At 43.4% G+C, this 72,089-nt stretch overlaps 4 protein-coding genes across 7 annotated transcripts; 2 read left to right on the top strand and 2 right to left on the bottom strand.

The window, feature by feature from the left end:
- The first annotated feature begins 12,872 nt into the window (after positions 1–12,872).
- On the top strand, positions 12,873–16,691 carry pex10 (peroxisomal biogenesis factor 10). 2 transcript variants are annotated; one of them, XM_039007786.1, is made up of 6 exons: positions 12,873–13,213; positions 13,759–13,839; positions 13,979–14,391; positions 14,613–14,785; positions 15,336–15,474; positions 15,977–16,691. In XM_039007786.1, the coding sequence occupies exons 1-6, from the start codon at positions 13,102–13,104 to the stop codon at positions 16,040–16,042; spliced, it is 984 nt and encodes a 327-aa protein (XP_038863714.1). In that variant the 5' UTR covers positions 12,873–13,101; the 3' UTR covers positions 16,043–16,691. The 2 variants fall into 2 exon arrangements, with proteins under 2 accessions (XP_038863714.1, XP_038863713.1); XM_039007785.1 differs by lacking the exon at positions 15,977–16,691 and having other exon boundaries at positions 14,613–15,451.
- A 683-nt stretch (positions 16,692–17,374) lies between these two features.
- On the bottom strand, positions 17,375–26,734 carry LOC120059021. The gene is made up of 5 exons (XM_039007784.1): positions 26,208–26,734; positions 21,858–22,023; positions 21,664–21,745; positions 19,536–19,893; positions 17,375–19,269 (listed from the first exon to the last, which is right to left on the bottom strand). Exons 1-5 carry the CDS (start codon positions 26,550–26,552, stop codon positions 17,893–17,895), a joined length of 2,328 nt encoding a protein of 775 aa, XP_038863712.1. The 5' UTR covers positions 26,553–26,734; the 3' UTR covers positions 17,375–17,892.
- A 6,599-nt stretch (positions 26,735–33,333) lies between these two features.
- On the top strand, positions 33,334–53,190 carry LOC120059020 (transmembrane 9 superfamily member 4-like). Its single transcript, XM_039007783.1, has 18 exons — positions 33,334–33,350; positions 33,629–33,706; positions 35,524–35,637; positions 35,759–35,858; positions 36,049–36,205; positions 36,372–36,507; positions 40,542–40,665; positions 40,972–41,090; positions 41,424–41,606; positions 41,837–41,969; positions 42,152–42,233; positions 42,538–42,613; positions 42,726–42,809; positions 43,031–43,206; positions 47,276–47,339; positions 48,438–48,557; positions 48,762–48,851; positions 48,959–53,190. Exons 2-18 carry the CDS (start codon positions 33,671–33,673, stop codon positions 49,106–49,108), a joined length of 1,944 nt encoding a protein of 647 aa, XP_038863711.1. The 5' UTR covers positions 33,334–33,350; positions 33,629–33,670; the 3' UTR covers positions 49,109–53,190.
- A 10,010-nt stretch (positions 53,191–63,200) lies between these two features.
- On the bottom strand, positions 63,201–66,099 carry LOC120059019 (zinc finger protein PLAGL2-like). 3 transcript variants are annotated; one of them, XM_039007781.1, is made up of 3 exons: positions 66,039–66,099; positions 65,241–65,701; positions 63,201–65,144 (listed from the first exon to the last, which is right to left on the bottom strand). In XM_039007781.1, exons 2-3 carry the CDS (start codon positions 65,528–65,530, stop codon positions 63,698–63,700), a joined length of 1,737 nt encoding a protein of 578 aa, XP_038863709.1. In that variant the 5' UTR covers positions 65,531–65,701; positions 66,039–66,099; the 3' UTR covers positions 63,201–63,697. The 3 variants fall into 3 exon arrangements, with proteins under 3 accessions (XP_038863709.1, XP_038863710.1, XP_038863708.1); XM_039007782.1 differs by having other exon boundaries at positions 65,241–65,698; XM_039007780.1 differs by lacking the exon at positions 66,039–66,099 and adding an exon at positions 65,818–65,909.
- Positions 66,100–72,089: the final 5,990 nt, after the last annotated feature.

The following is a 72,089-nucleotide window of genomic DNA, read 5'->3' as shown; positions in this document are numbered from 1 at the left end:
CTTGCCAGGAGTATGACAAAACTTTCTATGGGAGGTCTCTCTCTCTCTCAATACACACACATTCTCATAGTCTCGCTGTCTCACACACAGACCAACGATTTGACCAGAGATTACCTTTTCTATGCAACAGTACATCTGTTTTTGCAGACATTAACGTTTCAGTCTGTGGCCTCCATTCATTTAACTGAAATATGAGGATGTGGAGTAGGAGCTAGTATACAAAAGGCAAGTTGGATGCTTTGTAACCGATGTGAAATGGCTAGCTAGTTAGCGGTGGTGCGCGCTAATAGCGTTTCAATCGGTGACGTCACTCGCTCTGAGACCTTGAAGTAGTTGTTCCCCTTGCTCTGCAAGGGCCGCGGCTTTTGTGGAGCGATGGGTAACGATGCTTCGAGGGTGGCTGTTGTCTATGTGTGCAGAGGGTCTCTGGTTCGAGGCAAGGAGAGGGACGGAAGCTATACTGTTACGTTACATGACATTACATGACGCTGCATGACGTTACATTGGCTGTCTCCTTGGCTCTCTCTGGCACAATCTATGTTGGTTACAACTAATCTGATACACGACAACAGGATACTTCCTTTTGTGGTCTGTGTTGTGTCTTGTTGTGACTATGTGGTTCCACTGAAAGACAGAGAGAGGTAAACCAAGGGAAGCTGTCTTACAGGTATAACCATCTGATATTTGTGTGTGTGTGTGTGTGTGTGTGTGTGTGTGTGTGTGTGTGTGTGTGTGTGTGTGTGTGTGTGTGTGTGTGTGTGTGTGTGTATTCTCCGATACACGGCTGTTACACGCTGGTGGTCAAAGGCTGCTAACACAATGGCCCTTTCTTTCACTTTTCCCAACTAGTAAAACTGTTTCTCTTACAGATAGTGAACACTACAGGCAGATAGTGAACACTACAGGCTGATAGTGAACACTACAGGCTGATAGTGAACACTACAGGCTGATAGTGAACACTACAGGCTGATAGTGAACACTACAGGCTGATAGTGAACACTACAGGCTGATAGTGAACACTACAGGCTGATAGTGAACACTACAGGCTGATAGTGAACACTGCAGGCTGATATAGTGAACACTACAGGCTGATATAGTGAACACTACAGGCTGATATAGTGAACACTACAGGCTGATATAGTGAACACTACAGGCTGATATAGTGAACACTACAGGCTGATACAGAGAGAAAATCCACAATAGGAGTTTCTTCAGAGTCCAAGTTAAGACTCAGGCTCACATGGTCTATTTAGACCATTTAGACCTCGTCTCCAAATTGTGTACATGATGTTTCGTTATCTGATATTATTGTTAGATATTGTTATATGTTAGCATTATCATTCACATCACAAAATTTAGAATGAACAACCAAAAGTTACAGTCACACAGGGCGCTAAATGTTCCTCCAGAGACAAGGAGTTGTTAGTGTAACAGTTTAGCTTCAGTCCCTCTCCTCGCCCCGACCTGGGCTCGAACCAGGGACCCTCTGCACACATAGACAACAGCCACCCTCGAAGCATCGTTACCCATCGCGCCACAAAAGCAGAGCAAGGGGAACAACTACTTCAAGGTCTCAGAGCGAGTGACGTCACCGATTTAAACGCTATTAGCGCGCACCACCGCTAACTAGCTAGCCATTTCACATTGGTTACATTAGGTTGGTGTTATACATTATACCAGTAAATCAATCATTTTTTTGCATTGTGTTGTAACCGCGCCAAAAGCCTTTCTTTCAAATGTTCCTAATGCCGAATATATTAAATCCAGAATCCTTAGTTGCTAAATACATTTTGGGACTTATAAATTAACAATATACTGTACATCCATAAATATAACTTATAAATGACTCATGAGCTTTGTTCAACTGTCGTCCCCCATCAGAACCCAAAATATAAGCTTGTTTTAAATGTAAACAAACACTGTATATCCTCAAAATATGGTTAAGATTATACATATGACATCATGGCTGGTCAGTTCTTGCATCCATAGCTCTGTCTATGAATTTGAGAGCGTTTACATTTCTCCAGCCCCAAACAGGGGCGGGGATGTATTTTTGTTATTGTTTCAATTAAGGATTCTAGCTTTAACTGTGACCAAAGAGGCATTGGCTGCCACCAACCAGTTGGGTAACACCCATTAGTTGGGAATCACTGTCTTTAAACTGAAAAGGGACAAATCCTAAATTCCACTCAAGTAAAATGTTCACTTAGTCTCCCACTGACATCAATGCATGGCTAAGTGAACATTTGACTTAAGTGGAAGGTAGGATTCGCACCTTAATGACGACCAATTGCACAGAACCCAGCGTCTTCTCACGGCGAACATGAAGCAGTCCGGGAGTAGTACCACATCAGTACCATGTTTCCTGGCACACAGAACACCCACCTTTGGAGATGACAGCGCTGGAACTGGTGTTTCCTCACTAAATACACAGGTTTACTCAGATGTTTTGGGTTTTCTAGCACATCCCCTTGTAGCCTGCGTCGTCACCAGGCTAACTCTGACTAACTCTGTACAGCACAGAAGAGCAACACAAGTTGGCACTGGTTACTGTATAAACAACGAGGGTCTGTTCACAGGAGAAACCAGACCCCTGAACATGGATTGGAGTATTCCTGTTCAGTTGTACCCCCCCACCTCTATGGATTGGAGTATTCCTGTTCAGTTGTACCCCCCCACCTCTATGGATTGGAGTATTCCTGTTCAGTTGTACCCCCCCACCTCTATGGATTGGAGTATTCCTGTTCAGTTGTACCCCCCCACCTCTATACAGAGGTTAAAATAGTTGTTTTTCCTTCTCATCTCCCAGGTGTTGAGTGTTGAATTTCAGTGCCAGACAGAAAATCCCCTCTAAAAACCTCAGAAGGGGTGAAAACCTACACTGCATTGAACAAAGGCAGCAACAAAAAAAATGACACAAAGAATTTCTAACCTGCTCTTCCAATCAAATAGGGCTGTTGTTAAAGGCTGTTACTGTTATGATACTGTACAGTCCCGGTAGTTGACTTTCACTGGGCTTGTTTGGATGGTGCCTGGCTTTACAGGCCACTACAGAGAGTCTAAGCACACAACACACACCTGAGTACATGGAAGATTATCTCACCAATAAGAAGACAATCCCTGCTGGATAGTAAAAGGCCCAGTGCAGTCAAAAAACATAATACCTGTGTTTTATATATATTTCCACACTATGAGGTTTGGAACAATTCTGTGAAATTGTGAAAATGATGATAATGATCGTTTAATGTAAGAGCTGTTTGAAAAGACCGCCTGAAATTTCAGCCTGTTTAGGTGGGAGGAGTTTTGGCCTGTCTGGCGACATCCCCAGGCGGTATAAGTTAATAGACCAATAACAAAGAGCGTTTCAAAGCTCTCTGCTAAAAACAGATCGTTTTCAGGTGACATATCTCTCCCATTAGGCTCATCCAATTACACCCACCACTCAGACCACTCCCAGACAGTCCTAGCTAAATTATTGCTTGAGAAATTGCTCTTTGCTAAGAAGTTACACTATTTTTGTTTATTTTTGGCCATTTTAATTTAAAACAGATCACAGTAAGGTGCTTAATTGTTACCCAGAAATGATTTGATATTGAGATTTTTTTTTTACCGGCTGCATTGGACACCTTCGGGGCCGGCAACAACATGGATTTCCCTGCTGATACTACAATAGTACCTTACTGAGAGGAAAACAGCGACGCTAGGACACAGGTCTAGCCTCGATGTTGGTGTGCTTTAGTGTGTAACGTTTGGTGAAATACCCCAATTGGACAGCTTCAAAAAGTCTTACCCACACACACACACCTCCGTAAAACAACTACCACACACACACACATCTCGTAAAACAACTATCACACACCTCGTAAAACAACTACCACACACCTCGTAAAACTACCACACACACACACCTCGTAAAACAACTACCACACACACACACCTCGTAAAACAACTACCTCACACACCTCGTAAAACAACTACCACACACACACACCTCCGTAAAACAACTACCACACACACACACATCTCGTAAAACAACTACCACACACCTCGTAAAACAACTACCACACACCTCGTAAAACTACCACACACACACACCTCGTAAAACAACTACCACACACACACGCCTCGTAAAACAACTACCTCACACACCTCGTAAAACAACTACCACACACACACACCTCCGTAAAACAACTACCTCACACACCTCGTAAAACAACTACCACACACACACACCTCCGTAAAACAACTACCACACACCTCGTAAAACAACTACCACACAGTCACACACACCTCCGTAAAACAACTACCTCACACACCTCGTAAAACAACTACCACACAGTCACACACCTCGTAAAACAACTACCACACACACACACCTCCGTAAAACAACTACCTCACACACCTCGTAAAACAACTACCACACACACACACCTCCGTAAAACAACTACCTCACACACCTCGTAAAACAACTACCACACAGTCACACACCTCGTAAAACAACTACCACACAGTCACACACCTCGTAAAACAACTACCACACACACATACACCTCGTAAAACAACTACCACACAGTCACACACCTCGTAAAACAACTACCACACACACCTCGTAAAACAACTACCACACAGTCACACACCTCGTAAAACAACTACCACACACACACACCTCGTAAAACAACTACCTCACACACCTCGTAAAACAACTACCACACAGTCACACACCTCGTGAAACAACTACCACACAGTCACACACCTCGTAAAACAACTACCACACACACACACACACCTCGTAAAACAACTACCACACAGTCACACACCTCGTGAAACAACTACCACACAGTCACACACCTCGTAAAACAACTACCACACACACACACACACCTCGTAAAACAACTACCACACACACACACACACCTCCGTAAAACAACTACCTCACACACCTCGTAAAACAACTACCACACACACACACCTCCGTAAAACAACTACCACACACCTCGTAAAACAACTACCACACAGTCACACACACCTCCGTAAAACAACTACCTCACACACCTCGTAAAACAACTACCACACAGTCACACACCTCGTGAAACAACTACCACACAGTCACACACCTCGTAAAACAACTACCACACACACACACACACCTCGTAAAACAACTACCACGCAGTCACACACACCTCGTAAAACAACTACCACGTAGTCACACACCTCGTAAAACAACTACCACACACACACACCTCGTAAAACAACTACCACACACACACACCTCGTAAAACAACTACCACACACACACACCTCGTAAAACAACTACCACACACACACACCTCGTAAAACAACTACCACACACACACACCTCGTAAAACAACTACCACACACACACACCTCGTAAAACAACTACCACACACACACACCTCGTAAAACAACTACCACACACACACACCTCCGTAAAACAACTACCACACACACCTCGTAAAACAACTACCACACACACACACCTCGTAAAACAACTAACACTTACACCTCGTAAAACAACTAACACACACCTCGTAAAACAACTACCACACACACACACCTCCGTAAAACAACTACCACACACACACACCTCGTAAAACAACAACCACACACACATCGTAAAACAACAACCACACACACATCGTAAAACAACAACCACACACACATCGTAAAACAACTACCACACACACACACCTCGTAAAACGACAACCACACACACCTCGTAAAACAACAACCACACACACCTCGTAAAACAACTACCACACAGTCACACACACCTCGTAAAACAACTACCACACAGTCACACACCTCGTAAAACAACTACCACACACACACACCTCGTAAAACAACTACCACACAGACACACCTCGTAAAACAACTACCACACACACACACCTCCGTAAAACAACTACCACACACACACACCTCCGTAAAACAACTACCACACAGTCACACACCTCGTAAAACAACTACCACACAGTCACACACCTCGTAAAACAACTACCACACACACACCTCGTAAAACTACCACACACCTCGTAAAACAACTACCACACACCTCGTAAAACAACTACCACACACCTCGTAAAACAACTACCACACACACACACCTCCGTAAAACAACTACCACACACACACACCTCGTAAAACAACTACCACACACCTCGTAAAACAACTACCACACACCTCGTAAAACAACTACCACACACCTCGTAAAACAACTACCACACACCTCGTAAAACAACTACCATACACACACCTCCGTAAAACAACTACCACACACACACCTCCGTAAAACAACTACCACACACCTCGTAAAACAACTACCACACACCTCGTAAAACAACTACCACACACACACCTCCGTAAAATAACTACCAGACACCTCGTAAAACAACTACCACACACCTCGTAAAACAACTACCACACACCTCCGTAAAACAACTACCACACACACACCTCCGTAAAACAACTACCACACACACACCTCCGTAAAACAACTACCACACACCTCGTAAAACAACTACCACACATCTCGTAAAACAACTACCACACATCTCGTAAAACAACTACCACACACCTCGTAAAACAACTACCACACACACAGTAATAGCGTACACTCCTCACTCCAACAGCAGGGAATTAGTGATGTCATTTCAAAAAGCTTTGTCCACAATGGGTTTTCACACTGGGATGCCTCAACTCAGACAAGACATTTGAGGGCAAAGAACCGGGTTTGGTAGGGGAGTACCGGTGAACACTCTTGTAGAATGAGAGATTAGTTCCGATTCATTTGCATCTTTTTCTGTTTGTATCGTCATGAGCTGTGACCAAGATTTAGATCAAGATGGAAATTTAACAAGGCTACTGGTAAGAATACTTCCCTAGCTGAAGTTGTTCAATAGCACGTGCTCTTTTGAGGCGACTACATTGCAGACAATATTCGACTACTTCATAATTTGAGAAGAAAAAATATATTTCAGGGTAGGAGTAGGTTATGCTCTGATATCATGAGTAGAAAAATCAGGAGAGTAGCCTATTTATCACAATGGATTGATACATATGTTATGCTAAGTGAAGCAGAAGAACAACACACACACACACACACACACACAAACTGTTAACACAGTGGTGTGTCTGAGAAGGAACTTTCCTGCGGCCTTGTTTCCAAGTCAGATGTAGTTTTCCTCTACATTTGGAGCAACAGACATGCAACGACGGCCCTACCGTGCAGGGCGCCGTAGCTGGAAAGGTCAAACTCTAAAAAGAATAGTATAATATCAAAATATCATACATTGTTAGAGGAAAATATAGAAATTACAGGCTAGAAAAGGTCAGTCCAGAAATATATTTCTTACATATGAAGGTATAGCATTTTTTTTTGTTTATTATTGGTTAATATTCCGTTGGCATCATCAAAGGGACATCAAGTGTCTTTAACGAGTGTGTAAATGGTATATTATGTTGTAGCTTTCTGTGATTTTCATTCTACATAGAAATATGTTTTACAATTATGCCATTATAACTACTACTTGCTCTTTTGTTCCTGTAGTTCACAGTACTTCTACGGTAATTATGAATGTTCCCACAGGCTTATCCTAGCCTTAACCATGCTCACACCACACACACACACACAGATACACAGATACACACACAGACACACACAGACACACACGCAATGACACACACAGAGACACACGCAATGACACACACACACAAGACACAGACACGAGATATACACACACACGCAGACACACACAATGACACACACACAATGACACACACAGAGACACACACAGAGATACACACAGATACACACACAGAGAGATACACACAGAGATACACACAGATACACACACACAATGACACACACACAGATACACACACAGAGACACACACAATGACACACACACAGATACACACACAGAGACACACACAATGACACACACACAGAGATACACACAGATACACACAGAGACACACACAATGACACACACACAGAGATACACACAGATACACACACAACGACACACACAATGACACACACACAGAGATACACACACAGACACACACAATGACACACACACAGAGATACACACAGATACACACACAGAGACACACGCAATGACACACACACAAGACACGAGATACACACACACACACACACACACACTCTGTGATGTAAATTCATTAAGCCTTCCTAAGGGGGCCAAGTTCTGCTGGAACTGCCTAAGGAGAGACTGTCTGTCTGGGCATGGCCATATCCCCTTATGACACTTTGAGACGTTGCTCCTGTAAAAGACATCACAACCAGCCTGGCTGATTCGGAAAGCCACGCGTCTGTTTAACACTTGAAACACAAGTAGGTCAGTAATGCATGTCTGCCACAGCCGCTGAGAGAAAGAGACTACTCAACACCTAATGGACGTGTGCCAGACATGCCACCAGAGGTCTTTTCACAGTCCCCAACTCCAGAACAAATTCAAGAAAGCGTACATTATTATATAGTGCCATTATTGCATGGAACTCTATTACATCTAATATTGCTCAAATAAACAGCAAACCTGGTTTAAAAAAAACAGATAAAGCAACACCTCTTGGCAAAATGCCTCTCCCCTATTTGACCTAGATCGTTTGTGTGTATGTATTGATATGTAGGCTATTTGACCTAGATCGTTTGTGTGTATGTATTGATATGTAGGCTATTTGACCTAGATCGTTTGTGTGTATGTATTGATATGTAGACTATTTGACCTAGATCGTTTGTGTGTATGTATTGATATGTAGACTATTTGACCTAGATCGTTTGTGTGTATGTATTGATATGTAGACTATTTGACCTAGATCGTTTGTGTGTATGTATTGATATGTAGGCTATTTGACCTAGATCGTTTGTGTGTATGTATTGATATGTAGACTATTTGACCTAGATCGTTTGTGTGTATGTATTGATATGTAGGCTATTTGACCTAGATCGTTTGTGTGTATGTATTGATATGTAGACTATTTGACCTAGATCGTTTGTGTGTATGTATTGATATGTAGGCTATTTGACCTAGATCGTTTGTGTGTATGTATTGATATGTAAGCTATATGACCAGGATAGTTTGTGGATATGTATTGATATGTAGGCTATTTGACCTAGATAGTTTGTGTGTATGTATTGATATGTAAGCTATTTGACCTAGATCGTTTGTGTGTATGTATTGATATGTAAGCTATATGACCAGGATAGTTTGTGGATATGTATTGATATGTAGGCTATTTGACCTAGATCGTTTGTGTATGTATTGATATGTAGGCTATTTGACCTAGATCGTTTGTGTGTATGTATTGATATGTAGGCTATTTGACCTAGATCGTTTGTGTGTATGTATTGATATGTAGGCTATTTGACCTAGATCGTTTGTGTGTATGTATTGATATGTAGGCTATTTGACCTAGATCGTTTGTGTATGTATTGATATGTAGGCTATTTGACCTAGATCGTTTGTGTGTATGTATTGATATGTAGGCTATTTGACCTAGATCGTTTGTGTATGTATTGATATGTAGGCTATTTGACCTAGATAGTTTGTGTTTACAGTATGTATTGATATGTAGGCTATTTGACCTAGATAGTTTGTGTATGTATTGATATGTAGGCTATTTGACCTAGATCGTTTGTGTGTATGTATTGATATGTAAGCTATATGACCAGGATAGTTTGTGGATATGTATTGATATGTAGGCTATTTGACCTAGATAGTTTGTGTATGTATTGATATGTAGGCTATATGACCTAGATCGTTTGTGTGTATGTATTGATATGTAAGCTACGTGTGCCTTTAAAACAAAAGTTGATGTAGTCCTGTCCTTGAGCTGTTATCTATTAATGTTCTGTATTATGTTTCATGTTTCATGTGGATCCCAGGAAGAGTAGCTGCTGTTTTTACAACAGCTAAATTGGGGATCCTAATAAAATACCAATACCAAGTGTCTGTTAAGCAATTCATGACTGTATGCATCCTAACCAGATGTCACCTGAGGTCATTAAGGAAACTATTGTAACAAGCTGCTGTTCTCTCTCTTCGGCAGGTGCTGCTGGCTCCAGCGCTTCCTTCCTCATTGTGTTGTTTGGGGTCTCCTGAGGATCCTGTGCTTTGCAAATAAAGATCAATGACTCACGCAGCAGTCAACAGCAAACCTCCAAGGGGATCAATCACTACAACTCTACTCACTGATATTCTACTATTCTATGTACTTACAAAGAGCTTCAGTTGGATACAAGCTGGAATTCTGTGTGGTTTTGATGGGCATGGAGCCATGGGCTAAGAGGCCACACTGAAGTGGGACAGGTTTTAGACTAGTCCTTTATCTGTTTGCGTGTGGTAATGTTAGTGTTCAGTAGCCAAGTCAAACTTCCAATGAATTAAGTGCAGTGAATGCCAAGCTGATAAAACCAACAGAGGAATTCTGACATGACTTACCTTTGCAGGCTACTCAGGCACCTGAGAATCGCCCGGTGGAACTTCAGTGGTTTAGTCCCATCCTGTGCTCTCAACAAGCAGTGTGCTCTCCCTGCACCATCTAGCCTCCATCTGTAAGAAATCACAAGTATCTCACAACTTTACGGGCAGGGGAAAACGCCAGCAGCTCCTCCTTGTAAACACACAGTCCACTTCCTTGTCTGCAGCTGCTTGTAAGTAAACTATTCCCCCCTACTCATACTGTCCAAGTGTTGGTCTAGCTCTCCTTGTTGAGAGAGGCTATCTGCCCACTGCACTGCAGGACAGAGAAGGTGTTCAGCACCTAGCAAAACACCTTCAGCTTGGTTCAGGAAACTGAATTAAAAGGGGACAAAGAAACTGGTTCAGGAATTTACAAACAGGCAGGAAGAATAAGCACTATCAATCCAGCTAGGAAAAATGCCCCAGCTGTGGAAGCTTAGGGAGGGACATTTCTGTCAACAAACAAAAAAGGAGAAATAAAGGATGTGTACAAATCATGAATGAATTCAATGGGGGAAAAATGTCTAACAATGGTGACATTTTCAGATACCAATAAATTAGCTTGGGATTTAAGCTAATCAAATGTTCTGTTCATATTTTGATACAATATAATACAAAATATTCAACATACGGAAATAAAACAGCTCTATCTCTATGCATTGTATATTTCACACCACAGCTCTACAGTGAAGCGTGGTGGCAGCAAATCATTCTCAACCCAATGAGATAAAGCATTATACATTACAGCCAATTTGAGTTGCAGACCCATCAATATAAATTCTACTATATATTATATATTTTTTTAAATCTTAAATTGTGTGGATCAGCTTAATATTGCGGAAAGAATGTTGCTTCCATCAATGTAATTGTCTGCATCATTTCCAATCCCCCGTATAATTTTTGGGTAAATATATATATCCATACACGCATGCATACATATACACATATATACATACACAGACCTATATAGACATACATACTTTTTTAAAGAATATACCTTTATTATTATTCCCCGCAAACCCTACCACCAATCCCCCAATTGGAGTAAACTGATAAACACTTCTGCTTTTACCTTCAATTTATACATCTTATACACATTTTACAGACACAGTCTACTTTATAATAGTTCTCTCTTGTTTGTTCTTAGTCCTTCCTCTATTTCTGATGTCCATCCAGTTTGATTTCTATTTGTAACTGTGCTATTTCACAAAAGTTCCCGAACCTATATACATTTACAGACCCCGTATGTTTTACATGGTTTATCTTGTTATTAGTCCCACCCTTCAGCTCCATTCAACCCCTCCCATCTATCTCTCAACATCATCCATTTCGGATTTCTATTTGCCATATATTTTTCAACTGTGCTGTGATGCTTCACAAAATAATTGAACCTTTCTATTCTCATAGCTTCTACAGATTGTAAATTAAAAATAAACATTTTTGCTAAAATAATTATTATATTATTGATTGATTGACTATGGCTTTTCAAATCACCCAGTACTGCTATCTGTAGTTCTAGGCAAATGTTTCAATTCTTCAGCCATTCCTGGACCTGTGACCAAAAACGAGCTACATATCGACAATACCAAAATAAATAATCGAATGACTCTGCCTCCTCACAGCAGAATCTGCAGAGCTGGGAAGGTTGTATCTCCCATATATATAACATTCTATTAGTTGCAAGAATTTTGTATAGTAATTTAAATTGAAAAATTCGAAGTTTTGAATCCGGCGTTGTTTTGCATATCAATTCATAAACCATGTGCCATGGAATCGGTACATCGAAAATCTCTTCCCAACTATTTTGCAATTTATATGGCACACCTGTCAGTTTTTTGGTCTTAAATGAAATTGGTATATGTTTTTCTTTAACCATTTTTGTTATTTAATACAGGGCGACATACAAGTTCCTTACGTTTTTCCCCTTCTACTTGCCTCTTCCATTGTTGTGGTAATGCTGCAATTAATTGGTTGTACTTTTGGGTAGAGCAGACATTTCCATATGTCTGTGTTAGCTGCATGTGTGACATAACTCCACCAGTCCTATTTATGATATCATTCACTAAAATTAGACCTTTTTTAAACATTTCTTCGAAAATTCTAATAGATTTAGTGACCCACACACCATACCAATATTGTTCTAAAAGATATGATTACATTTCACAAGTTCACCTGCAGTATGAAAGTCCAGAAATACTGGTAACTGTTACACCAGTGCAGAAACTACCATATATTAATGGTTACAACAATGTTTTGTGCAGTGCGCAAGGCTACGCTAATGATGCATTACACAGGAAAGTAGACGCGAACTCCTACCACCGCACGGCGCTGTGGCCGCAGAAGTGTATTTTGCTGTCATTGTTTCGTTCAAGTCAACTGTGTTTCCGTGTATTTAGCTAGTAGCTAACAGAGCTGTCAAGGCAGGCAATATGAACGTTTAAATAACTATGCCAAACTGTGACAAGTTCGGAAAAGTGTCTTAGCCAGACAGTTTGTGTAGAAATGGACTGACGAGTTATTTTTCAACGAACTGTCGTGCATTCAAATTCAAGCAACTTCCCGTGCCCTTGCTACGCTAGTTAGCTAGCATCCAGCAATGCCTCTCGTCGGTGCAAACCAACCACAATTGATTCGTTCAAGTCAGAAGGACGAATATTATCAACACTGTCTCAGGAACAACGCGAATGAAGCTTTCCAGACTCTTGCAGGCAAGTAGCCTACATGACAATTTAGAGCATAGCTATGAATGCATTACCACGTTTCATAGAATGTTAACATTAGTATCGTCAATAGGCGCTAAGGGTAGTTATCTTCTTTACCGGGGACGTTTGTTAAAGAGCCCAGACGCTCGGTCTGGAAGTTGCGAAAGTTTGCAGTACTGTTTTGGAAACCATAAGGAACGTGTCTTTTCATATCAGCGAGAAAAATACAAAGTATACACCTTTATAGAGGTAGGGTTAGTGCAGCCACACACCTTCTATGGAACTTTAAAAATAAGTTTATTTCTTGCAGACATGAAAGATATGTTTAGAAACAGTTTAATAAACGATGGATATTGAAGTTTCTAAACATTAAATCACAGCGTCGGGAATTGTAGTTAACACGGAGCCAAACGTGGGCGAATGTAACTGCTTAAAATCCTACATACAGAGAAGGGTTTTCAAGAGCCATGAATGCATAAGCTATATCCTGCTTCATAATAGCTATTTTTCTTACAGTAGCTAGCTAGCTGCTTTTTTATTTATTCCTACAGGGTCCAAGCGATGGCTGCACTGGAGAAAAGAGATCCAACTCCTGTCAGACCTTGCATACTATGGTTTAACCACATTCTCAGGTAGGTAAACAAACCGCTGGAGCTCCATACCATGTCTCAAAATTGACAGGCAGGCTTTGCCATCAAATACAGACCAGGGGCATCCATTGTTAATGCCACCTAACCACACATCCTTGCTGTCCCTCCCTGTGTCATCCAGGGTACCAGACATTGGGCGAGGAGTATGTCAGTATCATCCAGGTGGACCCTACCCTGCGCAGGGTACCGTCACGCGTCAGACGAGGAGCCCTGGTGCTCCTCCACAGCCTGTTTCCTTACCTGCTGGACAAGCTGCTGGTGTGCCTGGAGAATGAGCTGGAGGCGGGGGAGGACAGCCAGGGAGGGGGAATCCAGAGAGCAACAGTGGCCAGTCCTTGGAGCCCCGGAGCCTGGATGAGAGGCTGGGTCCGGAGGGCGTTGGGGCTGCTGACGGAACCCCAGAGGAGGGCGTGTGTGCCGGCCGTGTTGGCCCTCCAGCAGGGACTCTCCATTCTCCACCGGGTGCATGTGGCCCTGTTTTACATCAGCGGGGCCTTCTACCACCTGGGGAAGAGGACGGCCGGAGTAAGCTATGTGAGTATTTGTGTGAGAACCTATTCAGTAGTGTACCGTAGCAAAACTTTTTGCAATGGATAACAAAAACAAACCATGTCTTTTTGGACAGGTTCAGGTTATCCCTCCCTGTTTCAGTCCATTTTCTTACTAGCTGAACTTTGTTTTCCGTTCCAAACGTTTTGTTACGGTGTTTTACGAGTGTATGCTTCTCACCATTCTTTATTTCCCTGGGTGGTTAGCTACGGGTACGTGGTGTGACGGGGGACGACGGGGACATCCGGAGCAGCTACAGGCTCCTGGGCATGATCTCCCTGATGCAGTTGGCCCTCACGCTAGCCTTGCAACTCAACAACCTCCGTCAGAGACAGAGAGCCCGGCAGGAGTGGAGACAACACAGGAACCTGCCCTCCAGGTACAATGCAGTAGGACACTGTTTTAATAATATAATTAACACTGACTGCCTTGGTCACACTGAGAACCTGCTACCATATCTATCCATATACCTTTCCTGGTCCTGGGGTTCCATCAAGCCTCGCATTGGGGTTGGGTTGGGTGGGTGTGTTGATGGGTGGGCCCCCCGGGAAGCACTGCCTTTGAACAATATAAAAATGCTCATGAATTTGAATGTACCTGATCCTCTGACCTATCTAAATGTATGAAGTAATCTGAAATTGTAAATCTATGAAGTATGTAATAACTTGAAATATGAAAACTGTGGAAAAACCTGTCAACAACAAAAAAAACACTATCGCGACAGGAAGTGTTTGAGGACTACATCTCGTCAGATTACATCAGATGGATACAATTTGATTGCGAAGCTACAGTTCAAAATCTTCACCTGAAGTTGGACATTTCCTTGAGACGCACACGTGCCCCCATGCATTCTTCTCAATGTGAATATTGAGGTAAGCATATGAATTTCACATGTATGTATACGTTTTAAAATGTACCCGTGTGTCTAGGTCCCAATCTGTAGACGAGACTGACTGTCCCCGCGCCTCTCGCTGTATCCTGTGTCTAGAGGAGAGGAGACACTCGACCTCCACCCCGTGTGGTCATCTGTTCTGCTGGGAGTGCATCACAGAGTGGTGCAACACCAAGGTGAGAGGGTGACTACTGTTCTATGTCCTATTTAATTATGTGAGTGAAACGCTACGCTCTTTATTAAGGGGTACTATAACAGTGGCACAGTCCGGAAACGACTCTAACCTGTAGGTCTGACAGGACTGGAGAGGTATAATGTTCCACCTAGCCGGCCTATCGGAGGGTCAGTGTTCCGCCTGGCCGGCCTAGCGGAGGGTCAGTGTTCCGCCTGGCCGGCCTAGCGGAGGGTCAGTGTTCCGCCTGGCCGGCCTAGCGGAGGGTCAGTGTTCCGCCTGGCCGGCCTAGCGGAGGGTCAGTGTTCCGCCTGGCCGGCCTAGCGGAGGGTCAGTGTTCCGCCTGGCCGGCCTATCGGAGGGTCAGTGTTCCGCCTGGCCGGCCTATCGGAGGGTCAGTGTTCCGCCTGGCCGGCCTATCGGAGGGTCAGTGTTCCGCCTGGCCGGCCTGTCGGTGAAAAGAAGCTAGATGCAGTGCATTACTATTTGTTCCTTCCTCTCCACAGACGGAGTGCCCTTTGTGTCGTGAGAAGTTCCAGCCTCCTCAACTAGTCTACCTGAGGAACTACTAGCCGAAGAGCCAGAACCTCTGACTTGGCTGTTATTATATGGCTCACTTCCTAAATGACTGGATCGCCACATTGGACTGTTGAATCGGTAAACACAACTGTTTCTCTTTATCAGAGTTTACCTATCCCTTGTTGAGGTCCTATCTGAATAGCATCTCACTTAGAGAATGGCTCGAGATCTTATTTTGGGGCGTTGATTCAGATATTGCCGTATCCAGTATGAAAGAAAATGTGTGCATGAAGCATTTTCCCCCCCTTTTTTTTGTAGAGAAAAAAAAAAAAAACTTTCAGAATAGAGAATATTATTGTAAAGATCTGTACAACACTGTCCTCAGCCCTTTCATTCTGTGTCAGGGCTACACACTGGGATAATTTGTAGATAATGGGTATATATTTTTTAATTTCTTTTGATAATGTACTGTTTCTATATTTTATGAGAATACATAATACAGTGCACTATATTGAGCAATCATACATGTTCAATGGTTTGCATATGAATCATGTTGGATTTATCAGTCTGTAACTGATCTAAATGTGTAAATTTAAAACAATGATTAATCAACTATGCTAACAGTGGAATTATTTATGTCTCTTGTTTTATTGATAAGGTGACTAGTATATTGTTTACATTAAATGCCACTAAAGTACATTATGGCTGTTGTCATGATCAGTAAATGCACATTAACAGGCACCGCATCTATTATATGCAAAGCAGGAGAAACTAGTAATATCATCAACCATGTGTAGTTAACTAGTGATTGTTAAGATTGATTGTTTTTTAAGATAAGTTTAATGCTAGCTAGCACCTTACCGTGGCTCCTTGCTGCACTCGCATAACAGGTAGTCAGCTTGCCACGTAGTCTCCTCGTGGAATACAATGTAATCGGCCATAATCTGTGTCCAAAAATGCCGATTACCGGTTATGAACTTGAAATCGGCCGTTCCGATTAATCGGTCGACCTCTAGACTGTTGACCTCACGCCAGGGCCAATCTACTTTTAACTGTTTAAGGTTTATGAAAGTCTAGATTTGAGGTGGGTTGGAAAAAATGAAAAAAAAATGTAGCAGTAATACTATTCAATTCAATAATAAAAGTAAAATAAACATGCTTTAAGCAAGGGGGTGTGGTATTGGTCAATATACCACGGCTAAGATGTGTGCTTATGCGCAACGCGGAGTGCCTGGATACAGCCCTTAGCCGTGGTATATCAACCATATAACACAAACCCCAGAGGTGCCTTATTGCTGTTAAACTGGTTACCGACAGAATTAGAACAGTAAAAAGTATTTCAGCCAGCCAATCAGCATTCAGGGCTCAAATCACCTGGTTTATAATGACGTTTATTACAATCTTGTCTGCAAACGATAGGAATTACAATCCAAGATAACCGCTTATCAACGACAAGTATAGGAGGCACTTCGCATTGTCTGTCGCTTTTCTTCTTAACTGATCATAATGTAGACAGCAACTTATCAGGTTCGCTAGAACACAAAATGTTGAACATAAGGAATCAGGCGGTAGGCTTATGGCCATGGCTCAACGCAACAGTGTCTGAAATCAATGCAATGTAGGCTGTTCAAAAGTAGTGTGCTGTATAGGGTACAATTTGGGACGCGTTGACAGTTTCCTTGTTGACCCTGCTTTAGAGTAGAATCTTGAACCTTATGGACATTTCTGTCAAATCATAACAGTATTTTTCTTCAACGTGTAAAAGAAAATATAGAAAATATAGGGGGGGGGGACAGACAAATCCTCTAACTAACAGTTAATTTAGCATCGGGTCAAGCCTCACCTACATTTTGAATTGGCCAACAACTCTAAAAGTTCAGAAAGAGCCGTCTATTGATGGGACTTATTCATTCAGGTTTGATTCATCAAGCTCTTTGCAAGCAGTTCCATCATGCATCTCTTCAATGGTTCTTGGTCTCCCTCTCCCCCTTCTTGTGGCCTTCCTTTTGGTCCCCCTGTCCTCCCCCCACTGTTCATTCAGGTTGGCTCCATCATGCTCTTTAGTCACACTTCCCGTATACATCTCTCTGGTGGTCCCTGGTCTCATTCTCGGCCTGCCTATTGGTCTGCCTGTAGTCTTCTTGTTGCTACTGCCCTCTTCTGCCCCTGGGTTGAAGTCTGAGTCACTGTTGCGCTCACTCTCCCCCAACTCCTCAGGGTCAAAGGTCAGGCGTTTCCTCTTACTCCCTACCCTTTTCACTCTTTCCTGCCCGGACCCTGCATTTGTCTTTCGACTCTCCTCGGTCACTAGCTGTTGTTCAGTCAGAGTGTCTGAGTTTGAGACTGGCTCCCGTTTCTTCTCCTTGGTCCCAGGGGCAGGGTCCGGATGGTAGCGCTGGACGTGGCTTTTCAGACTCACGGTGTGGTTGAAGTACCTGTCACAATGCTGGCACTTGTACGGCCTCTCGCCCGTGTGAAGGCGCATGTGAGACTTGAGGTGGCTCGCCTGGTTGAAGGAGTGCTGGCACTCTGGGCATGTGTAGGGCTTCTCCCCGCTGTGGACTAGCATGTGTCTTTCCAGGTAGCTACTCCTTGTAAACTCCATTTTGCAGATGTCGCAAATGTACCATGTGGGCCCTCTGTGGCTTTGAAGGTGGCCGTCCCGGGCTTTAATGTCGCTGAATCGTATGGGGCAGTCGGGGCATTCGTAGGGCTTTTCTACACTCGGGTGACACTCCTCGTGCCTCAGCTTCTCCGGCCTGCTCTGGAATGGCTTGAGGCAGTACTTGCACCCGTGCACGTAGCCTGGCTTGTGGATTATTCGGTGAATGTTGAGAGAGGTCTCGTTAACAAACCGCTTGCCACAGTCCTGGCAGACAAACGGTTTGGCATGCTCGCAGACGTGAGCCTTGGAGCCTTTGATAAACGTGCCACAATCCGGGCAGAGCGCTCGGGAATCCCATTCGGAATCTGAGGCTAGAAGAGCACTTAACTCAACCTCAGGTTGCCACTCCACATCGGAGCCCTCCTCCTCCTCAGTCTCCTCCTCCTTAGTCTCCTCCTTAGTCTCCTCCTCCTCCTTAGTCTCCTCCTCCTCCTTAGTCTCCTCCTCCTCCTGTTCCTCCTCCAAGGACTGACGTTGACATATCTTCTTCATGGCTTTGACGTCGTCATGCATACAGAAGGTTGTCTCAAACACCAGGGTCTGAACGTCCTCCAGACCCTTGTTGCAAATATCGCCATCGTAATTCTCCAACAGAAGATCACCGTCCTCCGCTGTCTACAAAGACAATGATGAGCAACTCCTCTACCAATATCTACACTTAACTACTGGCTAGACAGAATCCCAATGCAGAATGGGACATTAACCCCCCCCACCCCCCCCCCACCCTCCTGATTTCACTTAGTTAAAATGAGGTAGCCATATGGCAGATGACAATTGTAGTTATTGGTTAACTTGACAAACACATTAAAAATAGGCTTGTTTTTAAAGGCTTGTGTGTATTTGTATTCATGCATTGTATAGTGAAAAATGATATAGGCTACCTTCAGGATCTGAGAATTGAAGGTGCAAGTTGGGCCAGTGGAGGAGTCAGTCAGAGCGTCAGTGGATGTGCCAGTAGTGGTGCCAGTTGTTATGCCAATCGAAGCATCCGTTGTGCCAGTCGATGTTGCAGCTGCTGAAGAGGACAGGTATCTAGCTGGGAGGTTAAAGGGCTGGCTCTTCCATTGGCTCCGGTGGTCACAGTGGTTGCAGAACTGGTTGATGGTGAGCAGGGTATCTTGGATGAACTTGTCGATGCTGCAGGAGCTGCGACAGACCGGACAAGTCTTGAACAATGGAAGGAGGCAGTCTTCATAGACCACGTACTTCCTGGCCATGTACACCGCAACAGTGTGTAAACTGGAAGAAAATGATGCATTTATTTACAATCACAAGTTTTTGGATTTGCAAGCAGGCCAGACAGTGAGGTCAAAAGTCATTATGCATATTTGTATAACAATTTTCAGCTGAATAGTTGCTCGTATTACTTAGGCTATGGGCCCAACATTCATTAGCCAATTAATTTACAATAATTTCCCACTTTAACAAAAACAAATGTACAGTTGAAGTTGGAAGTTTACATACACCTTAGTCAAATACATTTAAACTCAGTTTCACATTCCTGACATTTAATCCTGGTAAAAATTCCATGTCTTAGGTCAGTTAGGATCACTACTTTATTTTAAGAATGTGAAATGTCAGAATAATTGATTTCTTTCATCACATTCCCAGTGGGTCAGAAGTTTACATACACTCAATTAGTATTTGGTAGCATTGCCTTTAAATTGTTTAACATCGGTCAAACGCTTCAGGTAGCCTTCCACAAGCTTCCGCAATAAATTGGGTGAATTTTGGCCAATTCCTCCTGACAGAGCTGGTGTAACTGAGTTGGGTTTGTAGGCCTCCTTGCTCGCACACGCTTTTTTAGTTATGCCCACAAATGTTCTATAGGATTGAGGTCAGGGCTTTGTGATGGCAACTCCAATACCTTGACTTTGTTGTCCTTAAGCCATTTTGCCACAACTTTGGAAGTATGCTTGGGGTCATTGTCCATTTGGAAGACCCATATGTGACCAAGCCTCAACTTCCTGACTCATGTCTTGAGATGCTGCTTCAATATATCCACATAAATTTCCCTACCTCATGATGCCATCTATTTTGTGAAGTGCACCAGTCCCTCCTGCAGCAAAGCACCCCCACAGCATGATGCTGCCACCCCCTGTGCTTCACGGTTAGGATGGTGTTCTTCGGCATGCAAGCATCCCCGTTTTTCCTCCAAACATAATGGTCATTATGGCCAAACAGTTCTATTTTTGTTTCATCAGACCAGAGGACATTTCTCAAAAAAGTACGATCTCATGTGCAGTTGCAAACCGTAGTCTGACTTTTTTATGGCGATTTTGGAGCAGTGGCTTCTTCCTTGCTGAGCGGCCTTTCAGGTTATGTCGATATAGGACTCGTTTTACTGTGGACATAGATACTTTTGTACCCGTTTCCTCCAGCATCTTCACAAGTTCCTTTGCTGTTGTTCTGGGATAGATTTGCACTTTTCACACCAAAGAACGTTCATCTCTAGGAGACAGAACGCGTCTCCTTCCTGAGCGGTATGACTACTGCGTGGTCCCATGGTGTTTATACTTGCATACTATTGTTTGTACAGATGAATGTGGTACCTTCAGGCATTTGGAAATTGCCCCCAAGGATGAAACAGACTTGTGGAGGTCTACAATCTTTTTTCTGAGGACTTGCCTGATTTCTTTTGACTTTCCCATGATGTCAAGCAAAGAGGCACTGAGTTTCAAGGTAGGCCTTGAAATACATCCACAGGTACACAGAAGCTTCTAAAGCCATGACATCATTTTCTGGAATTTTCCAAGCTGTTTAAAGGCACAGTCAACTTAGTGTATGTAAACCTCTGACACGCTGGAATTGTGAAACAGTGAATTTTAAGTGAAATAATCTGTCTTAACAATTGTTGGAAAAATTACTTGTGTCTTGCACAAAGTAGATGTCCTATCCGACTTGCCAAAACTGTAGTTTGTTAACAAGAAATTTGTGGAGTGGTTGAAAAACGAGTTTTAATGACTCCAACCTAAGTGTATGTAAACTTCTGACTTCAACTGTATATACCGGTTCACTTCCTTCCGTGGTATGTCCTCCGTAAAGGAAGTATTGACTCCGACATTCTTCCGGATTGGCCAGACTTGGACGGCTGTAAAATCAGACACAAAACAATACAGCAGCATGTAAACACCAATTCATTCCAGCTGTAATTGAAAAGGAGGAAGTCATTCTACAGAAAAGATACGAGCCATATCACTCACCTTTGTTTTTCTTTTCTTCTCTGTAGTAATAAGCCTGTGTTGACACGTTGTGTTTTAGCGGTACCACTGCGCATCTTGGAGGTGATGGTACTGTAATGTTGCATGTTGTTGTTTCATATTGACATCCCTCATATTTTGTCATCACGTCCAACGTCACGTTTTCCACCTAAACAAAACATCTTATCAACTATAACAACAGGGGGTTTAAAATATTTGGCAAAATATTTTCTTTACCCTTCGCTGGTATTGAGAATGGACACTCGCCCACACAACGCCATACACGTGGTCTGTGCTTGTGAGGCAGGTTGGATGTACTGCCAAATTCTGGAAAACGACGTTGGAGGCAGCTTATGCCAATTGTACCCTCCCTCAAAACTTGAGACATCTGTGGCATTGTGTTGTGACACAACTGCACATTTTAGAGTGGCTTTTTATTGTCCACAACACAAGGTGCACCTGTGTAATGATCATGCCGTTTAATCAGCTTCTTGATATGCCACACCTGTCAGGTGGATGGATTATCATTGCAAAGGAGATATGCTCACTAACAGGGATTTAAACTAATTTGTGCACACAATTTGAGAGAACATTTTTGGGATCTTTTATTTCAACTCATGAAACATGGGACCACGTTGGGTTTTATATTTTTGTTCAGTGTAGATTGTTGAGTTGTGACTCAGTGAAAAGTAGAGCGGCCCAGCCAGGCATATTGCAATATTTCAAAAAACAATTGCGGAAAATAAAGTTTGGAGCGAAATGAATTTTTTGCTGTAAAGAGAAGAGAATGAAATGTCTTTTAGTTGGGCTACTGTTGTTCGCTCAACTATCTTATTGGCACCAGCGGAGAGCGTCGGCCATATCCCCGGGTACTGCACATATACACTATCACCTTCACTCTATTTCGTGAACTGTATTGTTGGTTAAGGGCTTGTAAGTAAGCATTTTACTGTCTACACCTGTTGTATTCGGCGCATGTGACAAATAAAATTGTATTTCTCATTGTTGGGTCAGTGCCACTTAAAGTTTGGACATGAACTTCCTCGTCCAGTTGAGACGGACGTCATATTCTATTAGTGTCTCCCCTTCTCGTAGGACCTATTATATGGACAATGTTGTTTTTACTGGTCTGTTTGTCAGTATCAGCAGAGTCGGCATCCCTGTCATTTATCGTATGTCTCCAGTCATATAAAGTGTAGTAGGGTTGAATGATAGGAAAAATGTGGCCTGTGCAAAGAAAGAAGACGTCTATCTGATGTAGCCTAGGCCTACTCTATGCTATACGTGCTCAGACATGTATTGAACTGTCTTTTTTTGCCAACAGTGATTGAGTTATATGATTAGCCTAAATTATGACTATCCAATCTACTCATCACATTACAAATAGGTGGCTCCCTTACATAAGTATGCAAATGTGATGATGCATGGAATGCTTTATTATAAAAAGGTCAATTTTGATGGTGAAAAATTTGCTTCCCCAAACTTGAAACTCATGCCCTGCCTATGCTGTCAACATTAGACCTGTCTGAGCTCGTATATCTCACAGCATATGTCATAAGAAGGTATCTGCTGGTGCCAGACCCTATAGGCTCCCGAGTGGCGCAGCCGTCTAAGGCACTGCATCTCAGTGCTAGAGGAGTCACTACAAACCCTGGTTCGATTCCAGGCTGTATCACAACCGGCCGTGATTGGGAGTCCCATAGGGCGGCGCACAATTGGCCCAGCGTCGTTAGGGTTTAGCCGGGGTAGGCCGTTATTGTAAATAAGAATGTTCTTAATTGACTTGCCGAGTTAAATAAAGGTTAAATAAAAAATATTTAGAGTGCCAGCAGCATACCACCTTGCTGGCTTGCCTCTGAAGCTAAGCAGGGTTGGTCCCTGGATGGGAGACCAGATGTTGCTGGGAATGGTGTTGGAGGGCCAGTAGGAGGTCATCTTTCCTCTGGTCTGAAAATATATATATATATCCCAATGCCCCAGGGCAATGATTGGGGACATTGCCCTGTGTAGGGTACTGTCTTTTGGACGGGACGTTAAACGGGTGACCTGAGTCTCTGTGGTCACTAAAGAACCCATGGCACTTTTATAAGAGTAGGGGTGTTAACCCCGGTGTCCTGGCTAAATTCCTAATGTGGCCCTCATACCATCAAGGCCAACTAATCATCCCCATCTTCCAATTGGCCCATTCATCCCCCCTCTCCCCTATAACTATACCCCAGGTCATTGCACTAAATGAGTATGTGTAAAACAGTCCTAAAAACCAGAAATGAGTTACCTCTGGTTCGTTCGGCCATTCCTATGGGGTTTTGGGATAAACGCTGAAAATAAGGTCTGAGATTAACACAGATCTTAAAATGTTTTGTTCTATGAGATAATCTGTCACTTAACATTACCATTATGAAGCCTTTGAATTTTAAAGCATTTATGTATTTTTTTTAAAAAGCACAAAGTTACATTAGCTGATTAAATCTCTCATAGAACAAAACTTATAAGGTATCCTAAGCCTGTGTTTACCACAGACCTTATTTTGGCGTTTATCAACAACAACAAAAATTCCCCATAGCTTTTTAGCCAACAACCCGTTGCCGATTCAGTGCCTACAAAAGGACCCGTCATTGCTATTGCTCTCTATTCTGACGTGGTGGTGGCTACTGTTAACATGATTCTTCAGAATGCACATCTGTAACAGACTGTATTTGTAATGTTTGGGGGGGGGGGGGGGGTGTAAAGGTCATTAACTCTAACTCTTAACTCTATTCAAGACCTTCTGTCTCAATATACAATCTCAAGCCACCCCGTTCATTAAAATGGATCGCACCTACAGACAGTGAGCCAAGTGGCCGTAGCTTGTTAAATAAATAACGCAGACAGGCATTGAGGCATTCAGTAACTGTGTGATTGAACGTTAGAATGGGCAAAACGAGTAACCTAAGCAGCTTTGAGCATGGTATGATCGTCGGTGCCAGGCATGCCAGATCCAGTATCTCAGAAACGTCCACCCTCCTGGGCTTTTCACGCACGACAGCGTCTAGGGTTTACCGAGAATGGTGCGACAAACAAAAAGCATACAGTCAGCGGCAGTCCTGTTGGCATAAACAGCTCGTTGATGAGAAAGGTCGAAGGAGAATGGCAAGAACTGTGCAAGCTAACAAGCGGGCCACAAACAGACAAATAACAGCGAAGTACAACAGTGGTGTGCAGAACAGCATCTCGGAACGCACAACTCATCGACCCTTGTCATGGAGGGGCTATTGCAGAAGACGACCACAGGGTTCCACTCCTATCAACTAAAGGCAAGAAGAAGCGGCTCCACTAGGGAACCGATCACCAACACTGGACAATTGAGGAGTGTAAAAACATTGCCTGGATCATGACAACGAGTTCAGTTTACTTGAGTGGCCTGGTCAGTCCCCAGACCTCAACCCAATAGAGCATCTTTGGGATGAGATGGAACGAGCTGGTCGCAGCATGAGTGTAACACGATTCTATCTGACGCAACTGCGTGATGCCGTCACTTCAGCATGGACCAACAACCCTGTGGAACGTTTCCTTGTAGAATTCCCAGAATAATTCAGGCTGTTCTGGAGGCAACGGGCGGTCTGACCTGGTACTAGAGGCGTGTACATAATAAACTGGCCGGTGAAGTTATTGTAGCCTTGCACCAACGGTAGATACCTAAGTTAGTTAACATGAACCCCCTGTCAACATTGTTTTAGGACTATTTCACAATTGCTGATAGCAGACTATGATTGATTGTGTCGCTAGACCACCGCGTCAAGTGCAGCTAAGCTAACGTTAGCTAGCTAGCAGCTGAATTACAAGCTATAGAATGTCCTTTACTTTTAATGATAGATTAACTATCTAACTAGACACCTGCTGCCAGGTGCAAGATGGATGGGACAGAACCATGACGGAGGATCAAGCTATTGGCAAATCCACTTGTGTAGTCAGATTTACAATGCAGTCCGAACTGAAGTGTACTGTGCATATGCGCAGGATCGGACTTAACTTCTCTGGCACTTGATTATTTAAAAAATATCGAAGCCAAATCCGACGAAGGGACTGTTCGTTTGGAAGACCGTGCAAAGAAACATTTGCTGCCTTACAGCCAACTACTGCACAATCTCTCTTGCTTTTGCTCGTTATTGCCTAAAGTTAAAGAACAGATGAACGCAGTTCTTCTTCGGTGATATTATGGTGAACTACACGCAACATGTATTATCGCCACCAACAGGACGGGCGTGAATAAATTAACAAAATAAAATACTATTTTAAATGGTGGTTGTCATAATACATAGCTAAATTAACCAAGTGTAGCTAGCTATTGTAAAAAGTTTAACACATTGAATTTACCCGGTTTATCTTCATCACTGATGACGTTATTGACGTAATGTTTGGTTGGTCAGAAACCGAGGTTGCAATGGCAGGCTTCACATGCACGGTCGGCACAGCACATGGTTTCAGTCGCAGTCTCATTCCGAATCCTGCCTTCCACTGGTTATAGCCATCGAAGTCCTCCGGGGTGAAATGAGCACCGCATACAGTAGTGGCCGTGGTTCCCTTAATCCAATCCACTCGCGTCAACCGGACAAACCGATCCCACTTCAATGCGAGCTTGTCGTTTGTGGGCCACAAATGAGTCGTAACCCCGTCCTTATGGGTATTACTGCACCCAGCAACAACACACTTCCTTGGCATTTTTAACTTTTTAAAAAGCTGTTGGGTGAGATTTTTAAAACTCTTTTGGGTCTGAAATGAAAACTACTGCTCGCTCGACTACCAAACGCACAGGACAATAGTAGATGAAGGGTTGCCAGGTCTAGCTCAAAAATCGGGACTAATTTAAATTTCGAACTCATGCCTACTCAAAACCCGCCCACAGTGCCTGACAACTAGCCCAAGTTTAACAGTAGCCAGAGAGGAGGTGACATTTAGCCAATTAACCCTTTTATCATAACGTTATCGAGCAAATTAAGAAGGAATATCGACACAATTTGTAAAAAGCAAAATTCGGTTTTCCATCCAAATAATAATGATTGCGAGCTAACGTAACTAATAAAGACATTGTAATATGTTGCAAGAGAAAATATAATTCGCCTTTATTAAACTCGGCAGATAATTTTCATCAATGGATGTCGATTTAACTCGTGTAACTTCTGATTGTAAATAAATCCCTTATGCGCATGTGCATAGCTATAGATAAATCCAACAGGAGAGTTTGAAGGATGAAAGTTGGACAGAGGATGTCAAAATCTTTGCAAAAAACACTTGTTCGAATTTTTTTTAAACTCAGGCTATTTTATGACAATTGTGCCATTATGTGTCAGACGTTACGACTACAAACCGTGATAAATGACCTAATTGTGCGTTTGATTGTTAATTTCAATAGGCATAGGCTAGGCATTCTCACTAAAATCTAGGTTTATGACTGTAATTCAATTGTGCCATTGTTTGGTCAGCTAGATGCAGGTAGCCTATAGCCCCTGGTAGTTTACAGTAGAATTGGCAGGATGTAAAATGAACTATTTAGCCGTTTGTTTTGTTCAAATTGACAGACTCATTTATTCAACATGAATAGTGAGGCCAATTCGAGGTAAGAAGTGCTTCTGTTGCCCTATAGCCTGCTGGAATAAGCTTATATTCAATCACTGAATCATATATTAATAATATGGATATGAACTGAATAGGCCTACAGCTAGTGTTTTTTAAAGGGTTTATTTTTTTAACCTGTAGCCTAATCTGACTGACTGTTACAGTCAATCTAATGTATTCTAACAGCTGATCGGCAATTGCGATAGAACTGTGACCATGATCACAATTGATAACTTCCAATTTCATTAACTAAACATGGCTATTAATAATTGCATAATAACACAAGGCTACAACAATACACTGAAGTTATAGGCTATTTATGACATCTGTTTGCCAGCTGCAGGTAGACTACACAAGTGGCACAAATTGATCAAATCAAATTTTATTTGTCACATACACATGGTTAGCAGATGTTAATGCTTGTGTAGCGAAATGCTTGATTTGCAATGACTCCAGACTAATCGTCATTCCAACATATTTATTGATTAAAATGGTAGGCTACAGTAGCCTACATAGGTATATTAATTAATAGGCTACTTAATGGTCAACAGATGTATCATTCTCCACATTTTAATGTCAGTTTCATTGTGGACTTTTCCCCCATTACAAAAGCACGCGTGGGAGTTCCATAACGTCCATTTAAAATGTCCACTCTTTTAGCGCTCGATACCCAAGAACTGAGCATGGTAAAAAAACGTAAAAAACCATGATATGATTTTCCATAAATCGAAATTAAAATGTAGTTTAAACCACCTCCGAGCGAATTTATCTAATGCGCTCTAGAGCTCCTTAGTCGTTTTCCAGTGCTTTGTCGTCATATTTCATGATGCCCATCAGTTCTAGGGCGTTAATATGTTTGATGGGAAAAGATTTTGAAATATTCTACCTTACAACTTGTATTAAAAAAAAGTTGTAGTGACTTGCACGCATGCTGCTGTCTCCTCTTACCCACGTGACTCGGCTGCCTGCTGCAGCGCTCGGTCTCTACACACACCCCCTCTGGCCCTCTTCACTACTCACGCACTAAATTACATTTAAGGGCTTTATTGGCATAGGAAACATATGTTTACATTTTCAAAACAAGTGAAATAGATAATAAACAAAAGTGAAAAAAATGAACAGTAAACATTACACTCACAAAAGTTCCAAAGGAATAGAAACATTTCAAATGTCATTATGTCTATATACAGTGTTTTAACAATGTGCAAAGAGTTAAAGTACAGAAGGGAAAATAAATAAACATAAATATGGGTTGTATTTACAATGGTGTTTATTCTTCACTGGTTGCCCTTTTCTTGTGGCAACAGGTCACATGTCTTGCTGCTGAGATGGCACACTTGTATTTCAACCAATAGATATGAGAGTTAATCAAAATTGGATTTGTTTTCTAATTCTTTGTTGGTCTGTGTAATCTGAGGGAAATGTGTCTCTAATATGGTCATACATTTGGCAGGAGGTTAGGAAGTGCAGCTCAGTTTCCAGCTCATGTTGTGGGCAGTGTGCACATAGCCTGTCTTCTCTTGAGAGCCAGGTCTGCCTTCGGCGGCCTTTCTCAATAGCAAGGCTATGCTCACTGAGTATGTACATAGTCAAAGCTTTCCTTTATTTTGGGTCAGTCCCAATGCTCGGGTATTCTGCTACTGTGTACGGCCAAATAGCATTCTAGTTTGCTCAGTTTCTTTGATAATTCTTTCCAATGTGTCAAGTAATTCTCTTTTTGTTTTCTCATGATTTGGTTGGGTCTAATTGTGTTGCTGTCCAGGACCAGCTTGCTTAGGGGACTCTTCTCCAAGTTCATCTCTCTGTAGGGGATGGTTTCGTTATGGAAGGTTTGGATGTTGCTTCCTTTTAGGTGGTTGTAGAATTTAACGTCTCTTTTCTGGATTTTGATAATTAGCGGGTATCGGACTAATTCTGCTCTGAATGCATTATTTTGTGTTTTACATTGTACACAATATTTTTTTATGCAGTCTCACTTTGGCATTTGTCCCATTTTGTGAATTCTTGGTTGGTGAGCGGACCCCAGACCCCACAACCATAAAGGGCAATGGGTTTATAACTGATTCAAGTATTTTTAGCCAGATCCTAATTAGTATGTTGGATTTTATGTTTCTTTTGATGGTGTAGAAGGCCCTCACCATTTCTACCATTGGGTACTCCTGCTGGTTGGTCTGCACACGGCCACAGACACCACCATGGGGTCTTCTGTCTATTTAATTTTTTTATTTTACCGTTATTTTACCAGGTAAGTTGACTGAGAACACATTCTCATTTACAGCAATGACCTGGGGAATAGTTACAGGGGAGAGGAGGGGGAATGAATGAGCCAATTGTAAGCTGGGGATGATTAGGTGACCGTGATGGTATGAGGGTCAGATTGGGAATTTAGCCAGGACACCGGGGTTAACACCCCTACTCTTACGATAAGTGCCATGGGATCTTTAGTGACCACAGAGAGCCAGGACACCGGGGTTAACACCCCTACTCTTACGATAAGTGCCATGGGATCTTTAGTGACCACAGAGAGTCAAGACACCCGTTTAACGTCCCATCTGAAAGACGGAAGGTAGAACAGAGTATACCATCAATAGATCATACTGTAACATGTTTTGTGACTTTACATGCATTACAATATGTCATTTACTGTAAATGTAATGGTAAAACATACCCTTTTGGGGGAGGGGGGGGGGTGTTCTCATGATCTAATTGACAGTTGATATGTTCAGGGGTGAACTAATCTGGAATCCTCTGTTTACCACATGGTCAACGACCCAGACTTCATCAGACACCACAGTTCCCTGCCGTCTCCCTCCCTCCCTCTCTCTGATGTCCACCTCTTTGACGGGGCCCAAGCCCACCTCTTTCACAGGGCCCATGCCCAGCGCTTTCACGGGGCCCATGCCCACCTCGTTGACGGGGCCCATGCCCAGAGCTTTCACGGGGCCCATGCCCACCTCGTTGACAGGGCCCATGCCCACCTCTTTGACGGGGCCCATGCCCACAAGCTCTTTGATTTCTTCCTCTCCCTTGCTGTCTATCCTGCTCAATGTTGAAAGAAATTGCAAGTGATCACACACATCCTTTTATATGGTGACCCATTGTTGTTACAACTGAAATCCATTAGCAATAAGGATCAGTTACTATGTAGGGTTATACTTTACAAACATATTTTCTTTCTGTAGTTCTCAAAATCCATATATAGTAGACAAACCAGTTTAAAATCTATAGGTTAACCAAAAAGCTAAGTGATTAACCATTAAGCGCATTTGGATTAAATGATGGTCAATTGTATTTAAACAAATGAGAAGAGAGTCATATGAAACGTATTGTGAGCATTGCAATGTGAAAGGCAATTACTTAATATGGAAGGTATTTCTAGATGAAACACTGTTTAGGTTTGGTGAAAAAGTTACTGTGTGGTTTTGTGTGTTTAAATTAGAAAATGTGCTTAAAGTTTGGGAAAAAAACTGCCTTTTGATGACCTGCATTGAGTTTTGTACTAAGAGTTGTGAAAGTTTACCACATACTTGTGAAAATTAGTACTAAAGCGTATATATAAATATTTGGTCACAGCGCATCAGTCCTCACTGACCAGTTTGGCTTTTCACAACCAGGCAACAGTGTGTGTGTGTGTGTGTTATGTAACTGTGTATAAAGAGAAAAGATAACTAATAATTTTCCCATGAATATGAACATTTGCCCCATGATGATAAATCAGTGTGCCATGCATACCAATATCTGTCTCAGTTGGCTACTTCATTTAAATGTAGCTCAGTTGGTAGAGCGAGGTGCTTGCAAATCCAGGGTAGTGGGTTCCATTCCCAAGTATGAAAAAAATCACAATATGAACTTGTATGCAATCACTACTGTAAGTTGCTCTGGGTAAGTGTCTACTAAATTACTAAAATGTTAAAACACAGACCTCCAGATCTACCATATTTTAACAGGGGACATTCCTCCAAAAATAACTTTTGAGTGGATTGGACAAGTAATTCTGTGCAACATTTAAGATTCATTCTCACCTTTTCACTTCTCTTTCTCCCATGCTGGGTTTTCCAGAGCTAGAAAGCCTACGTCCGCCCTGCCCTGGCACAGCTTGGCACGTAGGCACAGTGGTGCCAGTTTCCAGCTTGGCAGAGCCAGGAGGCTGATGGCCCTGTGTTTTACCCACTGGAAGAGCGAGCTGGACTGGGCTTGAAACAGCCAGGAGGTCCTGGAGCAGAGATGTACTCTACCTACATATACATATTACCTCAATTACCGCGATTAACCTGTGCCCCCGCAGATTGATTCTGTACCAGTACCCCCTGTATATAGCCTCGCTACTGTTATTTTATTGTTGCTCTTTAATTATTTAGAATTTTAACTTCAGTTTATTTTAGTAAATACTTTCTTAACCTATTTTTCTTAACTGCATTGTTGGTTAAGGGCTTGTAAGTAAGCATTTCACTGTGAGGTCTGCTACACCTGTTGTTTCGGAGCATGTTACAAATAAAATGTGAATAGATATTTTGGGGGGATTTGAGACTGAACCAGACACTTAAACTCACCGCTGTCACCATGAACCACTGGAGAACGGCCACTAGAGGGCGCATAGCGCTCAAACACCTCAACAGAGGGACAATAATGGCAGGTGCAGCATCCCTTCCCATTACACACAGTTCCCCCTAGCCTAGACACAATCCTAAAGTTTTATTTAACCCCTTTGGCCCAAATAAGTCGCAGAAAAAAACTGAATTAGATGATTATCATTCTATAATTTATTATCAATGATTGTCATTCTATTTCTATGGAGGAAAAAAAATACTTAGCCACACCAAGCCTTCAGTTCTACATGACTGCACACTGGATAGGCACGGTTTATGGGTTACTTCTGGACACATTTAGCAGAAACTGAAAGAACATCAACACGGTGACATCTTCCTGGATCGAAAGGAAAATGACCTAATGTGATTGTCATTCTATTTCTATGGAGGAAAAAAAATACTTAGCCACACCAAGCCTTCAGTTCTACATGACTGCACACTGGATAGGCACGGTTTATGGGTTACTTCTGGACACATTTAGCAGAAACTGAAAGAACATCAACACGGTGACATCTTCCTGGATCGAAAGGAAAATGACCTAATGTGCCTCATTCGTCTGTGTCGTACTTTCCCAAGAGTCGGTAGCCAGTGTGTGTTTGTTTCAGTGGAGGGAGAGGACACACACATTCAGAGCAGTCACTATGCTGTGTGTACAGAGAAAGAGAGTACAGGGGCACGGGAAGTTCTGCTAGCCTGGGGGCAGTGGACCAAAGATAGCAACATGATTGGTATCATTCTCTAACACAAGGAACAGAGGGACTGTTTTTGGAAAAAATAGTATGGACTTCTCCATTGGGATGTCTATGGGAATTGTCTTTCTGGGCTCGGCGTCAGTTAAACTGTAGTATCGCCAGCAGTGTTGCCAACTAATTTTCAGGGGAAGTTGCTAGCGGCAGGTCTATTCGTTGCTAAAAGTTACTAAATGACGTTGTCATTGCGTGATGACGCCATTACGTAATAACGTAAAACTGCGTTGTTACGTAGAATACACAATAACGTTACTCAAATTGACTGGCCATCTCGGCGAAAAATATGATTTGACATTTGTTAGTTTAGAAATGTTTGTTTTTTATCAGCACCACCGCTAACTAGCTAGCCATTTCACATCGGTTACATTTGCAGTTATCCACTTTCTTAACCAACTGTGGTAATGTAGACTGCGTTGCGGGGTTGTACGGTTTTGATTTATTTATATGCTTTGCTGTAGCACAATGTTTTTTGATGTCATACATTTTTGCAAGCATATCTGATTTGCAGTATGCACTGTATGCCCGACAATCATCCCCAATTACTGGCTTCAGCCACCCTTTAAATTCAGGTAGAGACTCCCACTCTTTTCTGTACTTCGGCTGTACAATTTTGATTGAGATATGTTGATTGATGTTGTAAGTTCTGTTCAAGATCAAACATTCGTGACCAACTATATTCATTGGGTTTTGCTCGTCGAACCCGTACTACTGCAGTCAGCCAACAATGATTTGAAATTGCTGCTGGCTGAGCGCCTGCTGCCGACGTCACTCACAATGCACTTTTGCAGCCAGGCACGTGTGTTGTGACTGAGTGTGTGACAGAGAAGATCGTTTTTGTGTCATTTAGAGGCGACCGGGGCGAAGGATACTAGTTCCTTTCACGTCACGAATGACACGTGTATTCAAGATGGCGGCCGCGGCGATGGTAAGTGGGAAGCAATACAATTTTGTTCTTCAAACATCTGTCTGCTTTCACTGTCTACCTTCAACTATAAGCATATTGTTGTGTTATTCTTTATATCCGAGTTTACTTTATGAAATGAAATAAAAAGTTATGATTTAACGGTATTTAAATGTGGTGTCTTTCTACATTGTTGGTTTGTCAATGGTGCAGAAGTGCTGGTAACGTAGTAGGCTAGTGTTGACGACGCTAACCAGCTAACTTGTCAAATGTGTTTTCAAGTGTAAATCCACAATACAATAATGTTCCTTAGTTCTTACTATGTATGTTGATCAGAAAGGAAATGTATTACGGTTGACAGTTAACAGTAATACTTGACTTCGTAGCTCTTGGCTTTGGCGTAGCTGGGCTGTTATCTGTCTAGCCAACAACATACTACAGAAATGTAAGGTTAGCTAGCTAACTTGGCTCGTTAATTAGTCTCCATCATAATCTAACATTAGCTACGCATACGCTTTCTAAACGTTGTAGCAACTGGGAATGCAAAGCAGGTCGTTTTCATGTGGTAGTTGGCTAGTTCGAGCACCAGAGCCAGTTTAGCTAGCTAACGTTACATGGTTAATGCTAACTATGCCATGGTTCGCTCGCTAGGTAGAATGTGGCTGGCAACTAGCTAGCTAAGCATTTCCGCGTTGATAGGTGTAACGGTATTCTATTATAGTAGCCAAAGACGAGCTCCTTGTTGAGTATCAATGTGGTGTATTTAGTTGACATTCATATCAAAACAATTAACCAATAATGTCACCTAGCAATTTAGCTAACGTTAGCTAGTTAACGTTAGCTATTGTGAGTGTGGAGATTTTTTACTCATTGTTATACAGAGAGGTAGCTAACTAACACCTGTAGCTGGCTAACAAATTAATCATTTCAAGCGAGATTAATACGATAACTTCGGCTACATTGGGTTGTTTGGTTTTGTTATTGTTTTTATCAACATGTATATTTTCAGTGTTTAGACGTTTCACTGCTATCACAGAATGTTCATGCTCGTCCACCACCCACCCCCATAACAAATGCAGAATAGTTATGGTCTGATTAGAGTCATGGATACGGTGGTTTTACAAGCACTCAGACAGGAAAGGAAAATCCAGCTTGACTGGTGTGACATTTAGTTTTAGTAAGAGACCTATGTTTGCCTGCTAAATCTTGAGCTCTCTCAATCTGAGTGAAAGGGATTTATATAGCCTACACCCATGTCACTTTCCGTTACTACTCCCTGTTGCTAATATTTAGGATTTATTGCACAGGGCTGGTTTGCCGTACACAGATTGAGCCTCCTGGATGAAAAGCACCTTCAATGCAATTTCCCATCTGTACATTTTTTGTTGTCCAGTACTAGGTTTAACCTGGATCTGGGAACCCTGGTTAAGGTGACCTCCCACTCCAGCTGTAAAATTGTTTTGTTCTAATAATTGTCATGCAGTGTTATTGTAACACCCTTAAGCATACACTAAATAATCCACAAGATCATGTTGAGATATTAAGGTGTTTCTATACCATCAGTGGCCTGTGTAGGCCTACGGTCTAGCCACTGTAACTGGTTAGATGTGCCATACTGTAGGTCCATGCCAAGTACAGTCTCAAGGTTTTGTGTAAGTGATTGAGTCATTTTGGATTGTGCTTGGTACTGTGCACCAATAAACCTAGAACATTTTAATCTGATCACCATCTCAGGTTGAAAAATGTGTCTCACTTTACATGGCCGAATGTGTCTCCACTCTCCATTGATTACCCACTTTGGAAATTGAGTATGTGGCAAGTAGTCCGTTTGTGTGTTGCAGGCGACGTGGTTGGCCCTTCTGCTGTTGTCCATGTTGCCTGGAGGAGTACAGGCCTTTTACGTGCCTGGAGTTGCTCCAATGAACTTCCACCAGAACAGTGCTGTAGAGATTAAGGTAAGCTAAGCAGAAACGTTGTCCTGCTCCTAGCCTTTTTATCTTTAATCAGCAGTCAGGCAGTCAGTCACTCAAATTAATGTGCATATTGATTCCCCCCCCCCCCCCCCCCCTCCCCCAGGCCGTGAAGCTGACCAGCTCCCGGACTCAGCTTCCCTATGAATACTACTCCCTGCCCTTCTGTCTGCCTGATAAAGTGGTCTACAAAGCAGAGAACCTGGGTAAGTAAGCATCTCTCTCTGCTCTCCTCTCATGCAGATGTCTTGTGTCGCTGTTTGGAAGGTTTACTGTTTGCTTGTGTACTGTGTTTATTTGCTGATTTGTCTTTTTATGTGATTTATAATAATCTGTTGCACCTCAAGGCCCTCACCAAGAAGTCCTACTGACATTTGTTATTCTGTGTGTGTGCAGGGGAGGTGTTACGCGGGGACCGTATTGTCAACACCCTGTACTCGGTACTCATGACCCAGGACAGGAAGTGTGAGGTGGTTTGTGCCAAGATGAAACTCAACGTACAGCAGAGTAAGCTGGTGGCTGAGCGAATTCAGGAGGAGTACTATGTTCACCTGTGAGTTCCCTTTCCTCATTACTCTTTATCACCTTTTTAAGAAACAGTCAGCATGCCTGTGAATCATCTACCATTGGATCAATACAATTAGGCAGCGCATTTGTCAGGTAACTGTGTAAAATGCTGCTGTATGGTCCATGTTAATCCTGTCTATAAACTCCCACAGCATTGCGGACAACCTCCCAGTGGCTACGCGGCTGGAGTTCAACCCAAACATAGAGGCAGGGGCTGAGGACAAGGAGGTGGTGAAGGATGTTCAGTTTGAACACGGCTACAGGTTGGGCTTCACTGACAACAACAAGGTACTGAACCTCTTTACAAGGGCATAACTAAAGGATGGAGAGAGAGCATGGACACATCTGAATGAGATTAGGGGAGTGGAACGCTGAATCCTTCTATTTGACCCCCTACACCTTTCAGGTGTAAAGAAGTGGATAAAGACAGCAGGGTTTTTTCTAGATATAAAATTAGTTTTTCTAGAACAGATCTTGTTGGGCTGGGGATCTTAACATTTTTCAGCTTGAGGCCCAAATGACAACTTGACCGTCCACCCGAGACCCAACTCGTCCTTCAACGACCCAAATTCATAAAAAATTCTGTGTGATTGTAGATAACTCACAATCCTCTCACATGCCCAGGGCCTACTTTGGGTCCCAAGTCAAACCATAGTTTAAGAAACCCTGCTTTAGGGTGTTTTGTATTCTGTTGTCTCTCTTCTATAGTTCTACCTACACAACCACCTGTCCTACAGTATGTTGTGTCTGCTATAGTTCTACCTACACAACCACCTGTCCTACAGTATGTTGTCTCTACTATAGTTCTACCTACACAACCACCTGTCCTACAGTATGTTGTGTCTCTGCTATAGTTCTACCTACACAACCACCTGTCCTACAGTATGTTGTGTCTCTACTATAGTTCTACCTACACAACCACCTGTCCTACAGTATGTTGTCTCTACTATAGTTCTACCTACACAACCACCTGTCCTACAGTATGTTGTGTCTCTGCTATAGTTCTACCTACACAACCACCTGTCCTACAGTATGTTGTCTCTACTATAGTTCTACCTACACAACCACCTGTCCTACAGTATGTTGTGTCTGCTATAGTTCTACCTACACAACCACCTGTCCTACAGTATGTTGTCTCTACTATAGTTCTACCTACACAACCACCTGTCCTACAGTATGTTGTCTCTCTGCTATAGTTCTACCTACACAACCACCTGTCCTACAGTATGTTGTGTCTGCTATAGTTCTACCTAAACAACCACCTGTCCTACAGTATGTTGTGTCTCTGCTATAGTTCTACCTACACAACCACCTGTCCTACAGTATGTTGTGTCTCTACTATAGTTCTACCTACACAACCACCTGTCCTACAGTATGTTGTGTCTGCTATAGTTCTACCTACACAACCACCTGTCCTACAGTATGTTGTGTCTCTGCTATAGTTCTACCTACACAACCACCTGTCCTACAGTATGTTGTCTCTACTATAGTTCTACCTACACAACCACCTGTCCTACAGTATGTTGTCTCTCTGCTATAGTTCTACCTACACAACCACCTGTCCTACAGTATGTTGTCTCTCTGCTATAGTTCTACCTACACAACCACCTGTCCTACAGTATGTTGTCTCTCTGCTATAGTTCTACCTACACAACCACCTGTCCTACAGTATGTTGTCTCTACTATAGTTCTACCTACACAACCACCTGTCCTACAGTATGTTGTCTCTACTATAGTTCTACCTACACAACCACCTGTCATACAGTATGTTGTCTCTGCTATAGTTCTACCTACACAACCACCTGTCCTACAGTATGTTGTCTCTACTATAGTTCTACCTACACAACCACCTGTCCTACAGTATGTTGTGTCTGCTATAGTTCTACCTACACAACCACCTGTCCTACAGTATGTTGTGTCTGCTATAGTTCTACCTACACAACCACCTGTCCTACAGTATGTTGTCTCTCTGCTATAGTTCTACCTACACAACCACCTGTCCTACAGTATGTTGTGTCTCTGCTATAGTTCTACCTACACAACCACCTGTCCTACAGTATGTTGTGTCTGCTATAGTTCTACCTACACAACCACCTGTCCTACAGTATGTTGTCTCTACTATAGTTCTACCTACACAACCACCTGTCCTACAGTATGTTGTGTCTGCTATAGTTCTACCTACACAACCACCTGTCCTACAGTATGTTGTGTCTCTGCTATAGTTCTACCTACACAACCACCTGTCCTACAGTATGTTGTGTCTGCTATAGTTCTACCTAAACAACCACCTGTCCTACAGTATGTTGTGTCTCTGCTATAGTTCTACCTACACAACCACCTGTCCTACAGTATGTTGTCTCTCTACTATAGTTCTACCTACACAACCACCTGTCCTACAGTATGTTGTGTCTGCTATAGTTCTACCTACACAACCACCTGTCCTACAGTATGTTGTCTCTACTATAGTTCTACCTACACAACCACCTGTCCTACAGTATGTTGTCTCTCTGCTATAGTTCTACCTACACAACCACCTGTCCTACAGTATGTTGTCTCTACTATAGTTCTACCTACACAACCACCTGTCCTACAGTATGTTGTCTCTCTGCTATAGTTCTACCTAAACAACCACCTGTCCTACAGTATGTTGTGTCTGCTATAGTTCTACCTACACAACCACCTGTCCTACAGTATGTTGTCTCTTCTATAGTTCTACCTACACAACCACCTGTCCTACAGTATGTTGTCTCTACTATAGTTCTACCTACACAACCACCTGTCCTACAGTATGTTGTCTCTCTGCTATAGTTCTACCTACACAACCACCTGTCCTACAGTATGTTGTCTCTGCTATAGTTCTACCTACACAACCACCTGTCCTACAGTATGTTGTCTCTCTACTATAGTTCTACCTACACAACCACCTGTCCTACAGTATGTTGTCTCTACTATAGTTCTACCTACACAACCACCTGTCCTACAGTATGTTGTCTCTCTGCTATAGTTCTACCTAAACAACCACCTGTCCTACAGTATGTTGTGTCTCTGCTATAGTTCTACCTACACAACCACCTGTCCTACAGTATGTTGTGTCTCTGCTATAGTTCTACCTACACAACCACCTGTCCTACAGTATGTTGTCTCTGCTATAGTTCTACCTACACAACCACCTGTCCTACAGTATGTTGTCTCTGCTATAGTTCTACCTACACAACCACCTGTCCTACAGTATGTTGTGTCTGCTATAGTTCTACCTACACAACCACCTGTCCTACAGTATGTTGTGTCTCTACTATAGTTCTACCTACACAACCACCTGTCCTACAGTATGTTGTCTCTACTATAGTTCTACCTACACAACCACCTGTCCTACAGTATGTTGTCTCTGCTATAGTTCTACCTACACAACCACCTGTCCTACAGTATGTTGTGTCTCTACTATAGTTCTACCTACACAACCACCTGTCCTACAGTATGTTGTCTCTACTATAGTTCTACCTACACAACCACCTGTCCTACAGTATGTTGTCTCTGCTATAGTTCTACCTACACAACCACCTGTCCTACAGTATGTTGTGTCTCTACTATAGTTCTACCTACACAACCACCTGTCCTACAGTATGTTGTCTCTACTATAGTTCTACCTACACAACCACCTGTCCTACAGTATGTTGTCTCTGCTATAGTTCTACCTACACAACCACCTGTCCTACAGTATGTTGTGTCTCTACTATAGTTCTACCTACACAACCACCTGTCCTACAGTATGTTGTCTCTACTATAGTTCTACCTACACAACTACCTGTCCTACAGTATGTTGTCTCTACTATAGTTCTACCTACACAACCACCTGTCCTACAGTATGTTGTCTCTCTGCTATAGTTCTACCTACACAACCACCTGTCCTACAGTATGTTGTCTCTACTATAGTTCTACCTACACAACCACCTGTCCTACAGTATGTTGTCTCTACTATAGTTCTACCTACACAACCACCTGTCCTACAGTATGTTGTCTCTACTATAGTTCTACCTACACAACCACCTGTCCTACAGTATGTTGTCTCTGCTATAGTTCTACCTACACAACCACCTGTCCTACAGTATGTTGTGTCTCTGCTATAGTTCTACCTACACAACCACCTGTCCCACAGTATGTTGTCTCTACTATAGTTCTACCTACACAACCACCTGTCCTACAGTATGTTGTCTCTCTGCTATAGTTCTACCTACACAACCACCTGTCCTACAGTATGTTGTCTCTCTGCTATAGTTCTACCTACACAACCACCTGTCCTACAGTATGTTGTCTCTCTGCTATAGTTCTACCTACACAACCACCTGTCCTTCATCATCTACTACCACAAGGAGAAGCTGGAGGAGGGGGAAGAGCACAACTACAGAGTTGTACGTTTTGAGGTGGTTCCCCAGAGTGTCAAGGTGGAGGGTAAGTTAGTGTCCTTTCTGCGGTACGAACGGGTTATATGAGCCCAATAAACACAGTGACAAGCATTCAAAAATACAGGAGTGGAGGTTGCTGAGGGGAGGACGGCTCATAATAAGGTCTGGAACGGCGCGAATGGCTTCAAACGCATGGAAACCATGTTGATACCGTTCCACCTATTCCACTCCAGTTATTACCACGCGCCCCTCCTCCCCAATTAAGGTGACACCAGCCTCCTGTGAAATACAGTGTGTGTTTCTATCCTTCCCCTTCTATATGTTAATTCTCTCTGTATGGATCCCTCTGCAGACCTAAAGGCGGCTGATAAGGGGGCATGTACCCTGCCCGAGGCCACTAACTCAGCTCCTCAGGAGATTGACCCCTCCAAGGACAATGACGTTCTCTTCACCTACTCTGTCCGCTGGGAGGTAAGAGGCACAGCCCTTCTCTTTATGTTCCATCTTTAGGTTTTTAGCAATGGCAAAGATTTTAGATTTTCCTTTGTAAAATGTGAAACGGTGTGATGCACTTTAAATAGAATGTGACTTGACTTAGCTGGCTACTTTGTTGTTAACGGACCTCTTCACTGAGGAATGCGGTTATTTGTTTTTGTTAAATATATTTTTCTTAATTTGCTAAGCTCCTTGATTGTGTAATTGCTTGTCTTGTAATGCAAGGTTCTCTAGATAAAGAGCCCGTGGTCTCATTAGGACTCCCCTTCCTAAAGAAATAGAAATGGACCCCGTTTGTCTGCCCTGTAGGAGAGCCAGGTGAAGTGGGCATCTCGCTGGGACACCTACCTGACCATGAGTGACGTGCAGATCCACTGGTTCTCCATCGTCAACTCCGTGGTGGTGGTCTTCTTCCTCTCTGGGATCCTCAGTATGATCATCATCAGGACCCTGAGGAAGGACATCGCCAACTACAACAGAGAGGATGACATAGTAAGAGACCCCACTCACTCTGCTAAATATGACATGGCTTTGGCATTTGACATCACTTTGTGTCTTTAGCTGCAGAGAGAGAGCGAGAGACTCAGTTAAATAAGTGTGAGACTGCAGAGATTTCTAAATGCGACATGTTGTGTTCACCCTCCTGAAGAAAAGTATTTGCTTCATGTTGTGTGAATGAATATGGGTAGTGACTGTAAAATACCAATGTCTGTCTTCGTTAGGAGGACACCATGGAGGAGTCAGGCTGGAAGAATGTCCATGGTGACGTGTTCAGACCTCCACAGTATCCCATGATCCTCAGCTCTCTGCTGGGCTCAGGCATACAGCTCTTCTGCATGATCCTCATCGTTATCTGTGAGTGGGCTGTAAACAGGACTCCTAAAACCTCTTCAAAAGTACTCGATCTACCAACTGGCATTTTCATCAAGGACATGTATTGTCTGGATATGGGCCATCCATCACAACTGGAGATGAAAGCGTGGTAGTGTGTGTCTCTGTGACATGGGGCTGAAGCTGCTGTGTTATCTGTCCTGTAGTCGTGGCCATGTTGGGGATGCTGTCTCCTTCCAGTAGAGGGGCGCTGATGACCACTTCCTGCTTCCTGTTTATGTTCATGGGGTAAGACACGAGAGAGTCGCTCTCCTTATTTCTCTTGCCCAATCCCAAATGGACCCCTAAGCACTTGTGGACATTTTGATAAGTATAAGCAGTATGGGGGAACTTCCACCTAGCTTGTCAGAGGGTGTGGTGGAGCAAGCGATTTTATATATTACTTACACCTATCAAATCCTCTCAGATATCCACACAGAAATGGGGTGTAGTATAGGGCTTCGGGGTCCATTTGGGATTGGGCCTCTGGCTGTGGTCTGTCTGCTGTCAATACGCTGTGGGAGAGTCATCCGTATGACTTTTCTCTTCCAAGTGTGTTCGGTGGATACTTTGCTGGCAGACTCTACCGCACGCTGAAAGGTCATCGCTGGAAGAAGGGAGCTTTCTGTGTGAGTACTACAAATGGACACTATCAATGGCTAATGCTGTATGTTTAAGCAAACTTAGTGTCCTGTTGCCTACTGTTCATGTGGGACTGTTTCTCCTCCGCTCTGCCTACAGACGGCCACTCTGTACCCTGCCGTGGTCTTCTGCATCTGCTTCGTTCTCAACTGTTTCATCTGGGGAGAGCACTCGTCTGGAGCCGTGAGCTAGCTAGTCTCCTACATACAGGCCCACTGTTTAACATCAACACATTCACTATATATAGGGTCACTGTTAAACATCAACACATTAACTCACCGTCATAACTAGGACAGGTGTTGGTGTCTACCTCACAGCATAGTAACGACTATATCTCTTAGTTGAAATAGGACTGTGATGTCTTGTGTTGGCATCAATCACACCATCTCCCCCTCCCTCCTCAGGTCCCCTTCACCACCATGCTGGCTCTACTCTGCATGTGGTTCGGTATCTCCATGCCGCTGGTCTACTTGGGCTACTACTTTGGCTTCCGCAAGCAGCCGTACGATAACCCCGTCCGCACCAATCAGATCCCTCGCCAGGTGCCTGAGCAGCGCTGGTACATGAACAAGTTTGTGGGGTGAGTGTACTTGTCAAGCCTGCCTACTGCTATGTTCTACAGCAGTGGTTCCTAAACTTTTTATAGTCTCGTACCCCTTCAAACATTCAACCTCCAGCTGTACCCCCTCTAGCACCAGGGTCAACGCACTCTCAAATGTTTTTTGTCATCATTGTAAGCCTGCCACACACACACACACACACACTATACAATACAATTATTAAACATAAGAATGAGTGAGTTTGTCACAACCTGGCTCGTGGGAAGTGACAAAGAGCTCTTATAGGATCAGGGCACAAATAATAATATAAAAATAATCAATCATTTTGCGCTTTATTTAACCATCTTACATATAAAGCTTTTGTTCATAAAAAATGTTGAATAACTCACCACAGGTTAATGAGAAGGGTGTGCTTGAAAGGATGCACATAACTCTGCAATGTTGGGTTGTATTGGAGAGTCTCAGTCTTAAATCATTTTCCACTCACAGTCTGTGCCTGTATTTAGTTTTCATGCTAGTGAGGGCTGAGAATCCACTCTCACATAGGTACGTGGTTGCAAAGGGCATCAGTGGATTAACAGCGTGATATGTCAAGGCAGGATACTGAGCGCAGCCCAATCCAGAAATCTGGCAGTGGCTTCTGATTAAATAACATTTTCACAGAACCGCTTGTTGGAATTTCGATGAGGCTCTCTTGTTCAGATATTGGTAAGTGGACTGGAGGCAGGGCATGAAAGGGTTATATAACGTATCCAGTTGTTTGTGTCATCCGTTTCGGGAAAGTACCTGCGGAATTGTGCACCCAACTCACTCCGGTGCTTCGCTATATCACATTTGACATTGTCCATAAGCTTGAGTTCATTTGCACACAAAAAAACATATGGAAAGACCTGTCTGTTGTCTTTGTTAATGCAGACAGAGAAGAGCTCCAACTTCTTAATCATAGCCTCAATTTTGTCCCGCACATTGAATATAAACTCAGCAAAAAAAGAAACGTCCCTTTTTCAGGACCCTGTCTTTCAAAGATAATTTGTAAAAATCCAAATAACTTCACAGATGTTAATTGTCAAGGGTTTAAACACTGGTTCCCATGCATAAACAATTAATGAACATGCACCTGTGGAACGGTTGTTAAGACACTAACAGCTTACAGACAGTATTTATTATTTATTTTTACCTTTATTTAACTAGGCAAGTCAGTTAAGAACAAATTCTTATTTTCAATATATGCCTAGGAACAGTGGGTTAACTGCCTTGTCCAGGGGCAGAATGACATTTTTACCTTGTCAGCTCGGGGATTTGATCTAGCAACCTTTCGGTTACTAGTCCAATGCTCTAACCACTAGGCTACCTGCCGCCACGGTAGGCAATTTAAGGTCACAGTTATGAAAACTTAGGACACTAAAGAGGTCTTTCTACTGACTCTGAAAAACACCAAAATAAAAATGTTCAGGGTCCCTGCTCATCTGTGTGAACGTGCCTTAGGCATACTGCAAGGAGGCATGAGGACTGAAGATGTAGCCAGGGCAGTAAATTGCAATGTCCGTACTGTGAGACGCCTAAGACGGCGCTACAGGGAGACGCCTAAGACGGCGCTACAGGGAGACATCGTCCTCGCAGTGGCAGACCACGTGTAACAACACCTGCACAGGATCTGTACATCCGAACATCACACCTGCGGGACAGGTACAGGATGGCAACAACAACTGCCCGAGTTACACCAGGAACACACAATCCCTCCATCAGTGCTCAGACTGTCCACAATAAGCTGAGAGAGGCTGGACTGAGGGCTTGTAGGCCTGTTGTAAGACAGGTCCTCACCAGACATCACCGACAACAACGTTGCCTATGGGCACAAACCCACCGTTGCTGGACCAGACGGGACTGGCAAAAAATCACTGACGCATCGCGGTTTTGTCTCACCAGGGATGATGGTCGGATTTGCGTTTATCGTCAAAGGAATGAGCGTTACACCGAGGCCTGTACTCTGGAGCGGGATTGACGTGGAGGGTCCGTCATGGTCTGGGGCGGTGTGTCACAGCATCATCGGACTGAGCTTGTTGTCATTGCAGGCAATCTCAACACTGCGTTACAGGGAAGACATCCTCCTCTCTCATGTGGTAACCTTACTGCAGGCTCATCCTGACATGAACTTCCAGCATGACAGTGCCACCAGCCATACTGCTCGTTCTGTGCGTGATTTCCTGCAAGACAGGAATGTCAGTGTTCTGCCATGGCCAGCGAAGAGCCCGGATCTCAATCCCATTGAGCACGTCTGGGACCTGTTGGATTGGAGGGTGAGGGCCAGGGCCATTCCCCCCCAGAAATGTCCGGGAACTTGCAGGTGCCTTGGTGGAAGAGTGGGGTAACATCTCACAGGAAGAATTGGAAAATCTGGTGCAGTCCACGAGGAGGAGATGCACTGCAGTACTTTATGCAGCTGGTGTCCACACCAGATACTGACTGTTACTTTTGATTTTGATTCTGACCCCCCCCCCCCCCCCCCCCCCCCTTTGTTCAGGGACACATTAGTCCATGTCAGTCACATGTCTGTGGAACTTGTTCAGTTTATGTCTCCGTTTTTGAATCTTATGTTCATACAAATATTTACACATGTTAAGTTTGCTGACAATAAATGCAGTTGACTGAGGACGTTTCTTTTTTTGCTGAGTTTAGTTGCGGAGTCCCTGTAATCCTAAATTCAGATCATTCAGGCGAGAAAAAACATCACCCAGATAGGCCAGTCGTGTGAGAAACTCGTCATCATCCAAGCGGTCAGACGAGTGAAAATTATGGTCAGTAAAGAAAACTTTAAGCTCGTCTCTCAATGAAAAAAAAAAAAAAAAAAATGTGTCAATACTTTGCCCCTTTATAACCAGCGCACTTCTCTATGTTGTAAAAGCGTTACATGGTCACTGCCCATATCATTGCATAATGCAGAAAATACACGAGAGTTCAGGGGTCTTGCTTTAACAAAGTTAACCATTTTCACTGTAGTGTCCAAAACATCTTTCAAGCTGTCAGGCATTCCCTTGGCAGCAAGAGCCTCTTAGTGGATGCTGCAGTGTACTCAAGTAGCGTTGGGAAGAACTGCTTGCACGCGCGTTACCACTCCACTATGTCTCCCTGTCATGACTTTTGCTGCATCAGTACAGACACCAACACATCTTTACCACCAAAGTCCATTTGATATCACAAAGCTGTCCAATACTTAAAAAAAAAAAAAATCCTCATGTTGTCCTGGTTTCCAGTGGTTTGCAGAAGAGGATGTCTTCCTTAATTGACCCCCCATAAACGTAATGGACATATACCAGGAGCTGTGCCAGGCCTGCCACGTCTGTTGATTCATCGAGCTGTAACGCATAGAATTCACTGGCTTGTATGCGAAGCAGTAATTGTTTCAAAACATCTCCTGCCATGTCACTGATGCATCGTGAAACAGTGTTGTTTGAAGTCATTGTCTGTATAGTTTTTTTGGGGCCTTTTCCCCCAGCATTGTCCCAGCCATATCCGCGGCAGCAGGAAGAATTGAAGTCCTCCACAATAGTATGGGGTATGCCTGTCCTAGCCACTCAGTAGCTCACCATATAAGATGCTTCTAGCCACTGCTTATTAATGGTATCTGTTGCTTTTATACATGTCTTACTACTCAAAAGTCTTTATTTTCTCTCAAACTCTGTGGCTTATTTGTCATGTTTCTAAATGTCTGTGAAAGAGTGAAGGTTTCCCACAAGAGAGAGAAGGTTAATGTGATTGGATGTTAATTATTTGACTAGGCTACCTGTATATGACATTGTGTTATTTCGCTGAACACTAGATGGTTTAATTTTATTTTTGACAGTGAAACAAGGCTACTCAGGCGAGGAAAAAACCTCACCCAAATGTATAGCCCCGTTGGAAAATATAAATAGACTGTTTGAAAATGTGAAGAAAAATAGTTGTATTTTAATGTGAATCCCATTTTTTTATTTGGCATACCCCCGTTTGGAAATACCTGCTGGGGAGCAAAACGTTTCCTCATATCCAGTCACACAACTTGTCATTAAATCACTGTTAATCCTAATGCAGTGTCATTTCCTCTTTCCAAAGCATCCTGATGGCTGGGATTCTACCGTTTGGTGCCATGTTCATTGAGCTCTTCTTCATCTTCAGTGTGAGTAGAAGTCCTTTCCTATAGCCTCTTCTATTCTAGCCTGTTGAACTAGGAGTGTAGAGGGGAACTGTCGTAGGTGAAGTCGATCAAAAATGGATCTTGTTTATTACAAGTTACAACATGGAGACATCCCACCGGACTTTAGTATAAACACTTGTGAGTGTTCATTTTTTTCGATTTATTTTTTTAGGCCTATTTTAACAATGGAAAAAGCTTTTGTATAAATTTTATTTTACATTGATACACGCAAGGATATACCATGACATTCTAAATAATCTAATAAAACAACAAACTTTAGAATGTAGTTTTTATGTACGGCACATTGAACTACCTTCGATGTCACATGGCCTTGACACATTACCCACTATCTGCTGTGGTGGCATTTTGCTTCACTCTGATTGGTCAAGAGAGTAGAGCAAAAAATATCTTACTTTTTGGGCATTTCGACTAGCTGATATTATACGAAAAGCCACAACTCTTCTGTAAACACCAAACCAAAAAAGCAGTGACAGCCAGCTGCTACAGATTCTGTTGTATTACTGGTCTCCGTTTTGACACCACATATTGTGTCTCGTCTTTTCTCGGTGTCGGATGCTTTACGTCGTGCCTAAGAAAAGCCCTTAGCTGTGGTATATTGGCCATATACCACATCCTCTCGTGCCTTAGTGCTTAATCGAAACCTGGGATTCCTACTTTACTCGTAACATTACTGTCCTTTACTTTCATTGAGAAATATCCTCAACTTTGTCGCGCTCGTCAGAACTTCCTTAATTCGCTGGTAGGGAAGAAGTTGTGCTCTCACTATTAGTACGGGGAGACCAGGGGAAGTTGTAACATTCAGAATTTGTCTATTTTAGACCTGTTTTGGGTTAGTGATCATTTGTACAGTTGTCTCTATTTGTCCTCAGCTGGGATTTTTATTCTTCACCATTCTGAATGTCTAAAACGGCCCAGTATTGGTCGCAGAAATGTTTTTAAAAATCTGTTCGGAGTCTAACCCATGTCTCTGCTGTACGTGTTCTGAGTCTAACCCATGTCTCTGCTGTACGTGGCACTGGTCTACGAGGTGTTGTCTGACTGTAAATCCTTTCTCTGCAGGCAATCTGGGAGAACCAGTTCTACTACTTGTTTGGTTTCCTCTTCCTGGTGTTCATCATCCTGGTGGTGTCCTGCTCCCAGATTAGTATTGTGATGGTCTACTTCCAGCTCTGTGCAGAGGTGAGGCGGGGCCCTGTTGTGTGGCTGTTGTGTGTGTATGGGGCATTGCATCGTGAAAGCATTGAGGGTGAACAGAAGTTCAGAGATGTTAAGTTCTCAACCACAGTAGTTCGGTAGAACTTGATAGAGACGGGAGGTCTAGTAGTATGATTGGTGAGTTGTGACGTCACAGACACACCCACCTGTGTGGTCTGTCTCCTGCAGGACTACCGGTGGTGGTGGAGGACCTTCCTGGTATCAGGGGGCTCAGCCTTCTACGTCCTTGTTTACGCCCTTTTCTACTTTGTCAACAAGGTAACCGTGGAAGACCTTTTGAGACTTTTGAATGAGGTTGTTTACCGTGCTTAGATTGGCTGGTAGCTGTCTTAACAACAAGTTGACGTTGTGTTTCTCTCTTCCAGCTGGACATTGTGGAGTTTATCCCTTCCCTGTTGTACTTTGGCTACACGGCTCTCATGGTCCTGTCCTTCTGGCTCCTCACAGGGACAATCGGCTTTTACGCAGCATACATGTTCATACGGAAGATATACGCTGCCGTCAAAATCGACTGACTTTTGTTTCAGCTGTTTGTTTGTTTTTTGCCACATAAATTTTTTGTTTTTTACATTTTTATTCTTTATGTCCAACAAGCACTGGCTTGTGTGTGTTTGTGGACGCAAGGACGCGTGAGGTGGTGTTTGTGGAACAGTGACCGATTTTCCCCCCCGCCCCCCATGGGCATGGAGAGATGACAGTAAGATGGCGCAGCCTGCAAACTCAACGATCTTCCTCCCTCTGTGATTGGATGTCCAGAGACAGAGACTTCCTCTCGGAAAGTCAATGTTTTCTACTGTGTTTCACCTTGTACACACATGGGCCAAAGCATGTCAAATGAAACCGTCTCTGTATGTTTTACTGTCTGCTTTTGGAGCAAGCCTGGGTTCCACAGGAGGACTCGAGTGCATTGGCTCAGAATTTAACTTTATCGTTTTAAAATCAGTAATATTTTAGTCTGACTTCTTTCACATACACTCTCTATCTCTCTGTAAAGTTAGTTTATGTATCTTTATTCCAGATACGTTTATGATCAGAGGATGGTTTGGAGGTCACACTTGTAACATCGCTAATAAGTATTATTATTTTTGTCCGAAAATATGCTGGGAAATGGAAATCTAACATTGGAACAGGCATGGATATTAAAATATTCAGATATTTTTACTGAAATGTGACCATTTCAGCCACAACTAAAATCATTATCTCAATTTGTCTCCCTGAAAACAATTGTCTCACAGATTGTCTAAAATGTATCTTTAAAGCGACCGGATTTCAATGTGGAGAAGCATAAATGAATTTTCTCTTTAAATACTACTTGCATAAATTAATTTTTTTCTTTAAATACTACTTGCATGAAAGACGGTTGAAATATGAAATGTTATGGAACGAAGGTAAATTTTGATGAAAAGTAGTATTCCTCATCTTCAAATCACCTATATAATTTCTGTGCTTTAACCTAGGAGTAACAATGTGTTTAAATGGTTGGACACATTGCATTACTAGGCAATGTAAACAGCTCCATGATCCCACTGAACTATGCATTTCTGTTCTTTAAGTATAAGACTGTTCTTTGGTTTCATAATGGTCATGTTAAATGTTTTGAGTTTAACACAGTTTAGTGTCAGTGAGACACTGCTATTCTAACAAGTTATCAGTGTCGGTTATCCCTGAGCGTCAATGTCTTCTAGGATTGTCTTAAACAGGATTCTGTCATTGAGCATCTAAGTGGAGTACAGTTATTTACCATCAACTTCTGAAGTACAGTTATTTACCATCAACTTCTGGAGTACAGTTATTTACCATCAACTTCTGGAGTACAGTTATTTACCATCAACTTCTGGAGTACAGTTATTTACCATCAACTTCTGGAGTACAGTTGTTTCCCATCAACTTCTGAAGTACAGTTGTTTCCCATCAACTTCTGAAGTACAGTTGTTTCCCATCAACTTCTGAAGTACAGTTGTTTCCCATCAACTTCTGAAGTACAGTTATTTACCATCAACTTCTGAAGTACAGTTATTTACCATCAACTTCTGAAGTACAGTTATTTACCATCAACTTCTGAAGTACAGTTGTTTCCCATCAACTTCTGAAGTACAGTTGTTTCCCATCAACTTCTGAAGTACAGTTATTTACCATCAACTTCTGAAGTACAGTTATTTACCATCAACTTCTGAAGTACAGTTATTTACCATCAACTTCTGAAGTACAGTTATTTACCATCAACTTCTGGAGTACAGTTATTTACCATCAACTTCTGAAGTACAGTTGTTTCCCATCAACTTCTGAAGTACAGTTATTTCCCATCAACTTCTGGAGTACAGTTATTTACCATCAACTTCTGGAGTACAGTTATTTACCATCAACTTCTGAAGTACAGTTATTTACCATCAACTTCTGGAGTACAGTTATTTACCATCAACTTCTGGAGTACAGTTATTTACCATCAACTTCTGGAGTACAGTTGTTTCCCATCAACTTCTGAAGTACAGTTATTTACCATCAACTTCTGGAGTACAGTTATTTACCATCAACTTCTGGAGTACAGTTATTTACCATCAACTTCTGGAGTACAGTTATTTACCATCAACTTCTGAAGTACAGTTATTTACCATCAACTTCTGAAGTACAGTTGTTTCCCAATAACCACGGGCCAAGTCGGTGCTGTGTAAGATCAGTTTCCCAATAACCACGAGCCAAGTCCGTGCTGTGTAAGATCAGTTTCCCATAAACCACGGGCCAAGTCGGTGCTGTGTAAGATCAGTTTCCCAATAACCACGGGCCAAGTCCGTGCTGTGTAAGATCAGTTTCCCATAAACCACACGCCAAGTCGGTGCTGTGTAAGATCGCCAATTGTCGATAGGTTGTAGATAGGTTCAAGAAGGTACTACATGTCAACCTATTGTATTAATGGGCAGATCCTTCACTGGGTTTACTCTCTGTTACCCAGTTAGAATTTCCCACCGGTGGTTCTCGTCTTATAGATGGAGTTTCTCTGATTGTGGAGTCCGAAATGCAGAAGACCCTGTAAGCTATAACACAGGACCTACATAACTGAATGAAAGTGGGTTGAATGGGATTCATAATATTCAAGACCTTTCTATCATGGGTGTATTTTACTCACATTTACTTTATTCTATGGGCCAGTTCCTCAGACCCAGATTACGCCCGGTCCTGGATTAAACATAGTTCTCTATGGAGAATTGCCATTGAAAGGTCATTTTTAGTCCAGGAATAGATTTAATTTAGGTCCAGGAAACTGGGTCTTTAAGTTTGAGAGCTGAGCTTTCAGGAATGCGACCTTTAGGTCAACGTTATTACCCTGCCAGTTTTTCCTTGATAAAGAGCATAGAAACCAACCATACGACAGTCTGGTGGAAGTCTTGCCCAGCAGATGGTGTTGAAATAGAGCTGCACTGGAAGAGAGAGGGATCGAACAGGTGCAGAGGGGGAATTACTCCATTCACCATGAAGTGAATCACTGAATGAATCATACTTCTCCACTCTCCCGTTCTCACTTAGTCTCTTTCATTCTCTGCCCTCTCACACATTCACCTCCACAGTCAGTATTGCATCCGTCTTTTTCTTCCCTCTGTAAAGCCTTGTTCACACTACAGGCCTTAATGCTCAAATCAGTTTTGTTTGTTGTCCGAACAGCAAGTTACAAATGACAAAATCAGATTGTCTGTTCAGACAGCAGTCATTTGCTGACATGGCTACGCTAGTTGTCACAGTAACGACAGGGGTCTTTGGTGTAGTCTGATTGGTGGTGCTCGTGCTTCTATCACTAAGAAGTTATGTAGCAACCTAAGGTGACGACAATGCGTCGCCATGGAAGTTTCACAGTTGCTTTGAATATTCAAAATCATAGTGAGAACACTTTTAAAGCCTCAAAGGACAAGATGATCCAACTTTCAAAACGAGTTATTTTTGGTTAGTCACAGCAGTCAACTAGCTAGCTATGTAGCTGTTTAGCTTTTTAGAACATTCACTCATTTGTTTGTAAACAAACTAGTTAGACTACCACATGGTCTTGTCAAACTGTCAACAGAGTAGCTAGCAAGCAACAAGATATGCCAAATAACAATCTAAAAACCAATTGAGGGCAAATTAATAAGCCATGGCTGGGAAGGTGGTTTGGAATGAGGCTTGAAATATCAGATTCCATGTACTTTTTGGCTGTTCGGGGTGCAGGAAAAATAACAGATTTAATAAATTGTATTTGAGTCACTTCAAACTGCCAGTGTGAACAAGGCTTTAGTGTCAAAGTGTTCCTGAGCTGCCAGCTCTCACTGCTCTCTGATTCAGAGACTGACAGACTTCCTCACCTGGGCCCAACAAACAGATTTCAGGAGAGATTTTCTGCAGATGTACATTTGACTGACCGGAGCCGTGTATGTACGTGAATGGGTGTTGACTGTGTAAATACAACACTTTGTATGGCTGCGTTTTGCTGTAGTGGGGACTCTGACTATATAAATATCATGTCATTGTTTTAGCCAAAAGCATGATTTTTAAGAACCTGTTTCCTGTCCCGTTTTCTTTACAGAATGCCCAGTGATATAATGTATGAAACTAATAAAGTACTGATACGATGTTGGAATTTGAATGCGTCTCCTTTATGTAGGCTATTGATTTATGACAAAAATGTTTGATCGGCAGGGATTGTGTGTAATTTTCATATAGATAAAGCCAAAGTAATACTTTCTGAAGTTCCATTGTCCTGTTCGCTCTGTTGTCAATTTGTTTTATAAATAATGAATAAAACGCAACAATTTTGACTGAGTTACAGTTCATATAAGGAAATCAGTCAATTTTAAATACCTTCATTAGGCACTAATCTATTGACTTCACATGAATGGGAATATAGATATGCTTCTGTTGGTGACAGATACGTAAAAAGGAAAAAAAGTAGGGGCAAGGGTCAGAAAACCAGTCGTATCTGGTGTGACCACCATTTTCCTCATGCAGCATGACTGACATGTCCCTCGCATAGGTTTGATCAGGCTGTTAATTGTTGCCTGTGGAATGTTGTCCAACTCCTCTTCAATGGCTGTGTGAAGTTACTGGATACTGGCTGGAACTGGAACAACCTCAGCAATACAAAGGAGTTGATTGTTGACTTCAGGAAGTAGAGGGAACATGCTCCGATCCACATCAACAGGACTGCAGTAGAGAGAGTCAGTTCCTCAGCGTCCACATCACAGAGGACTGCAGTAGAGGGAGTCAGTTCCTCAGCGTCCACATCACAGAGGACTGCAGTAGAGGGAGTCAGTTCCTCAGCGTCCACATCACAGAGGACTGCAGTAGAGAGAGTCAGTTCCTCAGCGTCCACATCACAGAGGACTGCAGTAGAGAGAGTCAGTTCCTCAGCGTCCACATCACCGAGGACTGCAGTAGAGAGAGTCAGTTCCTCAGCGTCCACATCACAGAGGACTGCAGTAGAGAGAGTCAGTTCCTCAGCGTCCACATCACAGAGGACTGCAGTAGAGGGAGTCAGTTCCTCAGCGTCCACATCACAGAGGACTGCAGTAGAGAGAGTCAGTTCCTCAGCGTCCACATCACAGAGGACTGCAGTAGAGGGAGTCAGTTCCTCAGCGTCCACATCACAGAGGACTGCAGTAGAGAGAGTCAGTTCCTCAGCGTCCACATCACAGAGGACTGCAGTAGAGAGAGTCAGTTCCTCAGCGTCCACATCACAGAGGACTGCAGTAGAGAGAGTCAGTTCCTCAGCGTCCACATCACAGAGGACTGCAGTAGAGAGAGTCAGTTCCTCAGCGTCCACATCAACAGGACTGCAGTAGAGAGAGTCAGTTCCTCAGCGTCCACATCACAGAGGACTGCAGTAGAGGGAGTCAGTTCCTCGGCGTCCACATCACAGAGGACTGCAGTAGAGAGAGTCAGTTCCTCAGCGTCCACATCACAGAGGACTGCAGTAGAGGGAGTCAGTTCCTCAGCGTCCACATCACAGAGGACTGCAGTAGAGAGAGTCAGTTCCTCAGCGTCCACATCACAGAGGACTGCAGTAGAGAGAGTCAGTTCCTCAGCGTCCACATCACCGAGGACTGCAGTAGAGAGAGTCAGTTCCTCAGCGTCCACATCACAGAGGACTGCAGTAGAGAGAGTCAGTTCCTCAGCGTCCACATCACAGAGGACTGCAGTAGAGGGAGTCAGTTCCTCAGCGTCCACATCACAGAGGACTGCAGTAGAGAGAGTCAGTTCCTCAGCGTCCACATCACAGAGGACTGCAGTAGAGAGAGTCAGTTCCTCAGCGTCCACATCAACAGGACTGCAGTAGAGAGAGTCAGTTCCTCAGCGTCCACATCACCGAGGACTGCAGTAGAGTCAGCAGTTTTAAGTTCCTCAGCGTCCAATTCACAAAGGACTTAACATGGACATATAACACCACCACTCTGGTCAAGAGGGCGCAACAGCGTTTCTACTTCCTAAAGGCGACTGAAGAAATTCAGTCCTCAAATACTACCGCTACAGCATCTCCAGTGTCCTGACCAGTTGCATCACGGCCTGCTACAGACACTGCTACATCCACGACCGCAAGGCCCTCCAGCAGGTGGTGAAGACGACCCAGTACATCACTGGGACCGTGCTCCAACCCATCCAGGACATCTACTGGAAACGGTGCCTGAGGAAGGCACGCGGCATCATCAAGGACCCTACACACGTCAGCCACGAGCTGTTCATCTTATCGTCGGGTCGATGCTATCGGAGCATGAGGTCTGATACCAACAGGTTCAGAGACAGTTTCTATCTACAAGCCATCAGACTGTATCGGAGCATGAGGTCTGATGCCAACAGGTCCAGAGACAGTTTCTATCTACAAGCCATCAGACTGTATCGGAGCATGAGGTCTGATGCCAACAGGTTCAGAGACAGTTTCTATCTACAAGCCATCAGACTGTATCGGAGCATGAGGTCTGATGCCAACAGGTTCAGAGACAGTTTCTATCTACAAGCCATCAGACTGTATCGGAGCATGAGGTCTGATGCCAACAGGTTCAGAGACAGTTTCTATCTACAAGCCATCAGACTGTATCGGAGCATGAGGTCTGATGCCAACAGGTTCAGAGACAGTTTCTATCTACAAGCCATCAGACTGTATCGGAGCATGAGGTCTGATGCCAACAGGTTCAGAGACAGTTTCTATCTACAAGCCATCAGACTGCTGGAGCACTTGAACTGACCACACACACACACACACACACACACTCTCTCACACACACACACACTCTCTCACACACACACTCTCTCTCTCTCTCACTCACTCACTCACTCACTCACACTCACTCACTCACTCACTCACTCACTCACTCACTCACTCACTCACTCACTCACTCACTCACTCACTCACTCACTCACACACACACACACACACACACACACACACACACACACACACACACACACTCTGCCACCAGTCTCTTATTATGATGGCTAAATAGTGCACAATTTAAACATTTGCCCTCCAATCCCCCCCTTCCCCAAAACATGTGTAAATATTAGACTATAAATTGTGCCTTCCTGTATTATATTTAAAGCTAAAACATTTATTCTATTCTACTGAGACATTTACTTTATGGTCATATTCTTATCTTTAATTATTTATTATTATTGTTGTTGCAAGGGAGCATTTCATTAGACGGTGTATCCCAAACGATTAATATAACTTGAGGGGTAGGGATCAGATTAAACATTGTCCTCTTCTGTATGTTGTGGGTCTTGAGGGGTAGAGATCAGATTAAAAATTGTCCTCTTCTGTATGTTGTGGGTCTTGAGGGGTAGGGATCAGATTAAACATTGTCCTCTTCTGTATGTTGTGGGTCTTGAGGGGTAGAGATCAGATTAAAAATTGTCCTCTTCTGTATGTTGTGGGTCTTGAGGGGTAGGGATCAGATTAAACATTGTCCTCTTCTGTATGTTGTCGGTCTTGAGGGGTAGAGATCAGATTAAACATTGTCCTCTTCTGTATGTTGTGGGTCTTGAGGGGTAGGGATCAGATTAAACATTGTCCTCTTCTGTATGTTGTCGGTCTTGAGGGGTAGAGATCAGATTACACATTGTGGGATCATAGTACGCTACCCTCCTATACATTTTAACAACTTTGTGGGTGCCCAGCAAAAATCTTAAAAAGCATATTTGAGTTTCTATTTTTTGAGTTATAGCACAGTCTGTATCCTGGAAGTGTATTTGTGAGTGTTGCTGTCTGTAGCTATAGGTTAGCTGCATCATACTGTATGACATCATACTGTAATTACGGCTGTCCAATGGCTCAGCTCAGCTCTAGCAACAAGACCCGTAGCGACGTCCAGTGTGTCAACTCATCTGTGTAGAGCAATGTGGTGTAGGGCTCTCTAGGAATGTACACTGCCTTTTTCAGCATGAGTCCGTTTCATCCATTTCCAATTTTCTGTGTTCTAACCATCCTCCTTTCAAAAGACAAAGGAGTAAAACTTAAAACCAAAGTATGAAACCGTGGGGTTTTGTATTTTAATAATTTCAACATAAACACATGACAGTTCAAAGATACAATGTACTGTACAATAAGTAAATAGGTTTGTTGTTATGTCGTCTCTTTGGATCAACCACTATACAAATCTGTCACTTTGCAGCAACTGATTGCATGTGAGATATGTAACAAAAAAGCAGGTTTTCTCTGAAGCATATTTTTATACAATTCTCCCTGAAGTTGATAAACTCCATGCTATATAAAATAGTGTAAGGATGACCTTTCCCCCCAGAGGTGGCTGTAATAAAGTACTAAACATCAAGTCGATGTCGCTAAACAAGATACACAAAGAGCTTGGAATGCAAGACTTACATTAAGATAAAAAATGTGTAAAACTACATGTGAATCTTGTCTTCGCCAGACAGTACCCAGTTTCTCACTAAAAAGCAAAAAAGCAGAAAGCATTAATGAAATCCAAAAAAAAAACGTTTTTCTGACTTAAAAATGGATTAAAGAATTCCCTTAAATTCTGTGTTCTGCACCTACTAGTACGGAGGAAAGGTGAAGACAAGTGCATCTCTAGTAGGCGCAGTCGAGGTAATGAACCAACAAGGCGCTGTAGCGAAAACATCCGCTCGGTCAAAGCTTAAGGTGAGATATCACTTCCACAACCGTTCATTAACGATGCTAATGAACTATCTGATGGTTTGAATCATAACACCACTGTCAGAGGTAGGCCTTCTCAGGAGTATCTCAGCAGAGGTTTAGCAGAGTCATCGCTCCAAAACAGGTGGGATGGATAAAATGATTAGGTCATCCTGATGAGACTGGAGAACTGCTGAAATACTCCTGATAAGGCCACTCCCCAAGGCTAGCTGTGCAAAACGTAGCAGCTACAGCTGCCTCCAACAAGTGCTTTAGTTTTATTAGAATTATTAGCATTTTAGAATTATTAGCATATCCATCTTCTCTGCTGTTATGTGTGGGGTGAGGTCTACTGTAAACTGTCATGTGTGGGGTGAGGTCTACTGTAAACTGTCATGTGTGGGGTGAGGTCTACTGTAAACTGTCATGTGTGGGGTGAGGTCTACTGTAAACTGTCATGTGTGGGGTGAGGTCTACTGTAAACTGTCATGTGTGGGGTGAGGTCTACTGTAAACTGTCATGTGTGTGGTGAGGTCTACTGTAAACTGTCATGTGTGGGGTGAGGTCTACTGTAAACTGTCATGTGTGGGGTGATGTCTACTGTAAACTGTCATGTGTGGGGTGAGGTCTACTGTAAACTGTCATGTGTGAGGTGATGTCTACTGTAAACTGTCATGTGTGGGGTGAGGTCTACTGTAAACTGTCATGTGTGGGGTGAGGTCTACTTTAAACTGTCATGTGTGAGGTGATGTCTACTGTAAACTGTCATGTGTGGGGTGAGGTCTACTGTAAACTGTCATGTGTGGGGTGAGGTCTACTGTAAACTGGGACAGATGGAAACTTGCCTTCTCTGTAGCAAGCCCTGTCTTGGCACAGCATGGTGAATACATGATCTTGTACAATATTAATTTCAAGAATGCCTGATTCTGTCTAGAAGCAAAAGTGTATTCTGTAGCTACTAGGCTGAGGTACAAGCCTTTTCCTGTCTAGAGACAACATGTATTCTGTACCTACTAGGCTGAGGTACAAGCCTTTTCCTGTCTAGAGACAACATGTACAAGCCTTTTCCTGTCTAGAGACAACATGTATTCTGTAGCTACTAGGCTGAGGTACAAGCCTTTTCCTGTCTAGAGACAACATGTACAAGCCTTTTCCTGTCTAGAGACAACATGTATTCTGTACCTACTAGGCTGAGGTACAAGCCTTTTCCTGTCTAGAGACAACATGTACAAGCCTTTTCCTGTCTAGAGACAACATGTATTCTGTACCTACTAGGCTGAGGTACAAGCCTTTTCCTGTCTAGAGACAACATGTACAAGCCTTTTCCTGTCTAGAGACAACATCTATTCTGTACCTACTAGGCTGAGGTACAAGCCTTTTCCTGTCTAGAGACAACACGTACAAGCCTTTTCCTGTCTAGAGACAACACGTACAAGCCTTTTCCTGTCTAGAGGCAACAGGTACAAGCCTTTTCCTGTCTAGAGGCAACATGTATTCTGTACCTACTAGGCTGAGGTACAAGCCTTTTCCTGTCTAGAGACAACATGTATTCTGTACCTACTAGGCTGAGGTACAAGCCTTTTCCTGTCTAGAGACAACATGTATTCTGTACCTACTAGGCTGAGGTACAAGCCTTTTCCTGTCCAGAGGCAACATGTATTCTGTACCTACTAGGCTGAGGTACAAGCCTTTTCCTGTCCAGAGGCAACATGTATTCTGTACCTACTAGGCTGAGGTACAAGCCTTTTCCTGTCCAGAGGCAACATGTATTCTGTACCTACTAGGCTGAGGTACAAGCCTTTTCAGTCATTTTTTTATTTTTATTTCACCTTTATTTTATCATGCATCAGACAGTTGTTATGGTTGCAAAATAAAAGTGCTTTAAAACTGGGTTCCCCAGATAATGTGCTGTTAAATGGAACTATGTCACATCTGTCAAAAAACAGGACCTAGTCTTTTTGACCTTGAAGAAGAGGTCAATCTGTTAGTTCTATTCCATATTGTGGATGTGACGTCCTAGGGACGATGATGTGTCATGCTCACCATGCTCTCTGAAAGGCAATTGGATTACAAATCTCTGTTACAAATACTTGGTTGTAGAATATTTTTTGTTGTTGTGTTAATTATATACAATTTCAATAGAGAAGGCAACGCTGGTTACCCAACAGGCCTGAGAGGGGAGTGGGGGCACATGAAAGAAGGTATTAGTGAAAAGTCTATAAAAAAAAATACTGTTTCTTTTGGAGGAGAAAAATACATAAAGATTGATCAAATCTACACATCAAACTAATGGCACATACATACACAGGATCAAATACAAAATTAAAAACATAGGAACATATAAGCTGAAATTGTAAAAGAAAAAAAAACTATTTTTTTTAAAGATTGAAAGTGCTAGAATTCAGATTAGCTCACAGAAACCCAGGGAGGACAAACTCAATGCCAATGGCCTTTTCTTTTTTATCAATAAATGCTCAATAAATGAATAAAAAGATAAATGCTAAATTTGAGTGCTAGAATTTTGGCTGGAATTGGATATAGCCATGGTCTTTGAAAATGTACACAAAAAAAAATCTATGTTTTAAGGATAGCTTTTAAACAATTATATAAATATTTATATCCAATTACCACTATAAGAAAGAGGCAAATTCTTTCAAAGATGCGAACCACATTTCTTCACGATCAATCATTAAATGTTCCTAATTTAGATAATTTCTCAGCCTAGTGGAAGTGTCATCATGAACTTCAGGGATTCATACCTGAACGTATTACTTCACAAGTATTGATTGGTAGTGGGGCTATGTCACAACCAAACAAATGTTTCTTTTAAATTGTATTTATTTTCACATATTTGTCATTTTATAGGTCAGTCTAATTAGCTGACTGAAGAGGCAATAGTAGGCTCTGGTCGGTTGGTCAATTTGAATAACAATTCTACCATTATTAAAATGAAATAATAAAATGTTTATTTTAATGAGCAATTGTGCAAGATTTTGTTTCCTCTCCCCAGGTTTTGGGAAGAAAAATCAAAAATCAAATGAGGTGATGTGTTGTGTTGTTTCAAGGTCCTGTTTTAACAAACAGAAAATAACATATCATATAACAACAACAAAACCACTAAGAAATATCCCAGTCAGTCGTCCCATGCTTTGAATGTCAAAGAGCAGGCTGGTGACTTGTTTGTTCTGGATATTGTGTATTTGTTTTAGACCCTTTCCTCCTGAATCTAGGAAGCAGCTGAGTGAGGAGTACAGAGAGGAAGGGAAACAGTTCAAATCTGTACTACTGTGCATGTTTACATCTTGCAATGTTGAAATGTTCTCTGTTCTACGGTTGCTGGGCAACCGTAGCTAAAAGCAGCAATTTGTTTTGTTTTGCTTATGTTACATAGTTTTAGTTTTTTTCTTTATACTTGAAACTACATGTTTACTAATAGTTGCATATGGACTGGGCTGAGTACTCAAACAGACAAAGTCAAGAGAGTTTGAAAGTTGCAAACCAAGAGAATAATATATTAATACTGTTAATATCAGTACTCTCAAGATGCACTTTGACTTTCTTTTGACTAATGGACTTTATATAACCCATGTGCTGGGTGTTCCAAAGCCTATCGATCTATCAATCATGATGTCTGAAGGAAAGTGAAACATATCATTCATTTGTTGGCCATACCAAAGACAGGACATATTTTCCATCATACAAATATCCCTTACGTGATACAGAGCACGTATTATAGTTTTACAACTTTGGGCGTAAGTTTTCAATAGGCTAGTGAATATGAAAAAGGCATCTTAAAATCAGACCGCTTAATCAGGTTATGTTTCAAACTGAGAAAATAGACTATCAACGGCAGTCATTCTTTTTAAAAGTCCTACGAGACGATCAAAGACGTCTATGTAAAATCCTACTGGATTATTATGCCACTAACAGCCTACTAACTACACATTTGTCAAAGTCAACAATCCAAGTTTTTGTTTTAGTAGTACATGAACAGATAAAGATTAAATAGAGCGGAGAAAGCTACAAGGGCAAAGCTAATACTTCATCCATTTTTTATCAATAAAATGCCAGATACAGACAAATGTAAACCTGCCACATTAAAAACACTTTGTTTTAATACGTCTACCTAAATACACCTTACTGAAATAAAAGCAATTCTAATGTTCATTTTTTGACGAGATATTTAATACACTGCACTAACATTCTTTTACATGTTTTCCTTAACTGTCGTCATTGTTATTTTTATTTTCTATTCACATATGTCAGGGTTATTATTACCATGCATCTAACAGACTGAATATATATTTGTTTTCATAAAAATTAAAATCAGTAATATATGAGGTGCTCTAGTCCCTCCTTGGGGGGCGAGGAAAAGGATGTGACATATTGTTACCATGGAGACTTCTTAAAAACCAATGCTGGAAGAATGACAGTTGAAGGAATGAAAATCCTCATGAGTCAAATAAGGACCTGTTTTCAAGAGCAGCTTTTATAGGAGGGGTATATCCTCCACATAGGGTCATCCTCACTGGCCCTGGTTGAGCAGGTCACGATTGTTAGGCCAAAGAGATTCCTAAAGTTAAAGAGACTTCTGCTAAAAAGTGCTGCTCTTGAGGAACCACATAAAACATGCATGACTTGGCATGTTTTCTACTGACTCAGCTATTTTCACATCTGCTTTTCATTAAATATGTGGGCGCTGTGTTTGGCGGCAGTGATTATCAACGTTAAAATCTACTCTCTGTTTTCACTTATCTTCTACTTTCTGCACAACTGATGAGTCTGAACAGTAATCAGTTATTCCAGTTTTTTTTAAGAGCACTTTTTCAAGACAGATATTTTTGTTGTGTGGTTGTAGCCTATATTGGAGGGTAATGTCCGTGGGGCAGTATCACTTTAGTCCTTCACTAATCTTTCCCCCCTGACGGTGATGATGACAGACAGGGTGTGTTTCTGGGTAGGTGGTTCAGACTTTTACACTCACATGAGAGACAACCTAGCATGTTCAGTCACATTTGAATAAGCAAGAAAATTATATTTCACCCACTTAAAAACTAGTGTTCTGGGTCACTAGGCTTCTGGGTAACAATATTTTTTTAAACAATTTTCTCTAAAATTAAGATTTTTTTCTTAATATTATGACTTTATAAAGTAACAATACCACGCCTTCAGGCCTGCAGATGCTGCCTCCTGACTACAGAATAGAGGGAGGTAAGTGATGAGGGGGGATAGGTTAGTGGTAGAGGTTAAAGAACTAATTCACGGCAACTCACAGTATTATACAGAGCCGTGATCACATGGAACTCCCTTCCATTTCCAGTTACTCAGCAAACAGAAGAATTACCTTTAAAAAAAAACGGATTAAACTAAATCTCATGGAATAGAGGGGACTGTGAGGTGACACACACACACACACACACACACACACACACACACACACACACACACACACACACACACACACACACACACACACACACACACACACACACACACCACACACCACACACACACCACACACACACACACACAAACACACAGACACTCTTAACACACACATTATATTTTAGATGTATTGTTTGTACATCGTTGTATTTTAATGTGACTGTCCCTGTGTATCAGTGTATCAGTGTTTTGTTACTTGTCGTGTTTTTTGTGTAACCCAGGAAGAGTATCTGCTGATTCTGCAAGAGCTAAATGGAAATCCAGCTAAACAAACAACAACAAAGCGAGAGGGATTCAATCATCATAGCTAAAGGATAGAAAGAATGGCCGAATAAAAGCTCCTTAGTTTGAAAGTTTCTCATCTTTTCCTTTTGTTTCAATAAAGGGTTTAGTTTCCTCTGGAGCTCAATCAAAAGCTTTTATGCACTTCAATTAAGGCTTCTAAGTGTTCAAGTGTTGTTATGTCCACCCTTGCAGCCAGCAGGCCCCTTGGCCCCTGGGTGTGAGGCAGTGAGCTGAGGATAATGGCGTAGGGGCCGGGCCTGGGGGCCCCTCATTGGAAGGCCTGGTGAAAGCGAGGCAGGGTGGTCGTGCTGAGGCTGGAGCTAAACACTGGCGGGAGAGGGTGCAGGGGCCCTAGACCCAGGCCCCCGCTGGAGCCCTGCTGCTCCTGAGGTTGAGGTTGCAAAGAGGTATGGGTAGGGTTAGCAGCTGTGGCAGCGGCGTGGTGCTCAGTGCCACGCAAGGATGACGATGACGAAGAGGAGGCAGCAGATGAGGTGTACCCCATGACTAGTCCTGCTGTGCTGATGGGGGCGTTGTAGGGGGGCAGGTTGAGGGGCAGGAAGCCCAGCAGGTGAGAGAAGTCCATGTTAGCAGTGCACAGAGACTCAGCGATGACAGCAGGGCTCTTGGACAGGAGGGGGCCACCACACAGCTCGTCTGTCAGGCCTGAGGGGTGCTCTAGTCCCTCCTTGGGGGGCGAGGCAGCAGCATGATGATGATCGCCTGAGTGGTGGCCCGGCAGCCCACTCTGCAGATCCATGAGAAAGCTCTCCATCTCCACTTTGAGGGGCTTGTCCAGCAGGTATGAGGTAGATCCCAGCTGGTACTTGGGCGGCGGCTGGGCGTGCTGTTGCTGCTGGTGCTGTTGGGGCTGCTGCAGGTGGGGCAGCGGGGGGGAGTTTTGGATGTGGTGGTGATGGTGGTGGTGGTGGTGGTGGTGGTGCGGGGGATGGAGGGGGGGCTCCATGTGGCAGCCCATCCCCATGGCAGTGGACAGGGAGCCAGGCATCAGAGAGTGGTGGTGGCCCACCTCAGGGTTGGACATGGCCTGGAGGTGGTGGGGGTTGTACATGCCCATGGGGAAGGAGGTGCCGCTGGGGAACGGCTTGGCCAGCATGTGGTCTTTGTTGGAACCCATGCTGCATATCATGGGGCTGAGCTCCTCTTTGACAGTGCAGGGGGAGGAGCCAGAGCCCAGCATGCCTTGCATGTCCAGAGGCTCCGTCTTTATCTTCAGCAGCTCCTGAGAGTGGCTCTTCTTCACATGCCGCGTCAGGTGGTCCTTCCTGCCGAAGCGCTGGGCGCAGTACTGACACAGGAAGTCCTTTCTGCCGGTGTGGACCACCATGTGGCGACGCACGTCCTTCCGTGTGTAGAAGCGGCGGTCACAGTGGTCGCACGGGTGCTTCTTCTCCTTGGCACCTCCGGAGGACTTGCCCGAGTGGCTCTTGAGATGCTCCAGCAGGGCAGGGGTAGTCTCGTAGCTCTGCAGGCACACCTTACAGGTGAGGTCCCCAGCCGTGGCTGAATGCATGGCCACATGACGCTTGTAGCCCAGCTTGGTGTTGTAGTGCTTGCCACATTCCTCACACTTGAAGGCCTCTTTGTTGGGGTCATGGGTCTGCAGGTGGTTCTTCAGGTGATCTTTGCGGTGAAACATTTTCTCGCAGAACGAGCACTGGTGAGTTTTCTGTGGAGAATGTGTGGCCATATGCCTGGATAACGAAGAGAGTACAGTATGAGAGAAAAGTTAGTCAGTGAAAGTGTTTTAGAGGAACTGTTTAAAAACTCTTGGTGGAGTGATGTTTTACCTGAACAGTTTATATTTGGAGCTGAAGGCCTTAGGACAATGTGGCTGGGAACAGTGGAATGGTTTCTCTCCCGTGTGACAGAAGGCGTGAAGCCGAAGCTTATCCTGCGAACAAAACCAAGTCCCACACACCAAACACTCGTTGCCGCTGGCTCGCTCTTCCCTCTCCCTCTCTCTGTCTGTGCGTGGCAGGGTAGTGTCGCTGTACAGCTTGGCAGCGGCTAGTCGTTCCTCGTCCTCCGGCGTCAGTGCTGTAATATGGCGTGGAGCATCGGCGGCACCAGCTGCCATGGCAGCCCTAGGGTGCTGTTGCCATGAAATCCCGGCCGTGGCTTCCCTGCCTTCCAGGCTCTACGTGGGGTGTGGTGGAGTGCAGTGAAGGGCGTACTCCAGGCAGGGCTGGGTAGGGCTTAGGAGGGTTACGGTCTGGGCCTCAGATAGTGCTGCTGTTGTCAATGTCTGCTGAAAAAACAAAAGTATTTGTGTACTTGTTGTTGCACTATGATGTGAGAGTGCAACTGTGAACATTTTCAAAGTCCAGACTTATTTCAATGGTGGTGCGAGAAAGCAAAGATAACCTCTCTCCTCCTTTCCAGAACGGGTCTTCCTTCTGTCTATGGATCTCTCTCTCTCTCTCTCTCTCTCTCTCTCTCTCTCTCTCTCTCTCTCTCTCTCTCTGTCTCTGTCTCTGTCTCTGTCTCTCTGTCTCTGTCTCTCTGTCTCTGTCTCTGTCTCTCTGTCTCTGTCTCTCTGTCTCTGTCTCTGTCTCTGTCTCTCTGTCTCTGTCTCTCTCTCTCACCCAGTCCCAACAGCTATGGTTGGGGGTGAGTAGGAAATGTTGCTCTGCATCTTTATTCCCCTGTAAAGAAAAGAAAAAGCAATGAATTAGTATGTGAATACTCTTTCTCCTATTTAAGTGTATTCATGTATTTTTTAGCCAATGACCCAATAAAGAATATTCATTATTCAATCTGTATCTCCGAAGGTTTGCTTTAAAATGTAAAGCTAATGATTCAATCCGTGTCGCTGAAGATCTGCAATAAAATTTAAAGGTAATTTCCGATTGAACAGACATATGCAGCGTTTCACACGGGGGACCAGTATGAAAAGAAAATATGAAAATGTATGAACTCTCTACTGTAAGTCGCTCTGGACAAGAACGACTGCTTAAATGACTAAAAATGTTTAAAAAGAAGAATGTAAAATGAATCCACCCCCCAAATCTGAGCCTATGGACTGATATAGTTTTTCTGCTATGAAAATGGAAAAACAGATTTGACTTGTGACTTTGACAGAGCAGAGTTCCAGTCCAAACACCCGTTGGACACTAGGGGGCACTAAAGGACAATGTGGCATCGTGGTACACAACTACAAAGTGACTAATAGGAACCTCTGTTTGAGACAGTTCATTCCCAGTCGTTGAGTCATTCAGCCATTCCACTCGTCACAGTATTCATCTATGTAAAATGTCAACGTCTTATCCACTGAACGTTAGCCACGCGTTACCACGTATAGCACATTGCTGTTGTGTGCTTGGCTTCATACATGTCCTCATCATGTCGTGTGACTCCCCCCCCCCCCCCCCCCCCCCCCCAAAAAAAAATGTGGGTGCATAAAGCAGGCATTGTGTGTGTGTGTGTGTGTGTACATGCATGTACATGTTATGAAGCTGGATAAGGCTCACATAATCCCACAGAAAACAGTGAATCACACGCAGCCCCAGGGTATGAGGGGGGGGGGTTACCATAAATGAACCGGTTGCTGCGGTACCAGTCTATCTGCCTAAATTCATCAGATTCCTCAAAACTACTGTAAAAGTCCCTTTAAATAGGAACAACACTTGTTTAATAAGGTCAGTTGAAAATGAAAAGCGTTTCAGAATGATACTGTAACTACATGTCTGGATACAGTTTCATTCCTCAGTGATATTTCATATAATAATAATAGTAGCCATTTAACAGACGCTTTTATCCAAAGCCACTTACAGTCACGTCAAGCATACATTTCTTACACCATCCAAGTAACACTGTTACACCATGTCTTTAAGTCACCTCTGCTGTCACCTCCGTGGCCTCTAGGACCCCTCTCCTTCCACACAGCTAAGTCACATGGTCAAGTCCAAGGTCACCCTGGTCTGGCTCCCACTAACCACACTGTCACCTGTGCCCCCACACTTGATATACACACAGGAAACTGTTGAGAGTCAAAAACCCAGCAGTGTTGCAGTTCTTGACACAAACCGGTGCACCTGGCACCTACTACAATAGCCCACTCAAAGCACTTAAATCTTTTGTCTTGCCCATTCACCCTCTGAATGGCACACATACATAATCCATGTCTCAATTGTCACAAGGCCTAAAAAAATTTTTTTATTTGACCTGCTTCCTCCCCTTCATCTACACTGATTAAAGTGGATTTAACAAGAGACATCAATAAGGGATCATAGCTTTCACCTGGATTCACCTGGTCAGTCTATGTCATGTTCAGAATGTTTTGTACACTCAGTGTAAATAAGTGTGTGCATACACATACAACACACACGACACACGCACGACACACAGACACGCACGAAACACACACACACACATACGACACACACACACACACACACATACGACACACACACACTAACCCAGTTCCCTCTACCCCGTCTCTGTTGATAGGTGCAGTGTGATCTCTGGGATTCTCTGAGACACTGACTGGGTACAGGTTTGAATGGTATGAATAAATGACATTAGTACGCGTGTGTATATAGATGTGGTTTAAGAGTAGTTGACAGCTGTGTTGGGGAGCTCATTACACAGCAGGATGGGTTCGGGTGACACTCCTCCCACTGACCAGCCCCAGGAAGTCCTGGTCTATTGTGGAGCCGCACAACAACGCACATTCCTGGTCGGCATCACACGGCGTCCACTACACCTCACACCATGACCCCTGACCCCTGACAATTCTAGTCCTGCATCACACGGAGTACACTACACCTCACACCATGACCCCTGACCCGACAGTTCTAGTCCTGCATCACACGGAGTACACTACACCTCACACCATGACCCCTGACCCCTGACAGTTCTAGTCCTGCATCACACGGAGTACACTACACCTCACACCATGACCCCTGACAGTTCTAGTCCTGCATCACACGGAGTACACTACACCTCACACCATGACCCCTGACCTCTGACAGTTCTAGTCCTGCATCACACGGAGTACACTACACCTCACACCATGACCCCTGACCCCTGACAGTTCTAGTCCTGCATCACACGGCGTACACTACACCTCACACCATGACCCCTGACCCCTGACAGTTCTAGTCCTGCATCACACGGAGTACACTACACCTCACACCATGACCCCTGACAGTTCTAGTCCTGCATCACACGGCGTACACTACACCTCACACCATGACCCCTGACCCCTGACAGTTCTAGTCCTGCATCACACGGAGTACACTACACCTCACACCATGACCCCTGACCCCTGACAGTTCTAGTCCTGCATCACACGGCGTACACTACACCTCACACCATGACCCCTGACCCCTGCCAGTTCTAGTACTGCATCACACGGCGTCCACTACACCTCACACCATGACCCCTGACAGTTCTAGTCCTGCATCACGACGTACACTACACCTCACACCGTGACCCCTGACCCCTGCCCCGCCGGTCCTAGGCATTACATACCTAACATCCAATAACTAACGCTTCCTACATCAAAACACCTAGCATCTACACCAGGACTCAACAACAAGACTCGTTTCTGCTATGTCATGTAATCATCTCAGGACTAATAACAAACCACCAACACGTAACTGAGCTCCACATAAGACCTCTTCATCAGCCCCGTAATATATAGTAGTAACCAACACCTCCATCAATCCCTACCTAGAACTATCCCACCATCTAACATAATGACCTCCTGAAACCTCCTGAAATCCCCATGCTCTCTCCATCTCTGAGAGAGTAAAATGTAAAATGTACAAGTCCCATTGTAAAAACCTGCCCACACATCAGTACAGTCCGTGCAGTGAAACCATACAGGTCGTTTTCTGTCATTTATCAACCACTAACAGCTTCATACTGTGTGTGGCCCTTCTGCTCTTTGATATGTGTATGAGCTATACACGCTATGTTCCTCTGATGATTTAAATGTCCTTTACTTTGTTCTTTATTTGTCTTTGTTCGTTTCCCCTGACCCATCAGGCTCCGCCCCTCGCCCTCCCCGGCAGGGACCACAGTATTGGCACCAGATGCCCGCCCCCGTTCATATTCAAGTACTTCAAGCAACAAAATGGTGCCAATCTCTCAACCACCTAACCTTCCAAGTAGTCAGAGAGGGTAGTCAGGGAGGTAGTCAGGAGGGTAGTCGGGAGAGTAGTCGGGAGAGTAGTCAGGGAGGTAGTCGGGAGAGTAGTCGGGAGGGTAGTCGGGAGGTAGTCGGGAGAGTAGTCGGGAGAGTAGTCAGGGAGGTAGTCGGGAGGGTAGTCAGGGCGGTAGTCAGGGCGGTAGTCGGGAGGGTAGTCAGAGAGGTAGTCGGGAGGGTAGTCAGGGAGGGTAGTCAGGGAGGTAGTCGGGAGGGTAGTCGGGAGGTAGTCAGGGAGGTAGTCGGGAGGGTAGTCAGGGCAGTAGTCGGGAGGGTAGTCGGGAGGGTAGTCGGGAGGGTAGTCAGGGAGGTAGTCGGGAGGTAGTTAGGGAGGGTAGTCAGGGAGGGTAGTCAGGGAGGTAGTCAGGAGGTAGTCGGGAGAGTAGTCAGGGAGGTAGTCGGGAGGTAGTCAGGGAGGTAGTCGGGGGAGTAGTCGGGGGAGTAGTCAGGAGGGTAGTCAGGGAGGTAGTCAGGAGAGTAGTCAGGAGAGTAGTCAGGAGAGTAGTCAGGAGGGTAGTCAGGATGGTAGTCAGGAGGGTAGTCAGGGAGGTAGTCGGGAGAGTAGTCAGGGAGGTAGTCAGGGAGGTAGTTGGGAGGTAGTCAGGGAGGTAGTTGGGAGGGTAGTCAGGATAGTAGTCAGGAGGGTAGTCAGGGAGGTAGTCAGGGAGGTAGTCAGGGAGGTAGTCAGGATAGTAGTCAGGAGGGTAGTCAGGAGAGTAGTCAGGGAGGTAGTTGGGAGGTAGTCAGGAGGGTAGTCAGGAGGGTAGTCAGGATAGTAGTCAGGGAGGTAGTTGGGAGGTAGTCAGGAGGGTAGTCAGGAGGGTAGTCAGGAGGGTAGTCAGGAGATAGTCAGGGAGGTAGTCAGGGAGGTAGTTGGGAGGTAGTCAGGGAGGTAGTCAGGGAGGTAGTCAGGAGGGTAGTCAGGGAGGGTAGTCAGGAGGGTAGTCAGGAGGGTAGTCAGGGAGGGTAGTCAGGGTAGGGTAGGAGGGTAGTCAGGATAGCCATAGCAAAGCAGAGTGAAGCACCGCACACAATGCTTTCCCACTGGGCGCACACTGGCTGAATCAACGCTGATGTCTGAGGATGGAAATGGTAGCTGCCCAAACGGTACTGTATATTCACTGTGAATGTCTATAAATAATAAACCTATGCACAATGATTTCATCATGTGGTAGCATTGTCTACCCAGGAGCATTGTAAAGCATTGTCTACCCAGGAGCAGAGTAAAGCATTGTCTACCCAGGAGCAGAGTAAAGCATTGTCTACCCAGGAGCAGAGTAAAGCATTGTCTACCCAGGAGCAGAGTAAAGCATTGTCTACCCAGGAGCAGAGTAAAGCATTGTCTACCCAGGAGCAGAGTAAAGCATTGTCTACCCAGGAGCAGAGTAAAGCATTGTCTACCCAGGAGCAGAGTAAAGCATTGTCTACCCAGGAGCAGAGTAAAGCATTGTCTACCCAGGAGCAGAGTAAAGCATTGTCTACCCAGGGGCAGAGTAAAGCATTGTCTACCCAGGGGCAGAGTAAAGCATTGTCTACCCAGGGGCAGAGTAAAACATTGTCTACCCAGGAGCAGAGTAAAGCATTGTCTACCCAGGGGCAGAGTAAAACATTGTCTACCCAGGAGCAGAGTAAAGCATTGTCTACCCAGGGGCAGAGTAAAACATTGTCTACCCAGGAGCAGAGTAAAGCATTGTCTACCCAGGGGCAGAGTAATCTACTGTCCACGCTGACAATTGTCAGTGCTGAGTGTTTCCATGCATTGCAGACAAAAATAGAATCTACTGAGATAGCAAATCAACATCCAGGAAGAGTATCGCATCACAGGTCCATTTCAAACAGGCCAAAACAACAACTACCCCCTGACAGAAAACTACACAGACAGCAGGATGTTGTTTAACAAGACTACCATGTATAAAAAGGTTTCTCTATGAGAAAACCCTTTCACATGCAACTGTCTAGTCTAAAACCTAGAACCTAGTCTAACTGTAGTCTAAAACCTAGAACCTAGTCTAACTGTAGTCTAAAACCTAGAACCTAGTCTAACTGTCTAGTCTAAAACCTAGAACCTAGTCTAACTGTAGTCTAAAACCTAGAACCTAGTCTAACTGTAGTCTAAAACCTAGAACCTAGTCTAACTGTCTAGTCTAAAACCTAGAACCTAGTCTAACTGTCTAGTCTAAAACCTAGAACCTAGTCTAACTGTAGTCTAAAACCTAGAACCTAGTCTAACTGTAGTCTAAAACCTAGAACCTAGTCTAACTGTCTAGTCTAAAACCTAGAACCTAGTCTAACTGTCTAGTCTAAAACCTAGAACCTAGTCTAACTGTCTCGTCTAAAACCTAGAACCTAGTCTAACTGTCTAGTCTAAAACCTAGAACCTAGTCTAACTGTAGTCTAAAACCTAGAACCTAGTCTAACTGTAGTCTAAAACCTAGAACCTAGTCTAACTGTCTCGTCTAAAACCTAGAACCTAGTCTAACTG

This window comes from Salvelinus namaycush, chromosome 14 (genome assembly GCF_016432855.1).
Source record: "Salvelinus namaycush isolate Seneca chromosome 14, SaNama_1.0, whole genome shotgun sequence".
Lineage (NCBI taxonomy): Eukaryota > Metazoa > Chordata > Actinopteri > Salmoniformes > Salmonidae > Salvelinus > Salvelinus namaycush.
This window is presented reverse-complemented; position numbering and strand designations above follow the sequence as displayed.

Excerpts from the sequence above, each read along its gene's own strand:
- LOC120059021 (XM_039007784.1), bottom strand. The coding sequence starts at position 26,552 with ATGCCAAGGAAGTGTGTTGTTGCTGGGTGCAGTAATACCCATAAGGAC. Across the intron at positions 22,024-26,207 it reads CAGTGATGAAGATAAACCGG|GTGGAAAACGTGACGTTGGA; the intron begins GTAAATTCAATG and ends TGTTTTGTTTAG. Across the intron at positions 21,746-21,857 it reads AGAAGAAAAGAAAAACAAAG|CCGTCCAAGTCTGGCCAATC; the intron begins GTGAGTGATATG and ends CTGATTTTACAG.
- LOC120059019 (XM_039007781.1), bottom strand. The coding sequence starts at position 65,530 with ATGGCAGCTGGTGCCGCCGATGCTCCACGCCATATTACAGCACTGACG. Across the intron at positions 65,145-65,240 it reads TCCAAATATAAACTGTTCAG|GCATATGGCCACACATTCTC; the intron begins GTAAAACATCAC and ends TTCGTTATCCAG.
- pex10 (XM_039007785.1), top strand. The coding sequence starts at position 13,102 with ATGCCTCTCGTCGGTGCAAACCAACCACAATTGATTCGTTCAAGTCAG. Across the intron at positions 13,840-13,978 it reads TGGTTTAACCACATTCTCAG|GGTACCAGACATTGGGCGAG; the intron begins GTAGGTAAACAA and ends TGTGTCATCCAG. Across the intron at positions 14,392-14,612 it reads GGACGGCCGGAGTAAGCTAT|CTACGGGTACGTGGTGTGAC; the intron begins GTGAGTATTTGT and ends CTGGGTGGTTAG.
- LOC120059020 (XM_039007783.1), top strand. The coding sequence starts at position 33,671 with ATGACACGTGTATTCAAGATGGCGGCCGCGGCGATG. Across the intron at positions 35,638-35,758 it reads ACAGTGCTGTAGAGATTAAG|GCCGTGAAGCTGACCAGCTC; the intron begins GTAAGCTAAGCA and ends CCCCTCCCCCAG. Across the intron at positions 47,340-48,437 it reads AGCTCTTCTTCATCTTCAGT|GCAATCTGGGAGAACCAGTT; the intron begins GTGAGTAGAAGT and ends CTTTCTCTGCAG.